The 72,089-nt window shown below is 39.2% G+C and overlaps 1 protein-coding gene across 1 annotated transcript; it reads left to right on the forward strand.

The window, feature by feature from the left end:
- The first annotated feature begins 4,208 nt into the window (after nucleotides 1-4,208).
- Nucleotides 4,209-60,053, forward strand: LOC148036287 (uncharacterized). Its single transcript, XM_087678909.1, has 2 exons — nucleotides 4,209-4,671; nucleotides 59,800-60,053. The coding sequence occupies exons 1-2, from the start codon at nucleotides 4,209-4,211 to the stop codon at nucleotides 60,051-60,053; spliced, it is 717 nt and encodes a 238-aa protein (XP_087535035.1).
- Nucleotides 60,054-72,089: the final 12,036 nt, after the last annotated feature.

Genomic DNA, 72,089 nt, shown 5'->3' on the forward strand with positions numbered 1-72,089 from the left:
AATTGAGTAGTCAAAATCATCCATACCTAAACCAAATCTCAAATTTCTTGGCTCTTCTTTGAAAATGGGCAACAAGTTATCTATATGTTGCCATGCGGGTGTGTCTGCAGGGATCCTCCATTTTCCATCACTTGAACAATGACTAGCATGCTATGACATGAGCTTTCCAATAGACTTACACTTGAACATAAGTTTTATACGTGGAACAATCGGAAAATGTTGCAAAACCTTACGAGGCACATCCATTGACTTCATCTCCACTTCGTATCTTGATTCGCCACAAACAGGACACTCTCGTGCAAACTCATGAATCCCACCAAATAAGACACAATCATTGACACATGCATGGATCTTGACATAATCGAGGCCTCACCTCCTCATGACTCACCTCTTCTCTCATTTCAAACACACAAGAAGGGAAAAAGGAAAGCCAAGGAGAGGAAGAAAGAGATAACAAGAAAGAGGAGAACAAGAAGAAGCAGCAAGCAAGCAAACAAGCATCAAGGGAGGGTAACTTACCAAGGAGAGGAAGAAGGAGAAGGAGAAGCACCATCACCCGCCACACCAAACACCCAAGGTGAGTCTCTCTCTCTCTCTCTCTCTCTCTCTCTCTCTCTCTCTCTCTCTCTCTATCTCTCTCTCTCTCTCTCTCTCTCTCTCTCTCTCTCTCTCTTTGTTTCTCTCTTCTTCTCTCTGCTTTGTCTGTGTATTTAGGATTTGTGATTCCATTGTATATTGCATTATGTAAATCGTCAATGGCAATCGTCGGCCTAAAATCGGCCGACCGAGCGTGTCTGCTAGCGCGTCTACATCTCAGTGTAGACGCAAACATAGACGTGAAAAAATGTTTACTCTCAGAGCGTTTGAGGGTGTGTCTTAGAGTGCGTGTGCTGGCGCGTGTGCTCTGCAGTGTACACATGCTTATACATGTGCTCCACAGAAGGTTGACCTGTAGTCTACACGCGATTATACACATGCATTGACCTAGGATGCGTATCTGGCAGCGCATCTGTGCTGCATGTTAGATGCGCAGATAGACGCGCTGGACAGAAATTGACTTGAGATGCGCGTTTGGCAGCGCGTCTGTGTTGCATGTGAGATGCGCAGATAGACACGGGGATACACGCGCCAGGTCTCCCAGTTCTAATATTAAATAATATATTTTTGCAATGATGAATGTGACCAATCCCATGTTTGTGTTTATCAGTTTTCTTGTTTAAGAGAAGCATAGCACTTAAGTGTTATACTCAATGTCTAAAGAAAGCTCTTTGAAAATGTAGGTAATATATGATTTTTTGTATGCAAATAAATTTGTCTTTTTTCTGTGTTTTTTTTGCAGATGTCGTATCCTGGTTCATCTAGTAATGACCCAGATGTGGATCGCATGAATGATACATTGGCCTCCTTTGAGACAGGGGGGTCAATGCATTTTTTGGAGGTTTTCCTAGTAGGGAAGACTTCATAGGAGAGATGACCAGACACCTTGGACGCTCTCCCATAGCGGACGAGGTATTCAGTGTCATGTCTGGGACGCCTCTGGTGTCTTTGCCTGGCACTACTTCCCAGACTCCACATGCAGGTACTCCATATGCAGGTACTCCACATGCTCCATGTGCATCGGTTGAAGCACAAGCATCTGCAGAAGCACATGTATCTGCAGAATCTCGTGCGTCCAGCGAGGCAGAGGGCAGTCGATAGAGAGGGAGGAGGGAGAGTCGAGGGGGAGGATGAGGGTTGTGTGGGGGTTGCCTAGGAGGTGGCGAGCGATCACCCTCACTAGTAGATCATGTAGAGGAGGTTGTACATCATTACTATAGAGTTACAGATGTTGGTGGCATCTTTCATGATGATGAGGGAAGGGATGTAATGGCGTACATGAGGAGCGTCGTGCATGCGACGTATAAAGATTGTTTCATTGCCTTCAAAAATCAGAAAAGCAGCTTGTGGTAGGAGGTGTTGAGGGCAGTCCATAGGAGGTACCCAAATCCTAAGGGTCAGCGATTCTCGGATGATTGGGGACGTACAAAAGTGAGGAATATGCTTCACAATAAAAGATCCCACCTCATGGCACGAGCCAGGGACTCACTGTGGAGGCTGGAGGAGGGGCGTGGAGCCTACAGCCAACCACCTATGTGCCACTCCGTAGAGTGGAAGAAAGCCAAGAAGAAAGCAGCTGAGAAAGTGAAGAGTCGCCGGCACGCAGAGGTGCGACAGATCCAAATGGAAACCATGGGATCGTTGCATTACGGATCAGGCGGCAGAGAGTCGTGGGAGGCAGAGTTTTGTAGACTAATATTTCTAGTTTTTTTTTATTTATATTTCTTTCAATTCTTTATATATTTTAGTCTAATATATTGTGGCGTCTAATTGTTTGTATGTCTCTAAATGTTTTGTAGACTACCATCGTTGGTAGGACACTTACCCCTAGAGAGGTAGGTTACCATCGAGGCCATAACCGCGCAGTGACATGGCTTCACTTTTATGAGGAGGGTCTCATCACTGAGGACCAATACAACCGGGCCATGAGGATTCACAGTCAGAGGAGGTATGTTTTTCTTACTTTCCTATTAAAAGTATAACTAATTATAACTTTTTCTCCACCTTGTCTATGTAAGCAACCCTGATCTTTTGTGTGTGTAAGCGAACCCGGATGTGGAGCATAGCGAGGAGGGGGATAGCGAAGCTAGTAGCCATGGTGGTACTAGCGAGGATGTTTTCTCTTCAGATTCGTAGAGGAGCACCATACCTTCTCATGAGGCCTTCTTTTCTTGTATATGTATGATATCTCTTTGAGCCTACACTGCTTACGGGCACACTTTAGGTCGCAAGCACTTAAACTTCTCTTGTAAATACTTTGATATATAATGAATACATGGACTTTTATTTTCAATTCTCGTGCCTGTAAGATACATTGTCTTTTTCCCAAATACACAATCTGATGTATGGGAGGGGGGGAAAAAAAACCAGACAGCATGTGGTTGCTTTTCCAGTTCTGTTTTGCGCGTCTATCAACGCGTCTAAATTGTAGATAATTCGCGTTTATTCGCGCGTCTATAATGTAGAGTACACGCGCTTATACACGCGCTTCATAATTCAAATTAAAAAAAGAAATTAAATATCTTTTTTTAAAAAATAACATTTTTTGTTTTCCGTTCGCGTCTATCAGTGCTTGTAAAAGTGCGCCTACCAGTGTGTCTATATGCGCGTGTATATGTGCATCTATTTGTGCGTGTAAATTCCTTGATACATGCGATTATAGACGTGAAATGATAGACGCGCAAATAGACGGGCAGATAGACGTGCCCGTAAGTTTTTCTCTGTATTCAAAAATCGCGTCTAAATGTGCATCTATGAGGCCTTTTTGTTGTAGTGGTAGCACCCTAACAATTACTTTCCATGTTTGGCTGAGTAATGGATGCAGTCTTCACTAATCATTAGCAATGAAGACTTGCATATGTTTGTGGCCTTCTAAACAAGAGTGCAAGATAGTTGTGTCAAATATTTAGCTAGAATATTTGAATACTTACTCTAAGCCTTGACTAGGATAGAGGCAAACATATGACTTGACTAACTATGATATTAACGACTCTTTCCTATCGCCCTAAGAAGTTCTGCCCTGCCTGGTTTTTCACCCGTTTAGATTGTATTTCCTCTAGTATAGAAGACCATCGTTTAGTAACATTATCGGATGGGATGGAGCCAATATGGAAGATGGTGCCAACGACTCTTCTCTATTCAACTCAAAGATTGTCTGGTGTTCTCAAATTTCCACCTGACTACGCTATATTTATTCGATGAAAGAAGCTCATCTTTTACTAAGATTGGCGATGGGATCGGGCCAATATGGAAGGTGCCAATATGGAAGGTGCATGGCAGGAGCGTGGCATGCTAATTATCCAGAGGGAACGTCGCCCTCGAGGGTACTATGAGACGCGGCGGCAGCGCCGAGTAGAGACGAGGATATCACGCGCGGTCATGTCGAGGCCAGGGCAGGCGCCGCTCGGCTATAAGTATGGTCGAGGCCTCAGGCATTTTGCCAGCATACCGGCTAGTGCGAGGCTTCCCGTACAATAGCTCCTGTTAGCTTGTGTGTAGTTGGTGGTGATAATCAATATGGCGGCTCGTGTGTTTTTGTTGGGAGCACTGTTGGTGCTGTTGGTGATAGTGAGTGAAGTGTCGGCGACGTCCCGCCGTCGAGAGGAGGAGCGATGTCGGGAGGAAGAGGAGAGGGAGAGGGAGAGGAGGAGAGGGGAAGGGTCGAGGGAGGAGTGGCACCCGAGGCTGCGGGCGTGCGACAATTTCTTCAGGCAGCAACGACAATTTCTTCAGGGAGAGGGAGGAGGAGGGAGGAGGAAAGAGAGTCGTCGCCGTATTACAATTCCTATTTGTCATGGAGGTCGGTTGAGGGGAGAGGGGTGACGCAACAGCAGCCGTCCCGGGCGTGCTGCGAGGCCGTGGAGCGCATCCCCTCGCAGGACCGCTGCTACGCCCTCCAGCAGGCTTACGGAGGCGGCGAGCGCCGCCGTCGTTATGAAGAAGAGGACGTCCGGGCGCAGCGACGAGAAGAGGAGTCGCAGCAGCAGCAAAGAACCATGACCGCCCAGATGTCCTCTCGCCTCCTCCAGCAGTGCAACCTTCGCCCTCGCGAATGCCGTGCAAGATCGTCCCGAGGTATGTTGTCTAAATGATGCATTGCCATCACTTTATTTTATGTATCAGTCTATTATAATCTATATCTATTTTAATTAGATGCATTGACCGTCATTTTTATATATGAACCTAGTAGATTCCGTCATTTTAATATATATGAAACCAAACAATCTATACCTATTTCGTTTGTGCCACAAGTTCTCTCTCATCAGTTTATAATTGTCTATTGTCTCTCTTATAATTGTCTGCGTTATTTGCGATGATCCAATGGCATATGAACATAATCGATATGATCTAATTGATATGCATTATTTGCGATGATCGAATGGCACATGAACATAATGGATATGATCTAATATATCAATTATTCTCTCTTGTAATTGTCTTTGTTATTTATTTGCCATGATTGAATGGCATATGAATGCAATGGATAAATTATATTCTCTTAAGATGATCTAATACATCAATTATGGATATGATTTAATATATAAATTATATTCTCTTAATTTGTGATGCATTATTTGCGATGATTAAATGGCACATGAACATAATGGATATGATCTAATATATCAATTATTCCCTCTTGTAATTGTCTTTGTTATTTATTTGCCATGATTGAATGGCATATGAATGCAATGGATAAACTATATTCTCGTAAGATGATCTAATACATCAATTATGGATATGATTTAATATATAAATTATATTCTCTTAATTTGTGATGATTGAATGTAATAGATATGACTAATAATATATCAATTATTTTTTCTTAACTATAAAGTCAATCTAAAATACCACTAAAGTCAATTTAAAATATTGCTTGTCAAAAACATGGTTAGATTCAAATCTACAGCTTATGTACTATTAGTTTTTTGAGAATATTTTGTCCTTGTTTGGTATCTCGATCTACATTTGACAATAGTTTGTGCATCCTTATTGTATTTGTCTTCTTTGAGTACCTAAATTGGAAGTTTTGAAGTACTAGTTGTAGAGATACTGTGTGATCGAATGCAGATCTGGTTGTATAGATATTGTGTGATCGAATGTAGATTTGGACCTAATATATACTGCTACAAAACATGTTCGCTAGCTTGAATCGAACTTTATGATTGTTCAAGACAATATAGCAATCAACCAACTTGAATTGAATTGTATAATCAAATGCAAGTATAACCTAATATATATTGAATGAAAGTCTAATCGAATATATATATATTGCTACTAAATATAATATTATTGTTATATTGTATATCTCTGCAATTGTTGCAGTCCTACAACATCATGTCGTGCAATATCATGGTCAAAATGCAAATTAGATTTCATATCATTGAAGTCCAATGTGAACCTAACCTTCGTATATTGCGATTTTATCTTCGAGTTATATCATGGGCAAGATGTTGGATTATTGATTCTTAATGCATTGCTTGTATTTGTTCGCAGAACTGTTGATGGACGATTCTTATTGGTGGTAGAGTGAAGTGGTCCACCTTTGCGCATGTTACTAGGATTGTTGCCGCTACTCAATGCTTTCCCATTGATCGGTGGGTGTGCCATCGTAGATGAATAAACACCCCATGTAGGGTGCACTTTGTCCCATTAAAAAAATGTATGGATGAGGAGGGGTTTGTGTATATAGGTTTTACCAAATAGGCGTAAATATACAAGAAAAAATTTTGCTAAAAGGTTTCTGTTATTTTTATCAGCTGCTTCTTTTATCTACAATTTCTACTCTATAGACTTTATAATATAAAGTTGTATCAATCGTGTTTGTGTTTAGTAATATTGTCAAAAATTTGTATGAGCGACCAACCATTGAATGTGTGCAAGACAGTTGCATATGCGACTAACTCACATATGACTTCTCATCGAATTTTTATGAGATGACTAAATTTGCATGCATGAAGATGACCACATGATTGGCTCTCCTATCTGTAGTTCAATGCATGAAAGTAATCAAGACAAGTTCTAATTGCAATGACCAACGTTTTGTTATATCCAAGTCTCATTACATTAAGCTAGCTCAAGTTGCATGACCCTATGTGCTTTTTAAGGGCGTCTTGAAGGGTTGATACTATAGGTCTAAACCATTTGTGCAAATCTTTTAAGGTGCTATGGCATTCTAAAATCATTTGTGCTTGTCGTTTTTGGATTGACAACGGTTGTATCATTGTGTTTGCTGTATTATCCAAAGCCCATATGCATTGCGTGTGATTATGAACCAACTCTAACACAAGTTTTCATAATCATGTCGAGTTATTCATAATCATGTCGAGTTAGAAATTTTCATAACTCCGTGGTTGAGGATGCTAACTCAACAAATTCATAACCCCATGATTGAGACTACTGTATACCATCATGACAAATGATACTACCCATCACAAACTTGTAAAAATGCTTGAATAAACTAAGCTTGCAAAATGGACCCTATTGCATGCCACCTAGTAATTAATTGACTGATTTGGGGGTGATCATTTGATTTGTGTATTGGTTTTTTAAATTGTTAGGATCTATGGAGAGAGCTATCAAACCCTCCACTCCGCTAGAACCCTCTTTATTCCCGAGTCCTTAAGTGTGTGTTTTATGTTCTAATCAACAGTGGAGGGGTTTGATCACTTCATTTACTGTAGCCGAGGGAAATAGTTGAAATATTCAAGAGGATGATTCTCAAGGGCCATGTGAATCATCCAAAGCATAGAAGAAAATAGTCAAATCTCTCCGTTAGTTAGAAGAAAAAAGGCAATTTTTGACCTTTTTTGCGGTAGTTTTGAAAAATTGTCGTAGCATCATGAGCCTCTCCATTATGGGGAAGGCAAAGAAGAGTGCCATTATAGGTAGTGATGTGGTGGTTTTGAAAAATTTTTGAAGCATAATGAGCTTCTCCATTATGTGGAAGGAAAAAAGAGTGCCATTCTAGGTAGTGATACGAAGGGGGTTTGCGGCTACTTCTATGTGAATCCTTAGAGAATCACTCACGCTTGAGTTTCATCCCACCCCTAGAGAACCACTCACGCTTAGAGTTTCATCCCATTTTTAAGAAGCATGTCCATTGGCCAAGGCCAATGAATTGAGTAGTGGCACATGTATAGGACAACTCAATGCTCGAAGCTCTCATTGGATACTTCGTGAACCCCTAGAGAATCACTCATGCTTGAGTTTGGGAAATACTTGATCATCCCATTTTTAAGAAGCATTTCCATTCACCAAGGCCAATGAATTGAACCCAAGGAGTAGTGGCACATGTATAGGTAACTTAGTGCTTGAAGATCTCACTTCTCAAGGATGTGCTAAATGCCAAGGCCAATAGTGGCACACGAATGTCATATATAGGGTTGCTTCTTCAAGCTCTCACTTCTTGAGAATGTGCTAAACTTACAATTCATGAGGATGTGCTAAACCTACAATACCACTTCTAACTCAGTGCTTGAGGCTCTCCCTTCTCATGGATGTGCTTATTAAGCTATTGGATGGACTTTATCTCAAGCGTGTGCTTAAGGCTAGATGTACATGGAGTTTGGTTCAATTTTGGTGATTTGATAACATCTCATTGTAATGTGTGCCAAAGATGATTGCTAAGTCTTTCTCTTGAACTGTCAAAGTTGTTGGAGTGGAACCATTCCACTCCATTGGTACTCACAACAAGATCCTATTTAGGGTTGGGTCACACCAGCATGAGTGGATGGGAAGGTAGACTTATAGTTCGATCACACACCACAGAGGTTTAGGGAAAGGAGAATCAAAATAAATATTTAATGTCGTGTGTGAGCATGCCAAAGCTTTGTCAAAATATTTAATGTCTTATGTGTGTAACCTTGCTAAAAAAATCTTAGAACCCCCTTTTGAAGAGGTTCTTGTAAGGCTTTTTGAGGATTTATGATGCCCCTACTCAACCCACCCCTTACAGTGCAACCATGTACTTACACGGGGTGAGGGGAGTGAGCTTTCTCCCACTAGTGCCAAGCAAGCACGACCCGGCCCATATTGTAGGGGGAGTGGGGGATCTCAAAAATTTGGATGTCCACTAGCGCCCCCCCCCAAACAAGGTAGTGCTAGCAATGCAAACTTGCTATTGTGAGTTGAATAAAAAACAAACGCCCCTGGGGAGTCCACCTAATGGAACATGTAAGATACTACATGCTTTCAAAAGAAAGGGAATGTAATTTTGTGAAACATGTACTTTCACTATCTAATGTCGCTCCTAACTCATGCCCCTTGTCATTGGTTCAAGCTATATAATTTGCAAGGTTCGAAGAGCATGCGTGTTTTTTTTTCTTCAAAAATCTCCCCCCCCCCCCCCCCCCAAAAAAAAAGAGGTATGCCTTTCTTCCTCACTACTAGTTGTCATTTTTTGTGTTATGAAACCCCATTGGGCTCTGCCATGCATACTCAAATGGTGTTTGTGATTGGGGTCTTTGTAAAATAGCCTTCTCTTCATGCCAAAGATGGACATCATGTCGATTGCTCTTGTTTTACTATGTAGTTTCTTTGACATGAGGTTGTCTATTGTACTTGCCCTTCATTTCTAGCTTGCATACAAAAATAGGGTCTATGGAATAGACAATAGCCTCCCCCTTCATGGTGGTAGACCTAAACACATATGGAGTACTCAATTATATGACTGCATGTGAGCTTAACCTACCATGATGACAAGATTAACCTCCCTCCATGCTAGGACCAAATGGGGGCTTCATTATCAAAATTGACATGCACTTGAAATTTTTTTAATTCTTTGAATTGTGATGTTGATTGATTGTGTTTGGACTAATCAAATTTTGAAGAAATTTACCCCCCCTCCCTCTCCCCCTCCCGAATGGTGTGTTACTATACTTGGTAAATGTTTAGAATGGAGGGCTACCAACATTTGAAGGCCTCAATTTTTGAATGCATGGTTCACTATGTTTCACTATGTTTGAATGCATGGTTCACTATGTTTTTAGATTGGTCAAAATTTGGATTTGAACATTAGCATGCCTCGTTTCCTTTTCCTTGCTCATTAAAATCTGTGTGCAAGGTGCATATTGGTTTGCATGTAACTAGCTTGTTGCTTGCACGTATGTGACATCAAGGAATTTCCCTTGATACCTACAATACCTTGAATTCTCCTGCTATTCTTGGAGTGATCAAACCATGTAGTAGAATATTCTTTTGATAGCAAAATCATGCTAATATGGGTGTAATCTATAGCATCAAAGCAGTTGGGAAGACCCTAATGGGATAGGAATCAATCCTTCACCTTCTCTAACTTTGATTGGGTGGAGACCATTGGATGAAGTGAGTTCCATGATTTCATGATTGCATTCACTACCTCATGGAGGAACTTAGTCTAATTGAGGATTTGCAATATCAATAATGCTTGCAAAAGCCAACAATCGATGCCAATGACACTACCACTGATCAATCTAACTCCTGCCCCCAAAACATGATGGGTTATAATGGGGTGATAATTTTATCCTAACTAGTAAAATGAACATACTATTATTGAGATCAAATTATACATGTTTAGAAAAGACAAACATGAAACATTGTAGAAGCACATTGGTAGGTCGATTGGGTGGTTACCCTCATCGCCTCCTCCCAAAACACCACCCCAAGATAAAAGCAAAGAATCTATCTTAACAAAATTATTTGAATCAACACAAAGTAAAACAAGGTCTGTTAGATTATTAGAAAGTAAAACAAGGTCCCTAGGTCCCTTGGATTATTAGCTTTCCATTGAAAGCTTAATCTAGCCTTCTAATAGTTCACATTTAATTCAAATTTATAGATTTCTTCATTTTTAGGAGCTGCAAACCCACTGTGGGGATGTGAGCACCGCTATGGAGACTACATGTTTGGGTATATCTAATTACCTTTTTTTATTCTAAATATGTATTGAGCATCAAGAGGCTTATATTTGAGTATGCTCTTCCTTGATAAACACTATAAAGCTTAAGAAATTACTTTGGAGTGGTGAGTATTGATATGGAGACTGCAAGATCGTGGGTGTAAGAAATTGTCTTTTTTATTCCAGATTTGTATTCCAATGTGGAAAAACAAGCATGTATTTCATCATACTCTTCTTTGATAGAACACTACAAGGCTTCAAGTCCTGTTGTAGGGCTACTGCTACAAAATTGTGAGTATCACTATGAAAACTATGGGGTTGTGGCCACAAACTGTCTACAAAATTGTGAGTATCACTGTGAAAACTATGGGGTTGTGGCCACAAACTATCACTTTTAATTCTAGAAATGTATCCCAATACAAGAATGCATATATTTCAGTATATTTTTCCCAAATAAATCACCACAAAGCTTCATAATCTTGCTTCAAGAGCTACACATTTTTAGACTATGCAAGTATTAAACAAGGCTATGCAAGAAAGACTTTCCATTCCCAAACAAATGTGTAATTTTATTACGTCGTCGTGAATTCTTCATTGACTTGAGTAGCATATTTAGCCTTTATCAATAGTACCTAGCCTTTGCAATACACAAATCCCTTAAACACTGAAATTGTAGTTTCCCTTTTCTCACACCATCATCAACATAAACCAAAGTAGCCTTCCTTTTGTCCCTCTCGCCAACAATAATATGTTGAATAAAAGACCTCACTCACCATACTTCCTATAGTAGGAGGAGAAAGGAAAAGAGAATTTGAAACCAAACCTTGTTGTCCTAGTTAGAGAATAGAGGAATTATAGTAACAAATTGTATTCCATGACTCCACTCTTCAGCACGTTGCCAAAAAGCTTTGAATTCATGAAAGCCTCAATCACGTATTGTAGGTCTTGTTAAAATGTGTGTGTAGTTCTAGAGGCACATGTAACTGAATCCCATAAGTAGTGTGAGGCATGTATCAAAGCTAAAAAGCTATTAAAGAATGGACTTTCCACAACTATCAATCAAGCATGTCTCTTTCCCCTATAATTTACTCTTCCACTCTTGCTCAATCATGTTTTCTAACATAGTATCAGAGCCTCTTTCCTTGACGTTGTGAGATAGATAGGCATTCATTGTCACTCACAATGGTGTGAAGAAGCTCAAGTCAAAGAGATGTTGCTCAAGAGGTTGAAGCCTTGAGATTGAAGGCTTGCAAGGGTGCAAAACTTAATATGTTTTTGTGAAGAGGATGTTGTTCAAATAAGATATCAAGGTATATATTATCTAAGGTTTTTGTGAAGAGGATGTTGTTCAAATAAGATATCAAGATATATATTATCTATCTATCAATTATTCTATTTTGATTCCATTAAGGGGTGGCCATTGCCCAAAGCATAGGTTAAGTCAGCAATAGAGAAGAGAGAGTTATTTGAGCCATCTTTGAAGAGCTTGAACCTCATCATTTGCTGCTTAAAAGGCCATCTTGAAGGATAGGATTTGAACATAAGCTAGGGGGACTACTCTCTTTGTTGTGGTCAAGGAGAAAGAAGAATAAAGAGAGATTGGAAGAGCATAAAGCCACATAAAATTTGTCGTCTCGTAACTCTCATTATGTCCAAATCAAAGACAGCAAACACACCTTGAAGACATGACCACATTTTCCGATTTGAAATGGCCACAGCAATATGTGGAGAATAATTCATCATTGTCCTCTCTATTAAGGTTGTTAAACCTTAATACTTCAATCACTTTTGCACTTAATCCTCCTTCAAACTAGTTTTTCTAAGCCCTTGCTCACATTTGTTCTCATCAAAGTGGTTTGAAACTAAGCGCTATTCACACTGATAATCCATAAAGTGGTTCTATTTAGACCTCATTCAGATTGAATACTTCAAAATTTTGGATTCACACTACTTGCTGCCATGAATTAGTCTATGCAATAATTCTATGACAAATAGGTACTATGAGAAAAATCTTGTGGTGAAATAAAAGAACCTTCCACCACCCCCATCCATAAAAACTCTTGTAGATGCTTATAGCCTCTACTTTGATGGTGCATACAAGAGAACTAAGGATAAGGCAACCCGCAGGCATCGTTTTTTTCTCTCCTTTAGGAGAGAAAATCTATTGTGAAGGAATCATCTTGGAAGGAGTCCACTCTAACAATGAGGCAGAATATCAAGCTTTAATTCATGGCCTTTTGGTGATTTGATAACATCTCATTGTAATGTGTGCCAAAGATGATTGTGTTAAATCTCTCTTGAACTATCAAAGTTCTCATGGTGAAGTCAAATCTAGGGGAAGTGGGTGGAGTGGAATAGCACACTAGATGTAGATGGAGTTTGATAAAAAGTGCATTCTAATGTGTGCCAAAGACATTTGGATCTCCACTAGCCGCCCCTGCCCCTCCCCCCCCCCCCCCCCAATCCAAATATGTATTTAGCATGAAAAGGCTTATACTTCAATATGCTCTTCTTTGATAAACACTATAAAGCTTAAGAACTTACTTCAGAGTGGTGAGTATTGCTATGGAGACGGCAAGAAGCATGCGTGTAACAAATTGTCTTTTTTATTCCAGATTTGTATTCCAATGTGGAAAAGCATGTATTTCATCATACTCTTCTTTGATAGAATGCTACAAGGCTTCAAGACCTGTTAGGGCTACTGCTACAAAATTGTGAGTATCACTGTGAAAACTATGGGGTTGGAGCAACAAACTCTCACTTTTAATTCTAGAACTGTATCCCAATACAAGAATGTATATATTTCAATATATTTTTCCCTAATACAGCACCAAAAGCTTCATAATCTTGCTTCAAGAGCTACACATTTTTAGACTATGCAAGTATTCAACAAGGCTATGCAAGAAAAGACTTTCCATTCCCAAATAAATGTGTAATTTTATTACATCGCCATGAATTATTCATTGACTTGAGTATCATATTTAGCCTTTATTAATAGTACCTAGCCTTTGTAATACAAAAATCCCTCAAACACTGAAATTGTAGTTTCCCTTTTCTCACTAATGAGAGACCTCTAACATGTGGCACACACCATCATCAACATAGACAGAAGTAGCCTTCCTGTTGTCCCTCTCGCCAACAATAACATGTCGAATAACAGACCACACTCACCATACTTCCTATAGTAGGAGAAAGGAAAAGAGAAGTTGAAACCAAACCTTGTTGTCGTAGTTAGAGAATAGAGCAATTATAGTAGCAAATTGTATTCGACGACTCCATTCTTCAACAAATTTCCAACAAGATTCAAATTCATGAAATCTTCAATCACTTATTGTAGGTCTTGTTAAAATGTGTGTGTAGTGCTAGAGGCACATGTAACTGAATCCCATAAGCAAAGTGTGAGGCATGTATCAAAGCTAAAAAGTTATTAAAGAATGTACTTTTCACAACTATCAATCAAGCATGTCTCTTTCATACTATCACCTACTTGTTCTTCTTCTTTCCCCTATAATTTACTCTTCCACTCTTGCTCAATCATATTTTCTAACATGGAATCAGAGCCTCTTTCCTTGACATTGTGAGATAGAGAGGCATTCATTGTCACACACAATGGTGTGAAGAAGCTCAAGTGAAAGAGATGCTACTCAAGAGGTTGAAGCCTTGAGATTGAAGGATTGCAAGCTTGTGAAACTCAATATGTTTTTGTGAAGAGGATGTTGTTCAAATAAGATATTAAGGTATATCTTATCTATCTATCAATTCTTCTATTTTGATTCAATTAAGGGGTGGCCATTGCCCAAAGTATAGGTTAAGTCAACAATAGAGAAGAGAGAGTTATTTGAGCCTTCTTTGAAGAGCTTGAACCTCATCACTTGCTGCTTAAAAGGCCATCTTGAAGGATAGGATTTCAACATAAGTTGGGGGGCTACGCTCTTTGTTGTAGTCAAAGAAACAAAAGAAAAGAAGAATAAAGAGAGATTGGAAGAACATAAAGCCACATAGAATTCATTGTCTAGTAACTCTCGTTATGTCCAAATCAAAGACAACAAACACACCTTGAAGACATGACCACATTCACCGATTTGAAATGGCCACAACAATATGTGGAGAATAAGTCATCATTGTCCTCTCTATCAAGGTTGTTAAACCTTAATACTTCAATCACTTTCACACTTAATCCTCCTGCAAACTAGTTTTTCTAAGCCCTTGCTCACATTTGTTCTCATCAAAGTGGTTTGAAACTAAGCGCTATTCACACTAAGAATCCATAAAGTGGTTCTATTTAGACTTGATTTAGATTGAATACTTCAAATTTTTGCATTCACACTACTTGGTGTCATGAATTAGTAAGGAATTAGTCTATGCAAGCATTCCAAAAGGCAATTCATAATGTAAGAAATCAAACATTGATATTGTATGCGAAATCTCTTCTTTTCCCAAGAATTGCCATTAAAAAAATGCAACTCATCATTAAAATCTTATAAAATTCCTTCTAACTCTCACATAAATATCTTGTGGTAGATTGGAGTTAAGGCATTGCCATATGAGTGACCTATAAGACTTCTCCATCCACAAAATGTTTGAAATCAAAGTTGTGGAAAAGTTCAATGGCAAGGGTTTTCACCCTTGGAAAATGGAAACCATGTATCACCTAATGTGAAAATACCTTTGGAAAAACTTCTCCATCCACAAAATATTTGAAATCAAAGTTGTGGAAAAGTTCAATGGCAAGGGTTTTCACCCTTGGAAAATGGAAACCATGTATCACCTAATGCGAAAAGACATTTGGAAAATATTCGAGAAACCTGAGGAGCTTGACGATCCGAATTAAAAAAGAAAAAGAAAGTAAAAGCACTCAAGATAATAGCATGGGACTTGTCGCGCGATGTTCTTCATCACATATCAGTTATCACTAAAGCAAAAGAAGCCTAGAAAGAATTGAATAAAACCTTTGTGTCACAAGCAAAGAACTCAAAAATAAATCTTCTAATAGAATTTTTAAGGCTAGATTTGAACATATATGACTCCCTAACTTCAATGATTAACAAATTCAAAAGCTTGAAAGTGCAAATATCTTCCATTGCTAAAGATATTAAAGAAAATGAAGCCATTTCGGTGCTACTCAATAGTGTGGATAAACCTAACAAAGGATTTGAGCAGGTGGTGGTAACCTTGAGGAATGTGCTAAATAGAAAACTCAACTCAATGGAAGCTTATTTTTATGAGCAAGAGAGGAAAATCAAAGAGACGACCTAAGAGACTACACCAAACTTCATAATCTCTACACTTTACAAGTTCCTCTTCAAGAATTATTTGTAGAATCTGTGGGAAAAATGGACATAAGGAGCAAGAATATTGGAAAAAAGGAAAGTCAAAGTGTAAGAACTGCAAAAAAAGTAAATTCTATCAAGGAAAAAATTTTGAAGAATTTCCTAAAACTCTCTTCTAAATAGTAAATTGTCTACACTTTATTTGACACTACATGAGCTAGAGGCCTTGCAAGCATTAGGGGGGAGGGGGGAATGTACATCCTTAGGTGTAGTTATCTAGAAGATAAGCTAGCACCAAGGGAGGGGGTGTTAAAATGTGTTGGTGCTGTGCTATATACACATGTAACTAAATCTCATAAGCAAAGTGTGAGGTGTGTATCCAAGCTAGAAATCTATAAAAAAATGTACTTGGTACAACTCTGAATTAAGTCTCTTTCATGTTATCATGATTGCCTACTTATTACTCTTCGTTCCCCCATAATTTACTCTTCCACTCTTGCTCACCATATTTTCCAACAAGTCTTTCTCTCCTCACATTGTTTTTTTCTCCCCTTTTAATATCTCTCCCATTTTTCCTTTTTACTAAGGTTTTTGTCCGTAGCAAACATGCTCCTAAACGCTTAAAAATTCCACTTGGGGTTGTGTCACTTAATGAGAGAAGTACTTAATGATCATGCTAAAATGCTAAATGGTATTCATATCTCTGACTTAACATTCAAATTCTAATTATCATTAGCAAGCAATGATTGAGAAATGTAGCATTAGTGTTTACAAGCACTCATCTTATAGTTTATGCCTCACTTGAGATGTGAAATGTCGGGGTCTTTTGATGGACTTAATAATGTCCACCAAGTGTTTTTAGCCCTAAGATGGAGCTTCCAAATCTAGAATAAAATCAAGAGAAGAGTAATTAGTCATTGCAGGCAGGGTTTCACTTAGTGTGAGCAACAGAGAAGGAATTTTTGCAAACCCTTTTAGATAAGGATAGGTCACAAATACCCTGTGATAGCGGATAAGATTGCACCTTTTATAGCCTCTGAGCAATAGAGAAGGAACATGCTATTTCAGATTGTGCCAGATCAGCAATTCTCACAATGACAGGCTCCTGCATGGCCAATGTCAAGGTTTTAAGTGATAGGATGTTGTGTCTTGAGGTGAGGAAGAAATCTCCAAAATAAACCATGAGAGCCGAAATGCCCTTCTTTGGCCACACCAACTCCTCCAAGGTCAGCAAGTCCAGAACTAATCATGGAGGTTGACAGGATAAGATGATAAATGAAACTTTCTTATGCATTCAATTGAGATAGGATTAGCAAAAGCTTAATAGATCAAATCTGGCTCTAATACCATGTTGGAATATCAGAGTTGTAGCATGGAAGAGTGTGCACAAGAGGGAGAAGAGAGCACACAAAGTACAAGAAAAAGATCTTGCTTAGTCAGTTGCTCATGAAAGTACAACTGGTACGCTCTCTCATCTGCTAAGAATTACCTTTGGCCATGTTTATATAGCCTTTGAGTGAGCTAGGGTTAGGGTTTCTCTTGTCCTCTAGTTTATTCACACCACACTTCCCTCATGCACCCTTACATAGGGTTCTCATGCTATATTTCTAACAGTAAAGGAGTAACAAACCTATACTTCAAATCTAACTTCCTTGTGAATTTCCAAACTAGCTTATTCTTGAAATTGAGACCCTAGTTTGTCACTATTTTCAATGGTATCCCAAACCTATAGTATATATACTCCATAAAAAATTAGGTTACATCCTCTTTCTTACATTTTCGAGTGGCTTTTGCTTCAAGCCATTTGGTCATGTAATCAACTGCAATAAGGATATAAAACTTTCCTATCTTAGTATCAAGAAAAGGTCTAATGAAATCAAAAACCCATTCTAAAAATGGCCTATAGGTAACAATAGCTTAAGCAAGTTTTGGAATCAATACCCTCTTAGTGAATGATTGATAGGCATGGAAACTTTTACACCACTGAGTAACCTCATTACTCAAACTAGGCCAAGCAAGTCTTGCTAACAAGATTTTTCTTTTGGTAAGCTTAAATCCAAAGTGACCTCCACATCCTTCTTTATGACAAGAAGATGAACAAGTAGGAATTTCAAAATTATCCAATACTCTTCTGAGTACATTATCAATCCCTGCCATATACAACTGGTCATCTATGAGTATGCATGACTTGGACTTCTTAACAATTGCATACCTTTTACACTTATTAGCCGACCATTTCAGCTCGCTAGTTCTTAGGAATCCTTCAATCAAATCAAGGCTTTCCTTGCCTTCATATATAGGATTGTCTATTCTCATGGTAGCAACATAATTTGAAGCAACATTTTCAACCAACTCATGAGTTTTAATGTTAGTTTCCCTCCCAATATGCCAAATTTCAAATTTGTGCAGCTACTTAACCAACCCCTTTATCTTCAACAATCAATTCCTTAAGACTTATTTGTTAGCTTTCCAAACATTTTGAACTTGCATGACAACTAATATAGCATCCCCCTCTGCCATTAGCTTTCTATATCCCAATTGAGTACATTGTTTTGAACTAGCATGTAAGCTTGTATATTCATCCTCATTATTGCTTTGTATATCCTTTCTTTCTTGACTTCTTGACCTTCACCACTCAAAATGGCAAATCCCAAATTTCCATTTTTCAACATTCTTCTATAGTTGCCATACAAAAAACAAAGTGGCATCTTTATCCTTGATTTTCTCATGAATTCAAGGATCTTTATTTCATAACAACTGCACTTTTAACAATATCTTTATAAATCCATATGCTAGCTAAATTAGCTCTTATAGTATCCTCTTTCGGATAAGTAAATTCAAAATATTCTCAAACCCAGAGGAATTTTGAGAAAATGGAAAAACTTGTGGTAGTAATTGGAAACTAGTAAATACTATGAATGGCTTTTGAATTAGATCTGATTTTCATATTTTAACTACATAAACCAGTCCCCATAGTTAGAGCTCTTCTTTCATCCAAGTGTTTTTGGTTGCTTCAATAGGTCTATGTAGTAAAACACAAGTTGCATATAAGACATTCCCTTCCCTTTTTGCATCAAAATATCGCAGATAGAATATGAAAAGATCTTGACAAATACCTTAGTTTCTGAATAAAGTTCATTAACTCTTTTATAGTCTATAGAGAATCCATAAGAAGAAAAGCCTCAACTTAACCAGGTGCAGGTGAAATGCCATCAACAGATACTTTGTTATCCAAGAGTATCACTTTACCCCTTGCTAACTTGTAGTGATTAGGATCTAGCTATCCCCCATCTTTATTTGGTTTGCAAAAAACCTCATCTAGCTTCTCAGCATGAAAATCTCTAGAGTTGTATATGTAAAAGTCATCCATAAACACTCACAAGGATTTTCCAAATGAATGGAGAAGATACTCAAATAACCCATCTTTGAAAGCTAGCATATGAATTCATCAAACTAAAAGGCACTACCCTATAATAGAAACATCCCCAAGGAGTAATGAATCCTATATTTTTCTAATCCTCCTCTTTGAAAGTATGCATAATACCCATCACATACACTGTAAAGCTCATGACTTGCTATTTGATCCAAAATCTCATCTTGAAATGGAAGAGGATAGTAATTCCTTTTGGTCACAACATTAAGAGGCTTAAAATCTATTCATACTCTCCATTTTTCATTGTTCTTTTGGTTTGATTACAATAGGATATATCCATTCTATATCATGAGTGGGGTAAATAAACTCTACATCCAATAGTTTTTGAACTTTAGCTCCACACAATGGTATTGGTAACCCTCAGCTGATAATATTCAATAGTAAATAGCTTTGGATATATTTGAAAGATTGCTAAATATTTAGCCCTTTAACAATCACCCAAGTTATTTCCCAGTGTGTTCATCACACCATAGGAAACCCAACATTCATTTCATGCTTTTGGTTATGCATTTTCTATTCTAGGTTGTGCATTTTTTGCTGTAGGTTATGCATTTCCTATATAGGATTTATTGTTTTGTGCTCTTCTTTTGGACCCTGAATTAACAACCCAAAAATGTCAATGTCCCTGGAAAGTAAACTAGCTTCCCGTCCTCTATCTCCTTCTCATCAATGATAGAACTTCCTAAATTACTTCTCATCTTTTTTAGCATCACATTAATATCCACTTTGAATAATAGACCCTATTTTTAGATTTAAAAATCACCCTCTTGTGGGTAGGCTTGTCCAAATAAACTTCCAATTAGCCTCTATACCAACCCTGTTCGGATCTCATACCAATTAGCCATGGTCACCCCAAAATGAGAGAACATGTCCCTCGCTTTGTAGGCATAACATGAAAGTCCAAGCATGCCCTCTGGCCTCTAATATTAATCTCCAAATTTCAATAACTCCCAAACACTTTAACTTTGATTTGTTAGCCATTTTAACTTTCATGTCATTTTAAGATGCATTTGCAGTATTGTCTCTTCTATGATTACATAAACTTGTGCACTGCCATCTACATAAACTTGATCAACTTTCCTTCCATATATCCATGCATCTGTAACATTTATAATGCCCTTCACACTTGATAGGCATACAACCCCCACATGCTGAGTACCTATTATATGCCTTTCTCTCATGCTTTTTTTTTCTCCCCTCCTAACATCTCTCACATTTTTTATTTTTTATTTCCCAGCATAGAGGTGCTATTTAATTACATAAACAATCTAAATATCATATTGGAAATGCTAGTTAGTGTACTAAATATGTTACATATCATTAGAGATATGTTATAGCTAACATGCTAGATATGTTTGTTAGCCTACAACAAATGCTAGTTAACAAAGTGGATAGCTAGCTAGTATACTCGATATGTTGGCGAGCAAATTAGATATGCTACTGAGCACTTTGGATAGGCTAGTTGACATCAATGATTGAATATTTACATAATTACTTAAAATTTTCTATAATTAGGCTGCTTGATTACTATGTTAACATATTTACATTGAGCTTTGATCAATTTTGAGCAAGTAAAAGCTAACTTGGAAATCAGCCAAAAACCTTGAGAAGCTTTTTTATTTTCTAGATGGGCTTGTTGGCACTTTAACATAGCTGGGAGAGCCCCAAAAAATCTTGAGGAGCTTCAAAATCTATAGAAACAAAGCTCCATGAGGGACCCACAAGGCTTCATTCTACTCTTTCTCTCCGAGTAATCTACGTGTGTGTACAAAATCATGTCTCTATAGGAAGCTTTAGCATGCATGATATCCGAGCCTTGTGCATTTCAACAGAACTTGGCTTCTCTTAAGAACAAACTTGACAATTCTCTTGCAATCACCAACAATGTTAGCAAACCAAGATGTATCCTCTTTTTCATACTAGTATTTCAATATTAAATTAAGTGAGTGTGTGTTGCAACCATTACATGTAATCTTTGGATATTGCTCTTATACAAGCCTAACTACATTTTTACAATTCTTTGCATTATTCATAATAACTTGCACCACATGATGATACGCTATCTCTTCAATATTCTTGCATAAAATGTCCATGATGTACTCGCCTAACTTTTTTTTTTTCGTGTGCTATCTATGGCATTTAAGAATATGTCACCCCTTGGTGAATGGGTATCATTGAACATTGGACCAACCATATGATAGAATGGTGTACCCAATAAGTCCCAAGTTGCATTAAATGACCCTTTCAGCCTACTCCTTCCCCTCTAAGTGGCATTTATCAAGACCATCATGCCATATTGAGTCATAAGATGGTGGGGAAAATCCAACCCCAAACTCCCCAATTCCTCCATGCATGTTTCTAGTGATCGTTGTCCACAATTGTATGGCTAGAAAAGAAAATAGCCCTAGCCAAGGCCATTTGCACTTCATTTAATTGTGTCATGCAAAAACTCTCATGGCGAGAGGCTTGAGGGACACTTGCTTTGTTCTTGGACTGATAACTTCTCCCACCAAGTCATCATGATTGAAGCTCTCCACTGTTAGAAGCATGGGGTGTTCCAGATTGAGAGATGTTTAATTAATTGACAAAGTCAGTGTTGAATGGCCTTAGCCTACTTGTTTGGTAGCTAGTGTTGAGAGAGAGAGAGTACGAGAGAGATACACAAGACATGCTCCCAAAGAATGATTCATATCGATGTAGAGTTAGTATATATAGGTGAGACCCAAGTCAAGTGAGAGATGATATATATAGTTGTAACATCCCCACTCAAACAAAGGTCTTTGGGTGGCTGCGAGTGAAAAAACCCTTGGGGAGAACAAGGGAAAAACCCGAGCCCCTACACATACCTATGATACAAAAATGATTTACTATAATGTTGAGAGAGAGAAAGTACGAGAGAGATACACAAGAACATCATATACCAGTTATTAAGCACAATTATCCCTACAATATTTAATTTATAATACACCATAATTATTATGCTATGAAGCATAAAGTAGCTCTTTAACATTCTCAGAATGCCTATATAGCTTATCTAGACTATAACGAGCATATGCACCATACCAAGAGCATATTTAGTGTTCTAATTAGCATACTAATACATCTAATTAGCAGGCCAACAAGAATTTCTAGTTGTTGCTAGCTAGCATATCCAAGTTTCTAGCTAACATTTCTAGTTTGATAACTAGGTACCTAGTATTCTAGCATTTCCAATAGGCTAACTAATATACCTAGTATATGCAAGTTGGCATATCTTGTATCCCAATTGGCACTTCTAGCATGCCAATTAGCATATCCAATTGCTATCAAGTTATATTGTCAATTGCATCATTATGCCTTTAAGGAGTACAATCAGATCCAAAGTATGCACTGGCACTCTAGTTTTAGGTGATCATTTTTGTACACATAGTGTACTACCACAAAGTGGGGTAGGTAGTTAAAACAATCCACTTCTTTATATTCAATGATAAAAGGCATGACACATTGTTTGTCCAACATTTCTTCATGTTGCATTGTTATTGGTTACAAAAAGAGGGTGTTGCTCCAACATAACATTGGGTCTATTCAAATGGTGTGGCCTCAGAATTCAAGGCATCCATGCCTTTCTATTATGTGTGACATGCAAGGTTGATAGGAATGTAAATTAGCCGGTTCTTATTTGGAATAGCGAATGACAAGGGAGAGCATGATGATGCTGATGTAGTTGTAAAGAGGACATTGGCATTTGAGAAATTGAAACACTTCAAGGTTTGTAGAAGCTGTGGTTACTTACCACCAAACTAACTTGTCAAGGGGAACAATTGCAGCATATCCTTCAAAGGAAAGGGAATGTACTAGTTTGTTCAAGGAAGTTCTATGAATAGGGAGGTTGAATGGAATTGTGATCCTATCCAAAAATCTTATTTCTTGCATGCATTTTGAGCTTGCATTATTCCCATTGGAGCCCATGTGCTACCTTGGGATTATCATCACTTGGTGTCATTGTTGCTTAATGATGTTGAGGATGAAGCTAAGTTTGTAGAAGATAATGTCCTTGTAGTTGAATTAAGTGGCTATGACAAGGTTGTGTATAAAGGGTATCATGATGCACTAAGTAGTGCTCTATGCGTAAGTGATACCTTTGCAATAAATATAGATTCTAAACCAATGTGGAGGATGAATATTTTTACTTAGTCAAATGCATTGCAACATAAAAAGGAAGGTTGGAAAAAGGGGTACATCAATGAATGGGGCAATGTGATTGACCAAGGTTCTTATATTCTGGAACAATTGTATATAAGTAGGAAGATGCATGTAGCTTTAAACAAGATAACAAGTGGCCCCCTATCCATGTACCCTCACATCCTCTATGTTGTATTGAAATACCTATGGTGCTCGTCCCAAAAAAAGTTGAATGTACACAATTACCCCAAAGAGTCATGAGGAAATCTACAAGAACATGCCCTATGGCATTTGAAATGTCACCATGTGGGATGGTGTCTCTGCCTTGAACTTTGAATCAATCACATGGGATTGAAGACATTCCAAATTGAGGTCTCTTGCTTTGATTTCATAATTGAAACTTAGTTCTATTTCAATTCACTTTGAAAGATATAAATTAAGACTTCTTGCAATCTCTACTTTTTCCCTCCAAGTTTCTATATGACCTTCACGCTTGGTAATTTATTCCATGTCTCTTGTCAACCTCATTTTACAGGTCTATTTCATTCCATCTTAAAGTTTGAATGTATTTGGTGGAAACACGTTGTTCTTTTTCTTCCCATTCAACCAACTAAAAATGGGATGCTTCCTTTTTCTTAATCTACCTCCTTTTTTTTTAGATCAATTCAAAAAGCCTCTAGTAGGTCAACTTAGGATATCAAGATAGAAGCAAACATGGTTTATCAAGGTACAGGAACACCAACTAAGGTGAGATGTTATATATGTACTCTACCACATATTTATCATATTGTACAAAATGCATTTTAAAATACTTAAATTCCAACTATGATTTAGACATTGGCTTGGATCATACATTGCCCCAATTAAAGGTCGTATCTATACTCTAAAAGCTACACCAAATTACCATGTATTTGTATGAAATGAATTTAAGAATACCTTAATTACCAACTATGATTCAAATTTCCTTGGGGTTGGATCATACATTGCCCTAAGTTTTTATTCTAAATATTAAGGAATCTGTAAGTAAATGTAGTCATCCATACAAGACTAAGCACTTTGATCAACAACCCAAGTAAACTACTTAATTCAACTTTTTCTAAATAAAAATTATCTAAACTGTTCACGTTCCATAATAAAAAAATCACCATCATTAACATGTCAACTATTCAACTTTTTAAGATTTAAAGACTCACATATCCAAACCAATAAGACTACAGTGATTTCCTCAAATCCAAAAAGCAAAACATGTTATCTTTTGACCCAAAAAAGATCAAGCATGAAATATTTTTCCATGTGTTTTTCATAGGAGTATGAATGCAACAACTTTGTACCATATCGTATTGTTTGGAATTCCAATCATATGAATATGAATGCAACTTGTTGTGTTGTACAATAAATTATCATACGTGTTTGCCGTAACAACTATGATTTCAATCAAATACTAATTGAAGAATCATAGAGAGTTCTGAGACTGCAATAATGCTAAACAATAACATCCCCATTAGAAGAGGACTTCTTTCATCACAAAGGATTTAGCCTTCCAAAAGATCTTCCACCAAAAAAGTGTGGACGCATGAAGTTTTACATATTTTCTTTACTAATGAGCAATAAAGAGCTTTATAAACTTCTTTGTTGTTACAAATACTGTACTATCATCAACAAAATGTGTAATTTATGTTATCAACAAAAAAGTGTATTCTCAAATGAGCAACCACGGTTTTTGTTTCAAAATGCTTTCAGCTAGATCTGTATTCTCTAATCAACTCACCACATTGCTTATTTATCCCTAAACCTACTAAATATTTTCCATGTGCTCCTTGTATATATTGTTCATATGTTGATATACCTACAGCATAAGGAAACTATGCTAATTGACTTTGCGAAGCATGTTTGTGCTCCATACGTTGTCGTGCCACTATGTGGACATTGTGTGAAAAACTCTAGAGTACATTGTCATCTAACTTTCTTATTGATCTAGAGAGTCAATGCCATATTATTCATTAGTTCCGGTGTCCATATTAGTCATTAGTGCCAGAGAAGAAGCTACTGTTTTGATGCACATTTTTGGTCTACAAGGGATCTCTAGGAGATCTAATGCTTGGAGATTGTTTCTGAGTAGTACCAGAAAAGGAATTTGTTTATCTTCTCAGGTTCTATCAATACATTGTGCTTTAATTCATTGTGCTTTTTCTTTATCTTGTGTACTTCTTGTCTATTCTTTTTCTTCTTTTATGTCTCTCTCCTATTCTCTACTTCCTTCTATCTCTAATCCCCACTGGATATGACCTTTTGACTAAAACCCCTCTGATTTTGGTAAACTCAACGTGGAAGGTCGTCAAAAGGAAAAATAGGATGGGAGAACCTTCAAGCACAATTTCTAGTAATGTTTTGCAATAGTTAGTGCAGAAATTGAACATGTTTTTGTACGTACACCAACAAGAGGTGATGCAAGCTAATGCTCAAATAGAAACTATTGTGATGAATGCTTTACAAGTAGTTGAGTGTGAGATGAAGTTGTTCAATGGCAGGAATGTATTTGCATATGTGCATGCCCATGCTCAAAAGATGTAACTCTTTGGGGTGGCTCAACTTGCATGGAGACATTATTTTGCTTGGATCACTATATATGAATTGAAAGCTTGAGTTACTAAATTATACATGCAGGATGTTGTGACTAGGTAACTTTCAAGAAGACACTCAGGGAAGAATTTTACACGAAAGACACTAGTTTGATAAGCCGCAAGACTTTTTCAGGAGTGGGTTCTACAACCCAATAAGGGTCCTGTGGCTATACAGAGTTATTAAGAGAATTTGAAAGTCGTTTTTTTGAACAATGAGATTTTGCAGAACAACAAGCTCTTGCAAGTCAGAAGATTGAATTGTTTCTACAAGTAGTAGATCCTGAGCTTCAAGAGAAACTTGATGATTTGCTTGAGGATTAGACTATAGAGACATGGCTTAAAATAGAGTTGAGGCATGTTAAGGAAGATGTGATTGCACTAGTGAAAAAGCATAGAAGAAGATAAAGATTACATGTATCTAGCTTGCCCACTGTTATAGGCCAAATAGTTGATATATCTAGTAAGCCACCTACTTCTGTGGTTAACCATATGGTTGCACCTGTTGTTCCTATTTATTAGAGAAGATGTATTAGATGAATTGGTCAAAGGCATGTGGGATCTTTAGTTGAAGGTCACAAAATTGGATGAGAAAGGACAAGAGGAAAGGGGATGGGCAGTAGCCCCTAAACTAGAGAAAAGATATATGTGGTGTGATATCATGAAAGGAAGGATTCTGCTGCTTATCAAGAGGCCTTGGCATGATAGTCCATCTTTTGGAAAGATGGAAAGATCCATGCAAAAGAAATGGGATGGCCTCTTGCTTTGAATTTTGGAAAGGGATGTATGCAAAAGTTATTGGAAGACTTGGCTATCTGAAATGCTTATGCAACTGTACATGCTTCTACTTTTGGTCTATAGTTGGATAGAATACCTGGCCAAGTGATCTCCAAAGGCTACAATATGGACACATGCCTCACATCAGCTAATCAGAGAAAGTTATTGATAGTGAAATGTCTCATGTAGGGCAAGGCATTCATGACATAACTAGTTGGGAATCATTGATAGATGCATATTCAGTGTATGCATATTTAGCAAAGGTGCAAAACATGACTGTACTTGTGGAAGAGAAATGAAGATAATGCACGAACATCTAAAAGAGTGACAAGAAGAAGTGTGGATCAACCTAAGGCTACAAATTAGCCATCTACTGAGCATGTTATGGAAGAGGCTAGTTAGGAGCAAAAACATGATAGCAAAATAAGAGGGTAAAAAGAAGGGCAAGCACCACGATATAAGTTGTACTCTGATATTGAGACATCCACTAATCTTAAGAAGGTTCTTGAAGGACAGAGTTAAAACAATCAAGTGGAATTCACCTTGGGAGAGGTGCTTGGCATTGCCAAGCGGGAATTTCATGATGAAATCATTGACATAATTAAGAGGAAGCATCAGTTTCTTGGTGATACCACTAGTGCATTGCTGCAATTGGAAGAGGAAACTGGTTTGTTGGCTATTCCGGTTGAATATGAGCATGCTGTAAGTATTGGTTTATCTGTACAAGATGCTACTAATCAGTGAACAACATGTGGAAAAGAGAAGAAAGTGCATAAAAATGAATTGTCTTTGTAGCAATATGCATGATGGAGTAAGGTAGATGCAACAAAATGGGGAAGAGACTCCAAGATTTATTTCTCAAACTTATCACATAAGAAATCATGAGGCCAGGGCTACGACTGAAACGATAGTGAAAATAGGGGAGTCTAAAACTCCTTAAGTTGTTTTGCTTGACCACGGGTTTGAGATTAATGTCATTGATCGTGGATCATATGAGAATGGTGCATGGCCCGTGGAAACTGATCATGGTTGGCGTATGAGGGTTGCAGATAATTCTTCCGGGGAGCTATATGCTGCATGTCCTAATGTAAAAGTGACAATTGGTGATGTACAAGAAGAGTAACACTTCTTTTTTCAAGATAATTCTTCATATGCAGTGATTTTGGGATAGCCCTATATTATAGGAGTGCATATGGAAACAAAGGTTCTTGATGATGGTTCTACTTATGCACAAGTTTAAAGAAATGATGGGAGGAAAGCAATCCAATTTCTTATTGTTTGTGTTAATCATCTTAGGAATTGAGAGTGTTGTCAGTATGTTTTTTGGACATATATGATGTTATAGCATTGTTTGCTCAGCAGTAAGGATTAGAATGGGCTGGAGCAGTTGTGGAGACAAAGTATAAGATGGTTGACAAAAAGGTGAAACTAGTTGCTTTGCTACTTCCACAAAAAAATATGGGTCTATATGAAAAAGTGTCAAGGCAGCCAAGCTTACGGGATCCTAAAGATATAGATTATCGATTTACATCTAAAACATTATAAGAATTGAAAGTTGGTGCAGAAGGGTTTCTTTTGCCTACTGAAAGAATCTGTCTTATGCAAATGTTGGCTAGGCATGGAAAAGCATTTGCATTTCAGCCAACTGAAATAGGTTGTGTGGATCTGAATGTTGTCTCTCCTATGGAAGTATTTATTGTGCCACATGTACCATGGAACTTGAGTCCTATTCCAGTGCCCTAAATCTTACTTGTCAAATCTAATGGATTTGCTAAATGAAAAGTTTTTCATGAAGATCTTGGATCCCTCTTCAACCCTATACTCAAATCGTTGGTTTACTGTACCCAAAGAGAATGGGGCTTTGAGATTTATTCAAGACATGCAGCAGGTCAATAAAGTGACCATAAGAAATGTGGGTGTAGGTCCTATGGTTGATGAAATTGTGGAGGCTTTTGTAGGCAAAGCGATCTATTCTTTGGGTGATCTTTACTCAGGGTATGATTAGTTTTATCTTGCAAAATTGAGAGCAAGGATATCACAACCATGAAGATTCCCTTAGGGTTAGTACGGATGTATACTCTCTTACAAGGTGCAACAAACCCAATGGCACACATGACAAATGCTATGAATAGGGTACTCAGGGATTTTATACCACAATTGACAATGCCCTTCTTGGATGATGTTCCAATCAAAGGGTGTCCAGTGGATGAAAAGAATGAAGAGATCGATGCTCATGGGTGTAGACAGTTTGTTGTAGACCATATTGTGGATTGTGAAAGGATTTTGATGGATCTAGAAGAGGTGAATTTAACTATTTTTGGACAAAATTTTGGCAGACATGTTATCTCGGGCACGCTATGAGAATGAAGATGGGATGATGGATGAGGAGAAAGAAGATGACTTTTTTTGCAGTTGAAATTGATGTTGTAAGAGTGAATTTAGCAATGCAAGGAGTTGCTATAGCACTAACAGAAGCTTGGATAACAAAGAGAAGACACTTTAGATGTTATGTATCTTGTGTAGAAGTGTTTCTAGAAGAGAAATTCCATAAAAGCCATCCTTTTTTCTCTTTTCCTCCCTCATAAGCATGTAAGTATGCATTGAAGACTTGTTTTACTCCTTCCCTTTCTTCTTCTCCAAGTTAAGCATCATTCATCAATTAAGCATATTTTAGCAATGGTTAACATCCTTTTCCATGTTATCATTCACCACACTTATAGCCACTAAGCTTACATCCATTGGATCATGCATTGAAAAATATAACTTTTAAGTATTATTCATTTTGTCTTTGTTTTTTTAATTACAAAGGTTTATTTTATGCCTTTTTTATGAATGTTATTTACTTTTGTAATTTTTAAAACTTCCACTAACTTTAAAAATCATGCCATCATCCATGAAGACGGAGAGGAGAAGGAAGGAACTCGTGAAGGACAAGAAAAAGTAGGGAAGTAGAAAGGGATTCTTCTTTGAGCTTTGAGGAAAGTGCATTATCTCTTCTCTTTGTTTTTCTCTTTTCTTTACTTCTCTCTTTTTTTTCTTGATGAAGAGATGTATAGAGACAAGAAGGGAGAGAGATCAAAGCAGGGGAGATTGAGAGAGAGGTCGTTACCATCTCCATTCGTTGACAAGAAAAAGTAGGAAAGTACAAATGGATTCTTCTTCGAGCTTTGAGGAAAGTGAATTATCTCTTCTCTCTTTGTTTTTCTCTTTTCTTTAATTCTCTCTTTTTTTGTTGATGAAGAGATGTATAGAGAGAAGAAAGGAGAGAGACCAAAGCAAGGGAGATTGAGAGAGAGGTTGCTGCCATCGCCATCCACCATGAAAAGAGAGGGGACAACTACAAAGGAGAAGGAGGGAACTCGTGAAGGAGACGAAGAAGAAGGAGAGAAATGCAAAAGGATTCTTGTTCAAGCTTTGAGGTAAGTGCATTATCTCTTCTCTCTTTTCTTTGCTTCTCTCTCTCTTATTATTTATGAAGAGATTTGAAGAGATTCACAAAGAGAGAGAGAGAGAGACAAATAAAAACAATAAGAGAAAAAAGAGGGAGAGATAGAGAGAGAGAACATACATACATACATACATACATACATACATACATATATATATATATATATATATATATATATATATATATATATATATATATATATATATATATATATATATATATGAGGGTGGAAGGGGGAGGGAGGGAAGGAGAGAAATAAAGAAAAGAGGAGAAAATAGAGAGAGAGAGAGAGGCTATGGCAAGTGAAGATGGCTTGAGACCTCGATATGGGTCTACAAGAAGAAATCATATTGAGGTGGACCTAGGAGACTGCCTCTAGATCTGAAGAAGCCACAAAGCAGACTGAATCATAGTTGAAGCAATTGAGAGCCAAAAGAGTCTAAGAGATGAATAATAAAGTGAAGCTAACAAAAAAAGAACTAAGGAGCCAAGAAAAGAAGAAACATGTAAAAAAAGATGAAGAATTCTAGAAAGATGAAGATGATGAAGAAGAAAAGCAAGAGGATAAGCTCAACCCAGATCTTGGAACACCTCCTCCCCAAGAAGGAGTTGATTGCTACTACATCGACTACTACCCTAAAGACTGCTACCAAGAAGGCCACCCTGAAGACCAATACCTCTATAAAAAGTATCCTGAATATTTTTCCATCAACTATCACACCTAGAAGGAGAATACCTCTAAACCAACCACCCCTATCTCAAAGAATGCCAACCTGATGGAGTCCAAGAAGAGGAAGAAATGATGGAGTATTATGTGAAGGGAGAAGGATGGAGAATGGATGTGTTTTCAAAGGTAGAAAGTATTATGATGGAGGTAGGATACAACAAAGAAGACAAATATATGTGGATATGTTAGAAGGATGAACCCTTGTACCACAAGTTGCAGCTCAAGAAATGGAGTTTGAGAAGGGGGAGGATGAGCTTGACTCTTTTGATCTTGAAACACCTCCATCCATTGAGATTGAGGGTGAGGTCAGGTCGAGGCCCTCTTGTGAGGCACTGATGCCTTTGATGAAGGATGAGGCCAAGAAAGAAGAGATAGAAGATGACTTAGATGTAGGTAAAAACAAGAAGGAAGAAGTAGAGCTTAGAGACGCTACCACTCCCTATATGAGTGTTTTTGGATCCAAGGCCATGGTATAACTCTTACAAATGCCTAAATGCTCCCCCGAAAATACCCTAATAAGCTTGGAATAGCTGGAGTGAGCAGAAGATCAATGGGACTTATTCATACCTTAGGGTCTTGACTACAATGAAAGCTTGAAGTAAAGCTCTTCTTCTTGGGCCTAAGCAAGTAATGAAAAAGCTCCTTGCATAATACCTTTTTAAATTGATTATTTCTATTTTGGAATCAAAGGATTCCTTATTTTTAGAAAATCTGATGCACAATTTTTAGACATTAGGTGTACATGAAATTGGTAAATGAATTATACAAGAATATTTAGTGCATAGAGCTAGAAGGTAGCCCTACCACCTAATTCTTTTCCCCTTTGTAACCGTCACTATTTGTGTCAAAAATTTACTCTACAACTGTCGCTATTAGCATCGCAAAACTAGTTAGCGATGCTAATAGTGATGCATTTACTAATAAATTTATCGTGTCAAAAATAGCAATGCGAATAGTGATGATGAGCAAATTTTTCCATGAATAATTTGTCCCTTTAAACATCACTATTGGGTCTATTTGTTGTAGTGCATGTTGATGAACACCATAGTACTTAACCTTGATGATTTGCCTTGATAACAAACCTTCAATGATCCCCAAAATTTGATGCTATGTCCTTCAACGTCCTTCAAAACAATGCCATCCTTTATTGATATCTCCTCCAACAACAAAAGCTAGCGCCTCTCAGTTATATTGGTCCTTCTTAAATGTCTTGGAGTAACTCTCCTCACTTTTTTTTCCTTCCACAAAATGTTCAATTAGCCCCTCAAGATCGACAACCATCCTCCTCTAAATATCTATCCTCAAACACAATTGCTTTCCAAATTTCTTTTAGATTTCAAACGTTTTTTAAAGCTTAAAAACCTGAACAAGTTTCTCATATTAGTCTTTAGCTTTTTCCATGTATTGCATTTTACAATTCTTAAGGTTTGAGTATACACCCATCTCAGTCATCTTTAACATATCCAAGAATGTCTTTATCTTGAAAACAATAAGGATTTTCAACATTCAACATAGACCAAGCAATACCACCACACTATAGAATCAATGTCAAGACTGCTAAAATTCTTCAATAAAGCTGAAAAAATCATTTACCTCCAAATAGTTGGAAAAATGAATTCGTTGTGTCTGACTTACAAGCTAAATGGTGCTTGCTTCACTTCACTGAGATAACATTTTGAACTTCTTGTCTAAGGTAGATCCAATTTTCATAAGAATTATTGACATATTCATCCCACCCCCTAGTCTCCAAACATTTATGTGTAGCAATCCACCTGGATCAAAGACATAAATAATCTGACCCTCATCATGATAGCCAACAAAGAAGTTTTCTCAAGTACCTTGATAAAAAACAAAGGTAATTCTGCTCTTATCAATTTGATCTATAAAGAAAACTTTTGGAACTCTTGGATCAAACACATAGATAACATCCTCTTCATCCCATGCAAGATTCTCTTGTAGGCCTGAAGATAAAATAGGAACTCCATATAACTCACATGCATAAAATATCTGTAGTCTGGTATCTCGAGCAATATTCTTTATCCAAAACAAATCCATAATAATAACCTCATCATCTCATAAAATCAAATCCTTGCCTCCAAATATCATATTCACTTCCTTAAAACTTGCAAGCTTTACCAACAACCATACATCCAAATAAGAAATCCAAGAAATTTTGAATAATCTTTTGCATCCTTAAAGCCTAAATATAAACCAATCAACACAATCTCTTACTTTGACTTGGACTCCTCAATGCAATAGGGATGTTTCCTCCTCATATTCCATATAACTTCCTTTACAAGAGGTAATTCCAAAGGCTTGATCAAGTATTCTTCCTTGATACCCTGTAGACCACACATTGCTACATACATCCAGCAATTTCTTTGCCAAAGGCTAGTATTAGCCTCCTCTGTCCACAAACCTTGGTATTCTTTAATAGATACATCTTGCATTGCTTTATCCAATAATAATATTGTACCATCATCTTCATACTCATAAGCATACTTTAGTAGATGACAATCGAAGCTCCACTAGAAATATCCATAGCAAGTTCCTTCCTAGAACTATCATTAGCTCAAAACATACCCTGCAAATACAAGTAATAAAATATATCTACATCTAAAGTAGAGGAAAAGATAACAAGTGGAAATTCTACTCCATGCATATCACTTTTCATCAACTCTTGACATACAACAAACTCATCATCATCATCACTTCCCAAACTATCCAAGAATATCTTCTCAATACTAGAAGCATCAACCAACTCCAAGGAGTACTCTTCAAGACTCCCCTCATCCTCTAGCATACAAGACAAATACCCTTGTCTACTTCCTTCAACAACCAACTCTACACCCAACTCATCCCCTACAATACCAGAAACACCACCACAATCATCATGAAACATCTCAACACGATGACTCTCAACATCACTCAACACTTCACCAAATCCCAAAGAAAAACCATGATCCTCCTTGCAAAAAAAAGAGTCCAAACCAATATCAGTAGACAAAACACCTCTTATATCACCACAAGATGTAGGAGACTCTTGGAAGCCCTCCTCTCCTTCTCTATCACTATCATAAATTGTCACTCTAGCAAAAAAGTGAGCTTTCTCCAAAGTTAAAGAATAATCCACTGATGTGGATCTTTCCCTCTTATCTACACATACAAATGCCTTCTCTTCAACATACTCATCACTACTTTGTGGATATACTCCAAATGCCAAATCCTATACCTTTTGCCAAAGCGGATCCAATACATCCATATAGTCATCATAATAGCATTCCATGTCTCTAATGTCATTAAGTTGAAGCTGGTAAAATCCTTAAAACTTTATATATGATTGGTCACTCATGCTAGAACTTGTAGGATGAATAAAGAAGAAGCTTTGTATAGACCAAACTCGGGTAAGTTACTCATGAATATATGTGTGCATCACTTGGGTTCAAAATAAGGTATTTTTAAAATACAATTTTTATACATTTTTTACATACATAAGGGTGTAATATAAAGGGGTTATTTATAGATTGAATAGAAAAGGGTTATGTTTTATTTAGGAAAAGTTCACGGATAAGGATATTTATAAATAGGCCTTGAACGCACGTGATGTAGAGGATATACATATAGGAACTTCCCCGAGAAACCAAGAGAGACTTTCCCACAATTGCTGAGAATATCATCTAGAACACAACTGATGACTTCCAAGGCATAATCCTTGAATAATTTAAATGAAAAATTCACCTTATCTTCATCACCCACAATATCAAACATACACATACTCTGCTCAACATAATCCACCCAAGCATAAACACCTTTGTCCAATCTCTTGTGAAATGTCGCCATGTCTATAACCAATGACTACAAATAAATAGCACCAAACCACTTTCGGTGCTCCTCAGGGGTGTGGGGGCATAAAAAATATTGTATCATGAGCAATAAGTGAGAATAAGTCTCTCACACAACCCAACATATGCAAGAAAAAGGAGTGTCAGTATAAGTTATAGCTTAGTGGAATGCCTTTAAAACTCTGAAAATTCAATTGCTTCTATCCAAACAACTATTTCTAGAATGCATGAAACTCAATGTTTTGATGTGCATCCCCCTAACTCCTCCACCCATTCAATCAAATAAAATATCACCTCGCAATTAGAGACCTAGTATAATACATGTATCCCATTAAAAAGTGCTAGATGAAAAAAAAGAGATCCTTTTGCTCACATCCTGAAAGTTTTGAATACAACGTGTGCAAGGCAATAAAATCACACATAAAAAAGGTTCCAAGAATATAAGACTTGATAACAAGCACCTCATGTAGCCCCTTGTGAAGTAACTCGTAGCATTCCCTTAGGTGTCTAAAGAGGCCTTAAGAAATTGAGCTATGAAACAAGGTCTTTGCAAATGTTTCCACCCTTGTTGGACTCTTCTAATAATTCATCTTTGAAAATTAGAAAATATTGAGCTTAAGCCATTGAGCTACCAAAAAAGGTCTTCACAAATGTTGCCACCCTTGTTGGACTCTTCTAATCCAACACTTCCACGTTGACAACCACCATAGTACTTAACCTTGATGATTTGCATTTATAATGAACCTTCAATACTTCCCCAAAAGCCAACTCCTCTTAGTTATACCGGTTGTTCTTGAACGCCCTTTGATAGCCCTCCTCGTGATTTTTCCTTCGACTAAATATTCAATTAGCCCCTTAGAAATTGACAACCTTTTAGCTTTCAAACATTTTTTAAAGCTTAAAAACCTCAATGAGTTTCTCTTATTAGTTTTTATCTTTTTCCATGTATTGCTCTCTACAGTTCTTAAGGTTTGAGTATACATCCATCTTGGTCACCTTCAACATATCCAAGTATGTCTTTATCTTGAAAAAAATAAGGATTTCCAACATTCAATATAGACCAAGTAATACCACCAAATTATAGAATCACTATCAAGAGTGCTAAATTTCTTCAATCAAGCTGAAAAAATCCTTCACCTCCAAATAGTTGAAAAAAATGAGTTCCTTGTGTATCTGACTTACAAGCTATATGGTGCTTGCTTCACCTCATTGAGATAAATAACATTTCAAACTTGTTTGAGGTAGATCTAGTTTTCACAAAAATGCATGCTAATATTCTTAAGACCTCTAAAACATAAACCATAACTGTAATTATAAAGAAGTGTATCAAAATATTAAATCTCAATCAATGCAAGGTAAAAAGAAATTAAAATTGACTTGTCATATTTTCTATAGCAAACTAGTAATTGTACTAAATAAAATTTTCTATAATTAACAATGTTAACTAGCACACTTGATGGATGCTCGATGGAGATATCAATGTTCAATGTTTTCTACTTCGGTTGCCTCTACACATAAGAAGTTGCCTCCACTTGTATATGCCTTACTAGATAATTTATATCTAGGTTTAAAAGACCTCACACTTGTCTCTTTATTAATCTTTTTCTATCTCCCTTGATTTCTTCTCTATTTAATCTTTTTTTGCCCTAATCTCCTTATCTCTCTCTCTTTCTCTTCTAAAGAAAAAAAAAAGTCAAGAAAGTGATCAAACTATAAGCTTTCATCTCTTTCTCTCTTTTTCTAAAGCAACCAAACCATAATATTATATGTCTTTCTTTTTGTATCTCTTGCTTACGTACAAATTTCATGATAAAGGAACTAAAATTGACAATAACAAAGTACATTGGTATTTTCTTTACTTCTCTTGAGTTCACACACACATTTAAACTCTCTCACTCAAATGTATCACAACAAAGAATAAAATCTGGGTTTTTCGTGTATATATATGCAAAAACAAGAAACTTCATCTTGAAGCCATGGCTTTTCTCAATGATTGTGTGGATAAGAGAAAGTGCTTAGAAATGAAGCAAATAAAGAAACCAAAAAATTGAGAATTATGGAGAGGATGAGCTCTTACCATTGTGTTTTTGGTCAACTTCACTCTAGCTCGCTCTTGGTACATGTACCCTTGTAAATTATAGATATAAAAGAAAAGTTTTGCTTGAAGGGTAAATTTAAAGTGCATTGGTAACTATGTCAGAATGCATGCTACAATATGCGCTAATACTTATGCTAGCATATGTGATGATATCCTCAATTGAATATGTGTCACAATATTCAACCATGTATTATTGATGCATATATTGAGACAATTATTATGGTAATTTTAACATAGGAAATACTAACAGTATCGAGCGTAGTCCTTTTTTTTTTTGCAATTTCGTTAGAAACTCTTGTCAGTATAATTGCGATTTGATGTAGTCCAATAGTTTGCTAGAGTCTACCAATCCTCTTCTCAATGTTTGGAGAGTTGCGATGTGCTTGCAGTGCATTAATTGTAGAGATAAAAGATGTTGTCAAACCCACTCCTTGATTTGTTGGATTCTTGTTATTCTTAAGATTGGATGTCATTAACTAGAGCCTTTTGAGGAGATTGTCATTGTGGTTATTTTACCCAAGCTAGATGGATTGCCAATCTCTCTCTACTCTCTCTACTCTCTCCACTCTCTCTCTCTCACTCTTTCGACTTTTTTCTCTCTCCCCTCTCTACTCTCTACTCTAGCTTTCTACTCTCTCTTTCTCCAAATCACTTTACAATTGATTTACTATTTCTAAAATTATAACTAATTAATTTTATAGTTTTTATTTCATAATTAATCACTATTTTTCACCAAATTATAAATCAACTTTTTCAAATAACGAAGTATCAATTTTCAAGCATGCTTGTACCTAGCATATGTCGAATGAAGAGTGACCATGTTGCCTGATTGCGACACAATCACCCTTATTCCAATGATATTACCAAATTATATGCCCTACACATGCACCCATCCACCCACCCACACATCCATTGACCCCATAAGAACACACAAAAAATGGAAACTTTTTACTTTCTACAATATACAATACACTTAAGTGAGTTAATCTATCTTAAATGACACAAAAAAGAGGAAAACTAAAACAAAAACTGCAATTGGGTTTATGGACTTACCTTTAAGCTTGATCGTATCATCAAAAATAAAGAAAGGAAACCCATAGTTGTAAGTATTTTCTACTAGCGTTGGAATATGTTTTGTCATTTTGGTTAGGCAATATTTTAAATGGGATCAGTATAAGCACTTGTATTTACATGTGGAAATATTGGTGATTATAACGTGCACACCTTTTTCAAAGCTCATATTGGTGCTTCTAGCCACGTCCCTTTTTTTTTTGGAAATGCTTGAGAAACTAGTCTCAAAATTCTCCTCATCTCTTATAATGTTCATTGTCACTAAAAACATTGAATGATATACAAAACTTGGTCTCATAAGTGATACTTGTAGAGTAACACTCTTGTTTGTTGCTTAAATGATGTTGCAATTTTGAATTTGAAATTCATAACAAAATCTACATCAAACATCATGCAAACAACTCCTACACATTTTTCCCAAATTTCAAATGTTGCAACGTGCTTTACAACCTTGTGGTGGACTCATGATCCATATAGCAAGTGACACCAAGGATGAAGTGGGGACGATTAGCTCATAAGAACCACCATTGTATAGTCACTCATCAAGAGAAGTTACTTCCAACATGGAATAGAAGTGTAAGCCTGTTGTTGCGAAAATGGGGATGATAGTACTATTGATAATATATTTTGGTATAGGAAAGGTACATATATGATATGGGTGTCTAGACAACTAGATTATTATTGCTAAGGGTTCGCATATTAAAGAATTTTGTTTAACTGTTTCTAGACAATGGGAACACTTCTTTAAATAGCTTTGTCCAAGTTTGCATATGAAAGATATCGGGTGTTTATGTGAGAGCATTGCAAGACTGGGATGTTTGGTTGAGTAATGGATGCAGTCTTCACTAATCATTAGCAATGAAGACTTGCATATGTTTGTGGCCTTCTAAACAACAGGACAAGATAGTTGTGTCAAATATTTAGCTAAAATATTTGAATACATATTCTAAGAATTGACTAGGATAGAGGCAAACATATGACTTGACTAACTACGATATTAATAACTCTTTCCTATCGCCCTAAGAAAATCTGCCCTGCCTGGTTTTTCGCCCGTTTAGATTGTATTTACTCGAGTATAGAAGACCATCTTTTAGTAACATTGTCGGATGGGATTTTGCCAATATGGAAGGTGGTGTCAATGACTCTTCTCTATTCACCTCAGAGATTGTCTGGTGTTCTCAAATTTCCACTTGACTACGCTATATTTATTCGATGAAAGAAGCTCATCTTTTAGTAAGATTGGCTGATGGGATCGGGCCAATAAAGGTGCCAATATTGAAGGTGCATGGCAGGAGAGTGGCATGCTTATCGAGAGGGAACGTCGCCCTCGAGGATACTAGGAGACGCGGCGGCAGTGTGGAGTAGAAACGAGAATATCACGCGCGGTCACATCGAGGCCAGGGCAGGGGCCGCTCGCCTTTAAGTATGGTCGAGGCCTCAGGCATTTTGCCAGCATACCGGCTGGTGTGAGGCTTCCCGTACGATAGCTCCTGTTAGCTTGTATGTAGTTGGTGGTGATAATCAATATAGCAGCTCGTGTGTTTTTGTTGGGAGCACTGTTGGTGCTGTTTGTGATAGTGACTGAAGTGTCGGCGACGTCCCGCTATCGAGAGGAGGAGCAACGTCAGGAGGAAGAGGGGAGGGAGAGGGAGAGGAGAAGAGGGGAGGGAGAGGGAGAGGAGAAGAGGGGAAGGGTCGAGGGAGGAGTGGCACGCGAGGCTGCAGGCGTGCGACAATTTCTTCAGGCAGCAATGACGAGAGGTGGAGGAGGAAAGAGAGTCGTCGCCGTATTACAATTCGTAGGTCAGTTGAGGGGAAAGGGGTGATGCAGCAGCAGCCGTCCCGCGCGTGGTGCGTCGTTATGAAGAGGAGGACGTCTGGGTGTAACGACGAGAACAGGAGTCGGAGCAGCATCAGAGAACTGCCCAAATGTCCTTGCACCTCCTTTAGCAGTGCAACCTTCGCCCTCGCGAATGCCGTGCGAGGTCGTCCCGATGTATGTCATCTAAATGATGCATTGCCTGCCATTTCATTTTATTTTATATATCAGCCTACTATAATCTATATCTATTTTAGATGCATTCACCGTCATTTTATATATAAACCTAGTAGATTTTGTCATTTTAATATATATGAAACCTAACATAATCTATACCTATTTTGTCTGTGCCATATGTTCTATCTCATCGGTTGATAATTGTCTATTGTCTCTCTTATAATTGTCTGCATTATTTGCGATGATCGAACGGTACATGAACATAATGGATATGTTTTAATTGATATGCGTCACAGACCCAACATTTAAACCTAGCTTATTTAATTAAGCCTTTTAAGGAACAGGGTTCAGCATAACTTATGAAAATGATACAAAAACAGCTCAGACTGGTTCCTTGGGAGTAAACTTTACATTAGCATTTTAACAGAGGTATAAGTCTTGTCCAAAAAGGAGGATTCTTGCAATCCGTGAGGATGCATCTTATTTCCTCCAAGTTTTCACCCTTACACTAGTAACAGGGCCTCGAGAATCCATCTGAGTTACGTAGATCATTTGAGTAGGACTCGGAGACAAGGAATTTATAGCCAAAGCTCCCTTGGTATCCAAGAATCTTTCTACATTCAAACTAACCCACGGAGAGACCTCTTGTGGCAGGTTCCGTCCGTATTCCCATCACCGATTATTTAGAACCCCCTTGGATAGGGTTGGCGGCCAATTGGGGGTGGTTTGGTGCGCCCTCCATGAATTTAACCTTTTTCATTACTCCAATTTCTTTTGTGAGTTTGGGATCATACAATCATTTTACAGACGGTGTTTCTAAATTTACAAGCACAAGCAATAATGAAGGTAAGTGCTCGGGACATCTACTAAGGTGGAGTTCCTATTTTTCAACACTAAGCATTCACCCTTCTTGGGTCTTTCTTGCCTTGGTGCCAATTACCATGTCCTTCCAAGGGATAGAGAATTCTCTCATTCTAATGTGATAGGAGCAAGCAATTACACTATTGGATTTATATCTATTAGTTTTCCGATGGTAGTGTCCTAATTTGCTAGCCTTTAGTCCAGGGTTTGTCTTAGGATCATAGGCCTTAAATAATTCAATCTAGGGTTTTACTTGGTTATTTGGTAATCATTTTTTATCCTTAGAACCTTATCGAGGTTTCTATGTTTACCTTGAGGTTTCACTCCCTTAAGAATTCATGATAAAAACTTTTGTTCATTCCTTCCGCAAGTCAAGCGTAAACTAAGCCCTTTTGCAATCCTTAAAGGCTTGCAAGCATTGAAACTCACGTGGCAAATGGTCGTTCTTTCGTGTGGATACAACATTTGAGTTTCTTGTATTGGCTTCGAGTTGTATTATAATTTAGAATGATATCTCCAAGGGAGTTTTGAACTTATCGCGGCTAGTTGTTAGAATGGAGACCAATGAGCGTGTTTACTTGACTCTAAGTCAACATATGATCTTAACAATAGTTTGACTTATTTACAATTCATCCTTCCTAAATGAGTCTAATTAAACCCTAGCCTTACTTATCATATAGGATTTCATTTGCCGAATTTCCTCTTGCAATTAAGTATAGCGATTCACATGTGCATCTTGAATCTATCTTTTAAGATGAATCTCTATTATGTAGTGCAACCGGAACTATCCATGATGCCACGCAAATCTAGATGCAAGTCTTTTCTAAATAATCTAGCAATATCTGAAGCTTTATAGTTTGTCTTGACTAGAATTAAGTGTGCAACCTTGGTGAGCATGTCTACTATAACCATAATTGAATTGTATCCTCCTCGAACTGAGGATAACCCAACAACAAAGTCCATGGTGATAAATTTCCACTTCATTTGGGGAATGCCAAGAGATTGCAATTTCCCATGCATCTTGACATGTTCTACCTTAATGTATTGGCAAGACAAGCATTCCGTGACATATTATAAGTGTGTATTTTATGTTCTAATTGATAGTGAAGGGGTTTGATTGCTTCATTTACTCTAGTCGAGGTAAATAATCAAAATATTCAAAGGATGATTCTCAAGGGGACGTGTGAATCATCTAAAACATAGAAAACAAGAGTTGATCTCTTTGTTAGTTAAAAGAAAAAATTCAATATTAGAAGACCCAAAAAACTCAGGTAAGTTACTCATGAATATATATGTGCATCATGTGGGTTCAAAATAAGGTATTTAGAAAAGGGTTATGTTTTATTTAGAAAAAACTCATAGATAATGATATTTATAAATAGGCCTTGAACGCACGTGATGTAGAGGATATATATATAGTAACTTCTTCAAGCCTAAAAAATATTTCTATAGTTTTGGCCATTTTTGCCAATGGATGTAATTGGTGGTTCTTGATACGCCTTTCAAAGGAATAAATTTTTTTTTGAAGCATAATGAGCCTCTCCATTATAGGAAAGGCAAAGAAGAGTGCCATTATAGATAGCAATACGAAGGGGGTTTGCAGCTACTTCTATGTGAATTCCTAGAGAATCACTCACACTTGAGTTTCATCCCACCCCTAGAGAACCACTCACGATTAAGAGTTTCATCCCATTGTTAAGAAGCATGTCCATTGGCCAATGCCAATGAATTGACCCAACGAGTAGTGGCACATGTATACGGAAACTCAATGCTTGAAGCTCTCATTGGCTACTTCTTGAACCCCTAGAGAGTCACTCATGCTTGAGTTTGGAAATTACTTAATATTCCCATTGTTAAGAAGATGTCCGTTCACCAAGGCTAATGAATTGAGCCCAAGGAGTAGTGGAACATGTATAGGGCAACTTAGTGCTTGAAGATCTCACTTCTCAAGGATGCACTAAATGCCAAGGCTAATAGTGGCACACGAATATTATATATAGGGCTACTTCTTCAAGGTCTCACTTCTTGAGGATGTGCTAAACTTACCATTCATGAGGATGTGCTAAACCTACAAGGCCACTTCTATATGAACCCCTAGAGAGCCACTCACACTCAGATTTCAGGAAGTACTACTTGATTATCCCATTGTTAAGAAGCATATCCCCTTTGTTAAGGCAAATGAATTGACCCAAGGAGTAGTCGCACACGAATGTCATATATAGGGCAAATCGAACTCTTACTTCTCAAGGATGTGCTAAAGCTACTAGATAGACTATCTTAGGTAAAAAAATCTCAGTCCTTGAAGCTCTCACTTCTAACTCGGTGCTTGAAGGCCTCCCTTTTCTAACGGATGTGTTGAAGCTATTGGATGGACTTTATCTTAAGCGTGTGCTTAAGGCTAGATGTAGATATGATTGTTAGTCAACAACTCTCTAGAGTTGTCAAAGTTGTTACAGTGAAGTCACATTTAGGGAAAGTGGATGGAGTAGAACAATTCCACTCTATTGGCACTTACAACAAGATCTTATTTAGAGTTGGCTCACACCAGCATGAGTGGGTGGGAAGGTAGACTTATAGTTCGCGATCACACACCAGCAAAGGTTTAGGGAAAGGTGAATCAAAATAAATATTTAATGTCTTGTGTATGAGCATGTCAAAGCTTTGTCAAAATATTTAATATCTTTTATGTAAGCCATGTTAGAGCCTTGTGTGCTTGATTGGATTAGCCTTCTTTGTTAGAGGATCACTACAATAGAAACGAGGCATAGACGCGCATGTTAGACGCGCAAAGTCGGACGCGTCTATCACAGCGTCTATAGGCGCGTCTAAATGTGCGTGTAAATAGATGCGATTTTTGCGTCTATATATCCGCGCAAATAGACATGCTTATACACGCAAAAATAGATGCACACGTCAAAATTCAAATCATACTTAAATCATTTCTTTTCAAACTACGACTTTCCTTTCCTACGTTTTTTGCAGTTCTGAAGCTTGAGTTTAGCCGATATGCAGTCTCTTCATGCCTCACCTAGTCTTTTCATGCCTCACCTCCTCATGACTCACCTCTTCTTTCATTTCAAACACACAAAAAGGGAAAAAAGAAAGCCAAGGAGAGGAAGAAAGAGAGAACAAGAGAGAGGAGAACAAGAAGAAGTACCAAGCAAGGAAGCAAGCATCAAGGGAGGGTAACTTACCAAGAAGAGAAAGAAGGAGAATGAAGAAGCGCTACCACCCGCCATACCAAACACCCATGGTGAGTCTCTCTCTCTCTCTCTCTCTCTCTCTCTCTTTCTTTCTATCTTCCTCTCTCTGCTCTGTCTGTGTATTTAGGATTTGTGATTTAATTATGTATTGCATTTTGTAAATCAATAATGGCGGTCGTTTGTTAAAATCATTCGACCAAGCGCGTCTGATAGCGCATCTACATCCCAGTGTAGATGCAGATATAGACGCGTAAAACGTTTCTCTGAGGATGCATCTTTGAGCGTGTGTGCGGGCGTGTGTGCTCTGCAGTGTACACGCGAGGATACACGCGCTGACAGACGCCCACAGAGATGCAGGTAGAGACGCATACAAAGACGGAGGTATAGACGCTGTATGTAATATGTTTTATCTACACAGGGTAATATGATTTTTAATCCTGGATCCTCCAGCACCCCATTCAACAAGGAGCAATTCATGGGGGAGATGACCAATTATCTTGGTCGCCCTCCCACTGTAGATGAGGTTTTCAGTGTGATGTCTGGGACACCTATCACATCTTTGCCTACACGGGGATCAGCTGAGGTACATGGATCTACCGAAGCATGTACATCTGCAGAGGCACGTGTATCGAGTGAGGTAGAGGGTAGTGCACGTCAAGGGAGGAGGGAGAGTGGTGCGGGAGGACGAGGAGGTCGAGGGCTTTGTGGGGGTTGCCTAGGTGGTGGCTCTCGATCACCCTCACCGAAAAATGAGAGAGGTGAGCCTCTACAAATATACCACTCTATCACTGATGTTGGTGGTATCTTGCATGACTTCGAGGGGAGGGAAGTGATAGCCTACTTGAGGAGTGTCGTGCATGCCACATACAAAGATTGCATGATTCCCTTCAAGCACCAAAAAAATGGTTTGTGGCAAGAGGTGCTGCGGGCAGTACATAAAAGGTACCCTAATCCTGAGAATTCACGATTCTCAGATGATTGGGGACGGTCAAAGGTGAGAGACGCGCTTCATAACAAGAGGTCTCACCTTATGACGCGCGCCAAGGAGTCATTGCGGAGACAAGAGTAGGGGCGCCTTGGATATGGCCAACCACCCAATTGCCACCGCAAGGAGTGGAAAGAGGCCAAGAAGAGAGCAATGGAGAAAATGACAAGTCGCCAGCATGCAGAGGCGCGACGTATCCAGATGGCAACCATGGGATCGTCGCATTATGGATCAGGTGGCAGGGAGTCATGGGAGGCTGAGTTTGTAAGTATTATTTGATTTTTTTTAAAAATTAAATTTTGTAATTTGTTTCACTTCATTATGTAGTGTGTTTTAATACGTTGTATGTTCAAATTGTTTTGTAGTTCCATATCATTGGTAGGATGCCTACTCCTAGAGAGGTAGGCTACCATCGAGGTCATAACCGAGCGTCCACTTGGCAGCATTTCTACGAGGAGGGACTTCTCACGGAGGAGCAATATAATCGCAACATGAGGATTCCACCACCAGAAGAGGTATGTTTTATTTTTTACATGAAAAGTATAGATCAATATGATTTATTGTTTGTAATGGTATTTATATACTTTAATCCTTTGTGTAGGTGAACTCTGATGCAGTTGAGGATAGTGAAGGGGGGACTAGCAGTAGCAGTGGCGGCAACGGCAGCGGCACAGGCAGCGGTGGTGGTAGCGATGATGATGCCTCTTCTGAGGAGATATAGAGGAGCTCCATGCATGCATGCCTCCCTTTGGCTTGTAATTTTCATTTTTGATTTATATTACTTTCAGCTAGTGCTTGTGATCATAGCGTCACAAGCACTAGAACTCATAATGTAAAAACGTTTCATCTATATATATAAAATTTTGTGTGCTACATACATTGTTTTGTTTTCAATATCCAATCTTCGAAATAATCTTTCTCTGTTTTCCCTAAGTATGCAATTTGATGTTGATGGGGGGAAAAAAAACCAGAGAGCATGTGGCTTGCCAGGCCATATGCTCTCTGGTTCTTTTTTCATACCTCCGTTTTGCGCGTCTATCAGCGCGTCTAAATTGCAGGATAAATGTATGTCTATTCTCGTAAAAAACTTTCAGAGTAAGCATGGTTTTAGATGCGTAGATACACGCGTGTATAGACTCACAATATGAATATATCCACTTTTTTATAAATATTATTATATATTTACGTAGCGTGTTTATATGCGTGTCTATAGGCGCATCTAAGTGTGCGTTTACTTCTGACTATAAGCGCGCTTTTAGACGCGATTAGACGAGAAAAAAGATACGTTAATAAACGCGTCCGATTTTTTTTTTCACAATTCAAATATTGCGTCTACAAGCGCGTCTATGGAGCCTTTTTGTTGTAGTGGATATAGAAGATCTTGTTCATTAGTGAGTGGGAATCCTTAACCTTGCTAAAACAATCTTATAACCCCCTTTTGAAGACGTGCTTGTAGGAGTTTTTGAGGATTTGTGATGCCCTTACTCAACGCACCCCTTGTAGTGCAACCATATGTACTTACAATGTGAGAGGGGTGAGCTTTCTCCCACTAGTTCCTGTTGGGGGTAAAGGCGCCTCCACCTAGCCGCCCGTGTATTACTACACTAATAGTACCCGCCACTGCATAGTGCAAGTGGTGGGAACCCGTCATAGTCACTTATTTTTTATTATTTTAGTGAGTTTGAATAAAGGAAGGCTCGGCCACACATTGTGGTTGTTGGAGTTCTCACTTTGAGTTTTTCTCTCTCTCTCTCTCTTGCTCTTACTCTCCATTCGCCATAGCTCTCACCACCAAGCTTCTTCCTCTTGGGTTCTACTTCCCTTTCAACTGGTATCAGAGCAAAGGAATTGGAGCTTGCCTAGCATTCTCTTCAGCCCGGATTTGAAGAGCTTCAACTCCAGCTTCAATTGTAGCCATGGCACCTTCATTTGTAGGTATGTTTTGATCTCCTGCCTCCTCCCTGATCTTCCAGCCTTCATTCGGAACCTTGCACGGCTGCATTGAAACCCCCTAATCATTGCCAAGTTCTCAATAGCACTACTGAAGACTCCCCAACCTCTAGGAGCAGCCAACAAAAAATGCAACGCATTTTTAGGGGACTGGGCTGATCCACTCCTGGCATATCGAGCTCATTTCCCGACTTCCCGGCATTGTTTGCAACCTTTCTAATCATCTTCAGACTCCTTGGCATTGGTTCTTGGCTCCCTGTGATCAATACAAGTGCTTCCACCTCCATCCATTGTTGTATACATAGTCCCAGGACTGTCAAAAACGGGGCAATACGTACTTGAAATTTGATGTTTGATGCTTCCGTGCATTGCTTCTTTGATGCCTATTGATGCCTGGATGTTATGGGATGCTATGTCTATGCTTTGAAACTGATTCGGAGCAGATTTGAGCACTAATTGAGCTTCATTTGATAGTGAATATACTGCTATAATACAGTGGGTTGAAGATCATTTACTTGGTGTATACATTGGTTCTTGGATACGGGTGCTTACAAGAGATTTGAATGATCGTATCGATGTATTTGGAGATTGTCAAATGCTTCTTTTTGGTTCCAAAATGCTTTTGAGCTTGGATTAGGCTCTATCTTCATCGTCATTCACTAGCATTTGGATTGAGTTGGCATGCTTTGGACCGGTTTATGCCTATTGTCACTGCTTGACATTTAGGCCTCTTGCATTTATGCTTTGGTCAGATATGGCTATCACTTGGTTTGCCCATACATGACAACCACTTGGAGCTTTGTCTTTGGATGTATTTGAGCATTTTGGACCTACTGGACATTACATTTGGTTGGCATTTACATGTTATTTGAATTCTTTCAGGCTTATGCTTTACGAGTCTGAGATAGCTCAGGATTTATGCTCCAGATGTACTCTACTGGGATTTGGAATGTCTAATGCTATGTATTCAATGTATTTGAGCATTGCTTACTCTATTTGCATTTGACTTTACTTCCAGTGGGAGCCTTTTGGTATATTCGAATATACACAGTGTTTTACTTACACTTGAGCTTGTGGGACAAATATATGCATTTGCTCTCTTGAGAGCTTTATGTTGGCAGTTAGTTTGTAGTGGGCTGATTTGATACGCCTATTGGGACAGACACCTATCTCTGTCACAGGTTTGTCCGTTTTGTATGCATCTTGGATGGTTATGCATTGAGCTTCTTTCTCTATCAATTATGCTTGTCCTTGGTCTCTTCTCTTACCTCGAGACCCATTACATGCATAACTTCTAGACCTATGAGATGTATCTTGCCTGACAGGTTATTGGGTTGACAATTCTTGGTACCTTCTTGCCCTTTGACACTCATTGTTAAATATATCTTGCTACTTGGCAATTGCAGTGACATATGTATCAATGATTGCTTCACTTTCAGACAGTTTTACATATTTATGTAATTTATTCCAACAAGCTGAAATGTATAGATTTCAAGCACTTGTATGAGGGTAATGCTTACTATTTGATGTTATCTTGGTCATATTTGATGGACCAATGGTTCTCTTGGTAATATCAACTCTTTTAGCCAGTTTTAGCAATGATTTTATTGCATTTTTTGCTAATTACAACAACATGCAATTTTGCATGTTTGCTTTGATTTGGGACAGTATGGCTAGTCATCTGAAAGACAGAACTCTCTTTAACATTGCTAAGTTGTATGGTACAAACTATGGGTATTGGAAGACTGAGATATGGCAGGGTTTGGTGCAGAAGTTGCAGATTAAACCATTGTGTTTCAAGGGTGCTAAACCCGAGGATATGGATGATGATGTTTGGATGGAAGTTGATGAGCTATGCAAGTCTACCATTATCTTGTCACTCTCAAAAGAGGTCCATCATAATGTTGTTGAAGATGAGAATCAGAGTGCATGGGACTTATGGGAGAAGATTCAGGAGCTTTATGCGCAGCCACCACTACAAGATATAGGCCTTATACTGACGTTAAAAGCGACGAAAATATAAATAACAAAATTTTTCCACGTCATCGCAGAAAGCATCATTATTGGCGATGCCATAGAACAATCAATATCAACGTCATTATTAGTCGCATAACGACGCTGATAACGACGCTCTGCGACGCTAATAACGATGCCAATAACGACACATACATGTAAATTTACGATGCTAATAACAACGGTAACAGGGGAAAAAAATTTGTGGCAGGGCAGCTTATAGCACGGTATGCTTTATTTGGGCCATACAAAATATTTTCTACACTGTGTACAATGCTCGTGTAGACAAAAACAAAGTGTACTTAAATCATAATACTGATACATGAAATAAATACATGATCGCATAATGAAAGCGACTGGTACAATCATGACAAGATATCACTACTACATAGAAAATGTCTACACAAATCAAGCGAGAAAAAAAGAAGGGTGTGTGAGCTCCAGGGATCCAAGGGCGAGCTATATATCCTCACCATTCGAAAGCTTGTTCCGCTTCAAAGGAGAATTGAACAAACTCTGCAAAAAAAGAAATAACTATACATCAATCCACTATACAATAATTAATTCGAATGAAACATGGTAACTACGGACAAGAAAAATGAGTGACTTACAAGGCCCCCGCATCTATACAATCGGTCGATCAATGCAGTGAGACCGTATCTCTCTACATATCGCGTCTCAAGGCCGATTAGATCGCGATTTGTAATGGACTGCTGCAAAGAAAATAAAATACTAATTGTTAGAAATATGATTATCAGTAAAAAGGATATTGCAAAAAAAAAGCAAGTAAAACAAAGAAAAACTTACAAAGCCTCGCACTGCTAACTCCAACGTCTTGGAGAATCTGTAGCCTCCTCTCTCAATCAGTGCCAGTCGTCCATGTCTAGCAAGTCGGGCTTTGCAGGCCCACTCTTGAGTGCCTTGCGTTCATCCGATCGTCTCTGTGACATATATGCATGCATGCAATCCATCATCCAGCCCGTAGAAAATCTATTTGTTGTGGCTGGAACCGGAAACTCCTCGTGCAAAGATGCTACTATGTAGTCCTTGCTCCCCTCCCGTATGTTTTTCCAATGATCTAAGGCGTGCCGAAAAACTTGTTGGCACAACTCTCTCATGCAAGCCATCACCCTCCTCCCCTCATCATTCATGATGATAGCTCCTGACCTATCATTGACAAGATAGGCATATCCCTCTAGGGTATGCCTAAGATGGGTCCTCTCCCACCTGCGTCCACGCTCCTCGGGATATCCAGGAGACCCCAGTACATCCAGTGTACCGATCGGGGTAGTATCTATCGGTGTAGCACCCATAGGGGTGCCACCTGCGACGGCTGAGCAAAAGCTAGAGTAACTGGAGTAGACGTCCCCATAGGTGTGACAAATCCTGGAGATGACGCAACTCCAGCAGAACAACAAGACAGAGACACTGCGTTCGTGCCTCCACCACAATAACCACTTGAGCCACGCTCCCTGGAACCACCATAAGAGTGAGGAGTCGCACCTGTATCCCGTGCCGGTCGCGGGCTCACTGCCTCCATATCTCTATAGTATCCCCCTGACCCTGAAGCACTCCCTCTCTTTGGCCCAAGTTTGGAGCATTGACCGCGTCTGCTCGAAGTTGAAGCATCTGATTGTGCCGAAGTAGATGTAATAGAGAGGCCTGACGATGTCCGAGATAGCTCCTGGTCCACCATGTCTCTGAATCTCGCCATCTGATCTAGAGACATGCGTATGAAGATATCCTGCAATTCCTCATCGCTCATCCCTAGACTCATCCTGAAAATGTCATCTGTACAGATAAAAAATGATGTTAGCATAATCAATTTAAATCATTCAAAGCACGGTAATATAAATCCTTAAAAAATGGTTTCACTTAAAATGCATATCTTATGTACCCTTATAAGCAATTAGTCAATGAATTGAGTAAGTGGATGCTCCAAGTATAAAGTATCCTATGGTCCCATGTCAATCTCTTGACACAAGTCCGCATATACTGGAAGGTCGATAGACATGTCACCACAAAATAATGAGTCCACTCGTTCTTAAAGAATTCTTAGACTCATGTATTTCCATCATTGTTAGCCAATGTTGGCTCCTCTACATGCTCCAAGATTTTGGTGGCCCCCACTCCTTGCAATATCGACCCCTCTATTTTCATATTGTCCTCATCTATGCTCGGAACATCGCTTTGATCATATACTCTTGCACTTTGGAGAGTTGAAGGTATAACATACCACCATTGAGGTTGTCGGGGGTTTGGATAGAAGATTACATGTTCACAAACACGTACAAGAGATATTAAACGATTGTGACATGTACCATGTCGTAATACAATTAACAAACAAATGAGTTCACACACCTGTTCACAATGGGCCAGCAACACAAAGGTGTCGTGCAAATCCGTTCATTTTTTTTGGAATCTATTTCGAGAAATCCAGATGGACCTCGTCAAACTATTACTCCAGCTCCTTCAAGTACCACTTTGAACCATTGTACATCGAATAGTATCATGGAGAAGCTATGGTAATCCACTGTAACAATACTTTGCAAGTTCCCAAAATACTCCATGTCATCTATATCCATGTTTGGATCCGTTGCTCATCGGGTGGCTCTCCTGCTCGAACCTTGCCATGATACCACAGTCCATTGTGGAACACATTTTGTTAATACACTCCACGCGAAAATGTCATCCGTGTGACCACGCTAAACTATATATTTTGTACTGTACATTGAAACACTAATATTAGTTGTCGCATATAAAATATAGATACGACAAATCCTAAACATGTCATCATCTTTGGACTACATCCCCTCGAGAATTCCCACTACTCAATCGAGACCTCCGCTCCTTCGCGAGACACTGCGATCAAAGCTCCATGCAACCATCGTGTTGACATGAACCGCGGCATCTCCTTCATGCCCTCGGGATATCGAATTGGTCGATGCCATGTACTACGTCGAAATTTTGATCACGCTTCCTCTCGATCTTGCCTAGCAATCTGGTACCTGGCGAGCCACGTCTCCATAGAGGCATGGTGCAACATACAAAAGTGATTCACATTCTCCTCCATTGCAATATCCATTCTTTTTTCTACCCCATTTCCAACCACCACATCTCCAGTCAGTCTATCATCGTCCTTTAGTGACCATAGCATTTTGTTGTCTTTCGATCTACCATTGATAGCCATTGTCAAATATACACTAGCGCCTCAAACACCAACCAACCTTCAGCGCTATCTTCTGGCGGAGCTCATTGTCACACAAACCTTTCAGGGTTTTCATGAAGCGCTCCAAGAAGAACATCCATCGCGTATGGACAGGTCTAGCAATCTCCACTTTATCTACAAGATGCACAAGAAGGTGGATTTGTATCATGAGTATGCTAGTAGGCAGGTATTTCTTAACGAGACAGACCATCTTCACTGCTCCTCCCTACCTTGCGGATTCAATAGAGGATGTCTTAATCTCCTTCTATGAGATCCATTGTACTAAAGTCGACAACTTGTAAATGGCTCCGCATTATGAACAATGGCTACACTCCAAATAGCAAAATGTGCACACCAATTACAATCCATTCGTAGTACAAACCTGACATATCTTATGCGAGTCATGGGATTTTAGCCCTAATAATTGGTCGTCTTTAGAAAATGCAGACGTGAGAGAACGCATCATACCCGTTGGAGTGCGGATAGACTTGAATTCTTGCTTCACAATGCACTCTTCTTTAGTGGACAAAACCCAATGAGCGCGAGGTAGGTGCACGCGACCATCAGCACTTGACTGTGGCCAAAGCGCCTCCATCTTGTCTACCTCCTTCAAATCCTTTTGTGCTCCTATAATGTCTCTCTTTCTTGTGATGTGGTCCCATAGAAAGCTGCCCACATTCTTGAAGATATACATGGGATCCAACAAGTAGTTGATCTGTAAGTGGGTCCAATATGGCAACTCATAGAAAACTAAGAACTGTCGCATTCCGTTTGGATGTGACTCTGCGTGGACCATTTTCAGCTCATACCAGCTTGCAGCATTCATACGTGTTGGAGGTCATCCAAGAAAACCTTCCCTGAGTTCATGACCCTCTGGCAAGAATGCGGCGTGTCCTTGATATACCATCTTCTTCATGGTTCATGACCTTCAGGAGTCTAACTATGGCCCACACAATGGATATGCATGATAACTTAAGGTAACCAGACTTATTCCAACACCTTTATCCAATGAATACAAACTTGAACGAGATAAAATATAGATATTACCAATGAGAATAGAAGCCTATTTACTTGAGCACTCTCCGAATCCTAGAAAGTCATGCATCATCCACATGAGAATGGCTCAAATATTGGCAGACTGTCGACCATCGCGCTTGCTCATATATTGTACGGTGACTCCCTCCTCCCACAAAATCTTAAGCTCATTGACTAATGGACGAAGATACACATCTATATTTTTTACTTTGTAGTGGTCGGGGACGAGTAAGCTAAGAATGAGATGTCCTTTCTTCGTAGAAAGGCATGGAGGAATATTGTAGTTGACAAGGACTATAGGCCACACACTGTAAGAAGTTGAGTGCAGACCAAATGGATTTATGCCATCCATTGCAAGACCGAGCCGAAGATTCCTTGGCTCTTGGAAAAAGCCTGGGAAGGTAGAGTCAATGTGGCTCCATGTCCGTGAATCCGCTGATATTCATTGAACTCCGTTTGTGGACCTATTTTGCGCATGCCACGTTGTCAAGCTCGCCATGCCAGACGTACGAAACATGTGGTTTATGCGGGGGATAAGTGAAAAGTATCTAAGAAATTTTTTAGGGATGGTGTGCCTTTGCAAGTCCTGTCGATACCTGTGAGCATCACACTTTGGACATGTCTCCATAGTCTCGTATTCTCCTCAAAATAGTATGTAATTGTTGATACATGCATGGATGTTGTTGTAGTCCATGCCAAGCTTTCGTAAAACATGTCATGCATCATCATGAGACTCGGGTATGGTATTTGCAGGTGGTAATATATGATATTTCAATAACATGAAATAAATCATAAAAAATCTTGAAAAAGTACAAATGTTTTTAATGATAGTGCCAAATAGAAATCAATGAAGCATATGTACAAGGTACCTAAACAACTCGGTGATGCTCGCATCGCTACACCCATATTTTGCTTGCACACTTAGGAGTGCAAGCAGTGTCTTCAGGCGAGATACTCAACACCCATCATATAATGGTATGGATGCTTCCTCTCTAAGCAGATCAAAAGTCTCGACATCCATGGGAATCAATGCATCGATCATTGTCTCCATCTCAGGCTCCAAGATTGTAGGTAGGTCTGGAAGGCTGCCTGTCTCCTCTGGTATTGATGGCATAGATTGGGTAGTACCTTCCAAGTGGTGGATTGGCTCAGCACTCCATCCATCGCACGCCCACAAACTCTTCTAATTGACCACAAAGGGTGCACTCCTCCCTTGGACGAGACGTCACCTCCCTGGATAGAAAATTTTCCAGCCACACCCAATCTTTTTGTATATGGTATTCAATTAGCTTGCAAGTACAATACATGATTGATGTTAACTTTTCTTACCGTTTGTTGAGAATCCAAGATCGCCTGATCAATGATCACGGATTGAAACTCGTCGAAGCGTCATACGTGTTCTATAGACAATTGACGTTTTCGTCTAATTGCCAGCTTGCATTGAGAGCAAGGACATGGGACATGCTGATTAAGATACGCCTTGCGATCTTGAACAACAAGACCTTCATCGTTTTCCATTTTGTCTACATTACGACAAACAATTTGTTTTTATTATCATTCTTTTTCTCTTTCCTAAATTGTTTGACAAGGGATTTCTTATCTTGTAACTCAACAAAAATTAATGTATGTAAAGTCTCCATCTACCCACCCATATATTAACATATATATGTCGGAGTGTTTTCCCTCTCGTAGTGTTGTACTCGACCTCGCCACCACGCTCTCTTTGTTTTTTATCCATTCATTATCTCCTCTCCTTCTATCTCTCTCTCTTTTTCTCTTTCTTTATTATGCTGTATGTTTATTCCCTCTCTCTCATTCCTTCTCCTTTTTTCTCTTCCTCCCCCTCTCTCGTTTTCTTTAACGATCACGGCTACAACTACAATGAAGGCCACGACCACGACTACGACTACGACCACCACCACCACCATGACTACGACCATGACCATGACCATGACCATGACCATGACCATGACCATGACCATGACCACGACCATGACCATGACCATGACTACGACTATGACGACACGATCACGACTATGGCTACGACCATGATTATGACTACGACCATGATCAGGACTAGGACCAAGACCATGACCATGACCATGACCATGACCACGACGACGACCACAACCACAACCAAGACCACGACCATGACCACGATTATGACGACTATGACCACAACTATGACTATGACCACGACCACGACCATGACGCGACTACCACTACCACTACCACTACCACGACTATGACAACCACATCTACCACTACCATGACTATGACCACTATAATAAACAAGAAAAGAAGAATTAAAAAAACAACAACAACAATAACTACTACTACTACTACTACAATAAATAATAAAAGAAAAAAAACTACTACTACTACGACAATAACAAAAAACAAGAAAACTAAATAACAATAAACAAGAAAAGAAAAGAAAAAACCACTACTACTACAAACAACAACAATTAATTTCCTTTTCTCTCTTCCTCTCCCTCTCTCATTTCCTCTCCCTCCCTCACCCTCACCCTCTCTTTCCCTATCAGGTTTAACGTTTTTTTCTTTCTTTTTCTCTCTCCTCTCTTTCTCATTTTTTCTCTCTCCTCTTTCTCTCTCATTTCCTTTTCCCTCTTTCTCTCCTTCTCTCATTTCCTCTTCCTCCCTCACTCTCTCCCTCTCTTTCTCTATTTTCCTATTATGTTTAGTGTTTTTTCTCTCTCCTCTCCCTCTCTCATTTCCTTTTCTCTCTTCCTCTCCCTCTCTCACTTACTCTCCCTGTCTCACCCTCACCCTCTCTTTCTCTCTTTCCCTATTAGGTTTAATGTTTTTTCTCTCTTTTTCTCTCTCCTCTCCCTCTCTTTTTTTTTTCTCTCTTCCCCCTCTCTCATTTCCTTTTCTCTCTTTCTCTCCCCCTCTCTCATTTCCTTTTCTCTCTTTCTCTCCCTCTCTCGTTTCCTCTCCCTCCCTCACACTCACTCTCTCTTTCCCTATTAGGTTTAATGTTTTTTCTCTCTTTTTCTCTCTCCTCTCCCTGTCTCATTTTTTCTCTCTCCTCACCCTCTCTCATTTCCTTTTCTCTCTTTCTCTCCCTCTCTTTTCCTCTCCCTCCCCATGGGTTGGGATTATGAATGTTTTGCACCATCATTGAGCACTAGCACGACATGAGGTCCATTGCAGCTATATGTAGTAAATCTTAGATACGCGCGCACATGAGAGAGCACCTGTCATTGAGCATGCACATTTCTTACATGCACGATATTTGGGATGCTCATCACAAAGTTAGGAACCTCTGGTTGAGTGTGTAAGGAGGTTGGGTTAGTTTAGAGGGTCGTGAAGGACGCCGCCAATTGTGAGATGGATTCTTCTTATCTGGTCAGCATCTTGAAGGCCATCATTTTCTAGAGTGATTGTGAGATTTTGGATGGGTGGAGCGGAGTATATCATATCTTTTTGAAGAGCGTTGAGAGGTGAGGATAAGAATTTTAAATTAACAAGGAATTTTTTTTGCATTTTGCATGACGCACGATCACATATAGATAGGCTAGGCACAATTCTTCTAGTGCATCCATATTTTTTGTGTGAGCATTGTTTGAAAAGTAGCATGTTATGGATTCGATCAATTGCATGTTTTCTCAAATCATGTATGGTTGGGCACATAGTTCATTTCAAAAAACCATATTCCTGCTAAGGCACACTGCATAAAAAATAGGTTCATATCCAAAGAATATTCATTTTGAAGACTCAAGGATCAAAGGAAAAGATTGTATATTTTATATCATCAACGAGTATTTTTGAAGAAAAAGAGGACATGTGTGCTGAAAGTGTGTGCAATTACAAGAACAATAGGCCAAGGAAGGGAATAAATCATCCAAGTTAAAAGATGGAGAAAAATGATGTGATTTACGAAAAGCAATATTTTTTCCCATTTTTGATAGATTTTTGGGATTCTGCCCTTGCTAGCTTGTCAACCAGATGTGTTCCAATCGTTTTGAGTACCCGAACAACTATATTCAGAGTTCAAATGAGAAAGTTATGATCCAAACAAGTTGCAAACCGGCATGGAGCAGAAAAAACGAAAATAGTGAAAAGCAGTAGAAAAGCAAAAGCCAAAAGCTAAAAGCAAAAAGCCTAATGTTTGTGAGTGTGGAAAGAAAACTATATAAGGAGAGAAGATTGAAGAGTTAAGGGGCCTTCTTCCTTGATTACAATTGTATTTTATGTGAGAGAGGAGAGTGGAGGATTGCATGCTAGAGTGAGCTCTTGTCATGCCAATTTGGAAGTTGGAGCTTTTGGGTTTCAAAGCGCAAAGCATCGGCTCAAGGTTGTTAAGGTACGAGAATATATTTCACTTGGTTTATTTTAGAATTGTTGGTATTTTTGTTGTGTTGTGGTTGTGTGATACTCTACCCGCATACGGGTTTTAAAAAATTTTTGAGTTATAAGAGACTTTGTTTTGTTTTTGTGTGGCTTGTGGTATATGATCGAATAATTGAATTTTTCAAGTTGTATTGTGCATTCCACAAAGTCAATTATCCCAACCGGCACTCCTTAACGTCTCGTTATCAGGTTGTGAGTGAGGCTTGCTCTCGATCATCGCTCGCGTAACAACGGCGGCTCCTCTTCACCCTCCATACACCTCCTCCTCTTCTTAGCGAATGGTAGCGGCGATGGCGGTGGCAATGAGAAGCCTTCTTTCTCCCTCTTTCTCTCTTTCTCTCCCTCTCAGCAAGATGCTCACTCTCCCTCACGCTCTCCCTTTCGCTCTCTCTTTCGTGAATGCGTGAAAAATGACGCGCTCGGATTTGGCCTACGTTTTTTTCATTTGGGTACCGTCGCTATATTAGCATCGCAACTGCGACGCTAATAGCGATGCAAATAGTGATGCTGCTATTTCTCGTCGCTAATGGCTATCGCTATACCCTCATATCCTTGTAGTGAGCAGAGTCTTGCATCACAAATGTATTGGCTGAAGCAGTTAATTGAACTTCGCATGGAGGGGACATCCCTATCATCTCATTTCTGTCAGTTTCATGCTATCATGAAGAATTTGTTATCACAGGGTATTGAGTTCAAAGACAAGTTGCACCCATTGTTTTGCTTGGCATCTTACCTGAATCATGGGATGTATTTCGTACTACCATATGAATGATCAAGATTGATAGGCTGAAAATCAAAGATATTGAGAGTGCTTTATTGACAGAGGAAATCAACAAGAGAAGTAATGATGCTTCCCGTTGTCAAAGGGTTTTCGAAAGCAAAGTTGCAACCACAAAGGTCCTTGAGAAATTCCAAGATAGAAGATCAATCAAGCAAATAAGCAAGATGAGAAAATGATGTCAAGTCTCTGTTTTTATTTCTATCAATACTGAAGATGAATAGAAAGCCAAATCAGCTTACAGTGGCGGCCTCCACAACGTTCATATTTACATTCCAACAACTCTTCAGAAGACTGATGAGACAAACAGCTTTCTAGTTTAGCATCTCCCTCTTTTACATCAGAGAAGCTGAACTCTATTATCACAGCATGTTCTTTTGATTTAAACAGGTAATTATTGTCTATGTTCACATCCACAGCCTTTGAGAATCCTGAATCCAATTTAAGACAACAATTTTGTATGTCTTAGCCTCCTTCAGATTAGCTACAGCAACAATAAAGGACAAGTACGGAGGATCCTCAGAGGTGTATACAAGAGGTTTAGGGAACAGTTTTGGTGCAGATCAAAATAATGTCTAGTACTGTAAAATTCATACAAAATCCAATAACATTGGACCAAAATCAAGGATCTCTTTACTGAATAACAAACTTCTCAATTTGGCAACATAACAGATACATTCAAATCATTCCTGCGTCATCTTTCTTTCTTGAGTAATATCTGATTCATCACTGCCTCACTTTGCTGTCCTTTCATACCTTTGAAAAGTTCTGAACCCTATAGAAAATCTTCCTTGTGATGGAGGGAACTTCACTGCTATATGAAATACACTCTTACAAGCAAGATTTGAAGGTTTACGTAGGTCATAATGTCTGAGTATCAAGCAGAACTCTCCTTGCTCTTAACATGGTTCAAGTAAGAATTTCAAGTGGAAGAGTTGAGCATGACTTCCACTGTAAACTGCTGGCACAGAGCCCCTGTTCAGTCACAGACTCGAGGTCCAGAATGCTGCCTCTCTTTCCCTTTCATGTATAGATGCAAGGTGTCAAAAATGCTTCATTCTATTGCTTCTCCTCTCTGTTGTAGACATTCACCTCAGAAATGGAGGACTTTCTGGTCAATAAAGATCCAATTTTGATAAAATTTCTCAACAGCAGCATCACTTCGTGGAGTCCGAAGCCCATCTAATGCCTCCTTTGCCTCTAATATTGAACAGCTTCTCGGTAAGGATCTTCCGATTGAATGCATAGTGTACGTCTATCCTCCAGAGTGCTGTCGTGAGCAGCAACAAAGCCACAGTGAAGAAGACGAGGCCTCTTTTGCTCAAGGGGTAGGAGCCTTCGTCATCACAGTCGGTCTTTTACAATCATAGAAGCATGGTAGAGAAGAAGAACTCTACAGAAGATAAGAGTGCGTGAATTGCGATGAATAAGAGAAAATTAGTCTTGTCATCTTCACTTCCGTTCCGTTTCCTCTCAGTCGTAGAGATCCCTCCGATTGATCGTCTTCCTTATGATCAACTTTTTCTTCTGCTTCCCTTCGACTCGACACCCTCTGTAGGTTTTTTGGAGCTTAGACCTCCTTCTTCAGCTTTCGTCCTGGTTTTCAGTTTCCAGAAGGTGTCAGAACGGCATGGCTTTGTCCATGAGGTGAAGGCGTTGCGAAGGATAATGTCAGGAAGGTTTCGAGAGGCCGACACATCGATAAGCTCCGAGAGGCATTCCAAAAAGTGACTTGCAAAAAAAGCGATGGCATACCAAGGACCCGAAGTTGACGTAGCGCTCTCTAATTTTCTCTTTCCAGTTGCCGAGATTCCCTCCTTTTCCTTCTGTAGCTCCCCTATTCCGTCCACACTTTTCTCTTTTTCCCACAGTTTTGTCTCTATTCCCTTCTCTGCTTGAAATTCGTAGCTTTCTCCCTTCCTTCTTCTCAATTAAACCTCTTCTCCCCAAAAAGCCCATTTGAAAATAGTCATCCCATCATTGGCTCTAGAAAAGCGGCCCTTAGAAAGGCATACAAGCCCTCATCTTCATATCATAGCTTACAATGGCTCTTTCATATCATATGCTTTCAAACTGCCTCCAAACTTTGGAATTCTTTTCCTTGATCATCACAATACAAGCAAACAAAACCCCTTGTCACCTTCAAGCCAAGATAATGCAGCATTCCATGAGATTACGCTACAAAGTCCATGCTTGTTAAACACTTTCTGTGCTTCCGCAAATAAACCACACATGGCATACATACCAACCAATGCACTGCCAACAACAGTATCATTTTCTAGCCTCTCTTTACTATATTACCACGCAGAATAAAGATGCAAACATAACGACTAAGTATGTACAAAGTATTAAATCCCACACACACAACTTTTGGGTGGATTTCACACCTCGGATGCGTAGCAACACGACATCCACCCCCTCTAATCATGCGCATCCTCCGGATGGGCCAACTACCCATGATCATTATCATTAAGATCCACAAACAGATCAATCTCTTCATTGTGCATTTTCGGTATATCAACAAGATTATCTGTCATATCATTTGTTTCTTCTATTGAAGTTTCTTCTCGTTGCTCTTCTCTTGTAAATTCTTCCAATGCATAATCCTCATCATCTCTTTTCTTGAAAATTTTGATTCTTTTTCCTACAATAGGCACTCTAAGCATTGTCCCATCCAATTCTGTCAGCTCATATGTTGCATTGTTAAAGACATGTCTGACTATGTATGGTCCAAACCATCTTTTCACCATCTTCCAAAGTGCAGTATGCTGATTTTCAAGGCTGCTATCAAAGACTAATACCCAGTCTCCCTCTTTTATTGCTCTAGGCCGCAAGCGATGCCTGCTGTCAAATCTGTCCTTATTTCTTAGTCTAGCAACCTTCAACCTATCAATAGCTAGCTGAATATCCTCTGGTCTTCTCTCCAACTGTCGAATCCGAAGAGCTAAGAGCTCCTCTCTCGTCAAATCCTCCTGCCAAGGTAAAGCTGACCAAGTCAAAGCACAAGTCTCAGTTGGCATAACCGGTTTCTGACCATACATCAACTCTGCAGGCATATATCCTGTGGTAAAATTGTGAGTCGTACGATCAGCCCACAAAGCAAATGGTAGAAGTTTCGGCCATTCTCCAATCCATCCTCTGCATGCTTTGGCTAATGCTTTCACTATCGGCGGATGCCCTCTTTCACTCTTCCCATTTTCCTCTGGATTGTATGCTGTGGTTAGAGCCAACTTGATTCCTAGTTGAGAGAAAAACTCCCTAGCTTCATCTGCATCCAATTCACCGCGATCTGCAGTGATCTTACCCACACAGCCATACCTGCACAAAATTTCTTCCAATAAGAACTTACACACTGCACTAGTGGTCTTCGTTCTCAAAGATTTGCCCTCAACATGATTGGTAAGATCCTCTCTAGCCAAAACAATATACCTCATTTGCCATAGACCCATAGGCATAGTAACCAAGTCAACTACCCACTTATAATGAATGTATAGCGGATAGGTCGGATGAAGCTCATCTCGATGACGCACTACCGAATACATCTGGCAATCTCTGCAAGTCTCTACAAAGTGAGAAACATCTCTATACATGCCTTTTCCCCAATATTTCTCCTTGATTTTCTCATAAGTAGCCCACACTCCTCTATGACCAGCCCAAGGACTCTCATGAAACTCTCTCATCACCTGTAACTGTGTCTCTCTATCGCAGACAACACGCAAGGGTAATCCACCTCTTTTCTTCGGATGCTTCCAAAGAAATCCGTCCTTGAGAAAATAACCATAGGCTTTTCTTTTGATCTTCTTGAACTCTTCATCTGTCCATTCATCTCTTTTGCTTAGTGTACTAAGGTACTTGCCAATCTGCAACCAATCTCTAACATAGAGTTCTTCTATGAAAGCCACAATATCATAGACATGGCAAACATGATCAACCATAGCGGCTGAAATTTCTCCATCATCCTCTTCTGCAAGTAGAGTCTCCTCATCATCATATCTAGCTCTAGACAGCATATCTGCCCCACTGGATTATTCTTTCCTGCTATGTGTTTAAATTCTAAATTTAATGACTTGATGTATGCAATCCATCTCAGCATATCTATATCGGGAGTAGAGCAACTCGTAATCATACCTATCAATGGAAAGCAATCTGTCTCTACCACAACTGAAGCTCCAATAAAGTACTTCTTGTTACATTTGAGAGCCATAACAATCCCCAGTAACTCTCTCTTGATTTGCGGATATCTCGTCTGTCTCTCGTTTAGGACTTTCGCCCCAAACCGAATAGCATACCTGTTTCCATCTGCATTATCTTGACCCACAGTCCAACCTATGCCAATTGGACTAGTGTCAACTGTCAAAATACAATAGGCCTTCCACAATTATAATCCGCTTTCCTGAGAGTAGGAGCAATCTGCAATAACTTCTTCAATTTCCGCATGGCTCTAGTGTGGCTCTCATCCTAATAGAATTTCTGTCCCTTTTGAAGCAGCTAATATAAACAATCTGCTATGTGTGCAAAATGGGGTATCCAAATCATGTAAAACACACAAGCCCCAATGAATCTCCGTACCTCTGAAGTGGTAGAACAATACTCCATAATCTTGCCTATAGCATCCATCTTCTCAGGTGAGGGTTTCCTGCCATAATATCCACACATATGTCCAACAATGACAACCTCATTTACTCCAAAAACAGATTTTTGCCCTCATAGTGTCAAGTTCACTTCTTCTAACCTGGCCAAAATCTTCTCACAAGCTGAAATATGATCAGCCACAAAGTATCTGCATCCCTGCTCATTTAAACTCTCATTCTTCTCTTCTTCTGTACACCCCTTAATGGGCACATCATCCAAGAAAGGCATGGTAAGCTGAGGTATGTAATCACGAAGAACCTTATGCATGGCATTCATCATATGCGCAACAGAATTAGTGGCACCTTGAGGCAAGGTACACATCCTGACAAGCCCAATAGGAGTTCTCATAGTGGTTATATCCTTGCTTTCCAAAGCCAGTTGAAACTGATCATATCCCGAATACAAATAACCTAAAGAATAGATGGCACGTCCAGCAAATGCTTTTGCAAACTCATCCACAACTGGACCTATACCAACATTCCTGATAGTAACTCTGTTTACTGGCTGCATGTCCTGTATAAATTGGAGAGTACCATTCTTCTTTGGAACCGTACACCACCTATTTGAGTATGGTGTAGATGAAGGCTCTAGGATTCCCATCCTGATTTTCTCATTCAACAAGTCAATCAACTTTGGCAGGTGTGTCTTAGGCATTGGAATAGGTCGGAGGTTCCATGGAATATGAGGAATAGTAAAGATCACCATAGGAGCAACAATATCCGGATTCACACATCCAATCTCATGCGGGAAAAAAGCAAACCCCCTTCCATGTCGCTCAAGCATCTCCTGAAAGCATTGCTTCTCTGTGAGTAGCAAGAAATCACCATTTCCAATTTTTAATTCAGCAAGAGTCTCTGCTGAAAATTTATGGCCTATATGCTCTGGATTCCTCAAAATTGGCTGTTGGTAGCCCTCTCTATTTGCTGATCACTGCTAGGTGGAAGCGGTACAACTACCGGCTTTACCTTCTTATCCACAGTTTTGTATTTCGTATCAACCATGGCTTCATTATGATCCTCTGCATTACTCAAATCTTGTTGTAAATCAGCAACTGAATATCCTCAGCCCTCTGCTCTATGGACTGCATAGGAACAGCCTTAAACTCTGGATGCTAAAATATTTCAGCAGTAAACTCTGTTGGCTGAAAGTTTTCAACCCTCTGTGTCTCTGTAAGCTTATCATAATCAATCGGAAACTCTGTTTGCTGAATTTCTTCAGCACTCAACACTTTTTGCTGAGTCACCTCAGCCTCTGACTTTATCTGTGACACAAAATCTGCAATTTCATGAAACATGTCCAGGGATTGCACTGATACATTACTGTGACAACTCTACATATCAGTTTTTAGCATATTTTCCATCTCTGTCATCGTATCTACACAAATCATACTATCATACATCCCATCTATATGCTCATCATCCTCTAAAATACCTGGATTTTTCAAAATTTTCTCCTTCTTGCATATGTACTGTCTGGCAGCTCTAGGCAACTTAGAAGTCTTCTGATAGCTCATCGAACTGTTTGCTGAAATCCCAACAAAACTGGAGAAGAAAACATTGCTGCCAGGAGGCGAGAACTCCAATCTCCTCTGCTCTGTACCATTGTCGTCTCGCGAAACAGCGGTACCTAATGAAAACCCGAATCCCTCACAGTGGGCAAAGGTGCATCTCTAAGAGTATCCCTGTTTCTAACCTGGTTCACACACATAGTCATAAACTGAACTGCTCTCATGCCATCTTTACTGCGAATCTGTGCATAAGCAGATCCATCATCCATTACCTTTGTTTCCATGCACATCTCTGTGATGAATGGCTGTCTAAGAATTATGGGATAAGAGCATGAATCCTGCACAAAGAAATGGAAATCCTCCTCTACATCTCCAATAGAAACCCGGACACTGGGACAGGCAGCATACAAATCACCTGCAGTGTTGTTGGCAACTCTCATACGCCACCCATGCTCTACATCCATAGGCCATCTGTTACTTTCATAAATTCCTCGAACTATGAGATTAATATCTGAACCATGATCCACCAAAGCAACATAAGGCACCTGTTTCTCTCCAAATTTTACCATAGTCTCTGTAGTTGCCCTAGCCCAATGACTCCGCGAAAAGTGACTACGCGGTATCAAGACAGGCTCATCAGTTTCAGCATAATGATAGGCTGAACCCTCTTCTCTATCTGTGGAAAAACAGAAGCATTCTCAACCAAAAACTTATTCTCATCCTCATCCAACTCACCAATCAAAACTCCCTGTATATCAGTAGTAAGCAATGCATGTCTTTTCCTCTTCAAGACCTCTTGGAACTGATCTTGAAACTCTCTTTTCGAGATGCCCAAAACCTCAGAAATAGTAAAAGTCACCTCACTGCCAAGTATCTTGTCATTAAAGATTTTCTTCATGTCTGTAGATGTCTCAATATCGGACATCAATCTAAACCCTAGCTGCTTTCTCTCTCTAGGCTCTTGCCTCTTTTCTTTCTTCTGAGCATCTTCCATGTGTCGTTCTGGCCCTGGTCTCAAAGACGGTCCTGCAGTAGGTGGAGTAACAAACTCACCCCCTCTAGTCTTTTTAGCTGCACTTGGATTTTCTTCATCCCTCTTACGCTTCTCCTCAACAAGTACATCTGCTCCCTGAGACTTAGCCAAGTAGGCATAAATAGTGTACCTGTCAACAGGTGAATCCCAACCTGTCTCAGATCTGATGCTAGAGCCTGCACTAGTCAAAACAGTTTGCTGAATTTTTCCCTTGTTTGCAGTTTCCATAGCATAAGTCCATAATGTTGACTGATTCTCTGATCCTTTCTCAATCTAAACTCCATATACAGAAGCATCTCCTCTAGCTGCCACATAAGAAGTACGCGCAGCCATGTCATCCACTAACTTCTTCATTCCGCCTTTCCCAAAGTTGGTAGCAAGCGGAGCTCCTGTTTCAGTCAACCAGATCTTACCATCTTGTCCCCAAAATACCAAATTCTTCCTCCTTGTATCCTGAAAAGATTCACAATCCCTGCAATGCTGATGGTCCGTACTGTCACACCAAATACATCTTTGATCTCTCCTAGGTGCACTAGGAGCACTCCTAGGGAAGTAGGAGCCCTAGAAGAAATAGTAGGCGTAGTCGAAGCAAACTACTTTAACTGACTCTAGTGTCAAATCCGTTATGCCTTTGATTATATCATCAAGAGAGGAAGGCACCGACGAAGCGGATGGTTTTGGAGCAGAAGGAGCTGGCATCGGTCGTGGAACAGGAGGAATAGGAGGAGTAGAAACAGTAGGCAGTGGCATAGGCCAAGAAACTGGCTGAGGAAGAGAAGAAATAACAGGGATAGAAGCAGACATAGGAGCAGAAGATGGCGTCGGTGTCATAGATCCATTCTGTAGGCGGGTCTTCCATATCCTCCTCTTGGTCAAAGTCATGACTGCATCCTGGGCATCTTGCCAATCCGTTTTAAGACCCATAGGCTTCGTGCGATCCTCAAGAAGCTCTCCTAATTCTTCCTGAAGAGCAGGATCTGCAGCTTGCAAGAAAAGCTCAACTTTCTCAACATCCAATGCTCTTTGTTCAATGGCATCAAGCTGACTATACCTCTCTTCAAATTCTCGAATCAACTCTGAAGCAGCTAGACCTTTGTTTGGTATGTAGACCCACTCTTCGAATGACCGCCGTGTAGCCATCCCAAAGTCCTCAAGGAAATACTCTTCTTTTAGGGCTTCTTAAAATCTTGCCAATGTGAATTTTGAATAAAAAGATCAGTCACTTTTGCCCTCAAGGCGGGTGTGATAAGACGAAGGAAATACTTACTCATAAGTCCAGCTGGTACTCCAAAAAATCCCATCTTGATCTCATGTGTCTTCAAATATGCTGAAACATTACGGCCATCAAATAGCTTCTTCTCATTCTCAACTACTTCAATCGCCTTAGTCGCGCTAATTGCATTCTCCTGCTCTGAATATAGTTGCCTTTGCTGAGACAACTGTTGTTGATGCAATTGTTGCTGCTACTGCATATACAATTGTGTTTGTTGATTTTGAAGCCGCATATACATAGACATATTCTGCAAAATATGCTTTAGATCATCCATTGAAGTACTTGAAGCAGCAATCAATGATGGAGCTGAAGTAGAGGACACAGCAAGAATTGTAGAAGAGGCTGAAATGGATGTTAAAGTATCTCCCATCTTGAAATTTATGTGACCCTTTCATGTTGGGCTCACCAAAGATGTCGAAGCAAAGTCGCAACCACAGAAGTCCTTGAGCAATTCCAAGATAGAAGATCAATCAAGCAAATAAGCAAGATGAGAAAATGATGTCAAGTCTCTGTTTTTATTTCTACCAATAACTAAAGATGAATAGAAAGCCAAATCAGCTTACAGTGGCGGCCTCCACAACGTTCATGTTTACATTCCAACAACTCTTCAGAAGACTAATGAGACAAACAACTTTCTAGCTTAGTATCTGCCTCTTTTACATCAGAGAAGCTGAACTCTGTTATATCAGCATGTTCTTTTGATTCAGACAGGTAATTATTGTCTATGTTCACATCCACAGCCTTTGAGAATCTTGAATCCAATTTAATACAACAATTTTGTATGTCTCAACCTTCAGATTAGCTACAGCAGCAATAAAGGACAAGTACGGAGGATCCTCAGAGGTGTATACAAGAGGTTTAGGGAACAGTTTTGGTGCAGATCAAAATAATGTCTAGTACTGTAAAGGATTCATACAAAATCCAATAACATTGGACCAAAATCAAGGATCTCTTTACTGAATAACAAACTTCTCAATTTGGCAACATAACAGATACATTCAAATCATTCCTGCATCATATTTCTTTCTTGAGTAATATCTGATTCATCACTGCCTCACTTTGATGTCCTTTCATACCTTTGAAAAGTTCTGAACCCTATAGAAAATCTTCCTTGTGTGACGGAGGGAACTTCAGTGCTATATGAAATACACTCTTACAAGCAAGATTTGAAGGTTTACACAGGTTATAATGTCTAAGTATCAAGCAGAACTCTCCTTGCTCGTAACATGGTTCGAGTAAGAATTTCAAGTGGAAGAGTTGAGCATGACTTCCACTGTAAACTGCTAGCACAGAGCCCCTGTTCAGTCACAGACTCCAGGTCCAGAATGCTGCCCCTCTTTCCCTTTCACGTATAGATGCAAGGTGTCAAAAATGCTTCATTCTATTGCTTCTCCTCTCTGTTGTAGACATTCACCTCAGAAACGGAGGACTTTCTGGTCAATAAAGATCCAATTTTGATAAAATTTCTCAAGAGCAGCATCACTTTGTGGAGTCCGAAGCCCATCTAATGCCTCCTTTGCCTCTAAGATTGAACAACTTCTTGGTAAGGATCTTCCGATCGAATGCATAGTGTACGTCTGTCCTCCAAAGTGCTGCCGTGAGCAGCAACAAAGCTACAATGAAGAAGACGAGGCCTCTTTTGCTCAAGGCATAGGAGCCTTCGTCATCATAGTCGGTCTTTTACAATCATAGAAGCATGGTAGAGAAGAACAACTCTACAGAAGATAAGAGTGCGTGAATTGCGATGAATAAGAGAAAATTAGTCTTGTCATCTTCACTTCCGTTCCGTTTCCTCTCAGTCACAGAGATCCCTCCAATTGATCCTCTTCCTTATGATCAACTTTTTCTTCTACTTCCCTTCGACTCAACACCCTGTGTAGGTTTTTTGGAGCTTAGACCTCCTTCTTTAACTTTCTTCCTGGTTTTCAGTTTCCAGAAGGTGTCAGAACGGCATGGTTTCGTCCATGAGGTGAAGGCGTTGTGAAGGATGATGCGATCGATCAGTCAATCGATCTTCAGTCCTCACAGCTCAGGTCTCCTGCATCGTCAGCCTTGAAGCCCCCGAACTCACACTAGACATTACATCTCTCCACCTCTCCGTCTTCCACATAATGATCAGCAATACAGAGAGTAATGTCAGGAAGGTTTCGAGAGGCCGACACATCGATAAGCTCCGAGAGGCATTCCAAAAAGTGACTTGCAAAAAAAGCGATGGCATACCAAGGACCCGAAGTTGACGTAGCGCTCTCTAATTTTCTCTTTCCAGTTGCCGAGATTCCCTCCTTTTCCTTCTGTAGCTCCCCTGTTCCGTCCACACTTTTCTCTTTTTCCCACAGTTTTGTCTCTATTCCCTTCTCTGCTTGAAATTCGTAGCTTTCTCCCTCCCTTCTTCTCAATTAAGCCTCTTCCCCCCAAAAAGCCCATTTGAAAATAGTCATCCCATCATTGGCTCTAGAAAAGCGGCCCTTAGAAAAGCATACAAGCCCTCATCTTCATATCATAGCTTACAATGGTTCTTTCATATCATATGCTTTCAAACTGCCTCCAAACTTTGGAATTCTTTTCCTTGATCATCACAATACAAGAAAGCAAAACCCCTTGTCACCTTCAAGCCAAGATAATGCATCATTCCACAAGATTACGCTACAAAGTCGATGCTTGTCAAACACTTTCTGTGCTTCTGCAAATAAACCACACATGGCATACATACCAACCAATGCACTGCCAACAACAATATCCTTTTCTAGCCCCTCTTTATTATATTACCACGCAGAATAAAGATGCAAACATAACGACTAAGTATGTACAAAGTATCAAATCCCACACACACAACTTTTGGGTGGATTTCACACCTCGGATGCGCAGCAGCACGACACCACTTTTCACATGCATTAACCATTAGAGGTGGTAGACATGGCAGGCATGATAATGATCATAAGGGCAAGGACTCTTAGAAGTCCAGGTCAAAGTCACGTGGCCGCAGTAACTCCCATGGATGGAAGTATAATCTTAACTGTAATTATTGTGGGAAATCAAGACATATTAGGCCACAATGTCATAAGATGTGCGATGATAAGCACAAGGAAAAGGGAAAAGAGAAAGTGTAGGAAATTAAGTATTTTGAGTGTAGTATTGTATCTGCAAAGTCTAGTGTGAAGATAGAAGAGGTTAATGTCATGCAGGCCACTAACTCAGATGAGGATTACATACTTGCAGCTTCTTCATGCGATGCCTTATAGGCTTCTCAAACACATTCTATGTATGCACAGTGTTGGATTTTGGATTTGGGTGCGTCATTTCACATGACACCCTATAGAGATTAGTTTCACACCTATCGTACCATCTCTGGTTCTGTGTGTCTTGGTGATGACAGGTCTCTTGACATTATGGGCATTGGTGATGTTAAATTGCAGTTTTCTTCTGGCATCTCTTTTGTTTTGCATGATGTATGCCATGTACCTACGTTGATTTGTAGCCTGATATTAGGTAGGCAGCTTGATGATGCAGGGTATTTTGTGTCTTTTGGAGACTCGGCATGGAAGATTACTTGTGGTAGGCTTGTGCTTGCAAGAGCTGCCAAGTCTCACAGCCTCTATTCCTTACTTGTATCTGGAGCTACCTTGAATCATGTTTTGTATGTGGGTTCTATCCCCCATGTATCCCTTTGGCATGCTTGTTTGGGGCATATGTCCCTTTAAGAAATGAAAATACTCCATGCTTTGCAGTATCTTCTATCTTTTTACCCTTCGCATTTTAATTCTTGTGATCATTGTATGTATGGCAGGTAAACTAGAAATACACATAAAAAGTATGGTAAGAAACGCATGGGTGAGCCATTGGCTCTTGTGCACTCAGGTGTATGTGGGCCCATGCCCTGTTAGTAACTAGGTGGGGCCAAGTATTTTGTTACTTTCATAGATGATTACTCACGTAAGGTTTGGGCTTATCCCATAAAGAGAAAATCTGATGTCTTAGGGTAAGAAGGCTTTGCAATGTAAGTGGATGTACAAGCTGAAAAGTACCCCTGGATACCCCAAGCCGGCATACAAGGCTTGATTGGTTGATAAGAGCTTTAAGGACGAGCATGGTGTTCCTGTGGTCAAGATGACCACCCTACGCTTAGTATTGGCTTTGATTGCACAGCCTGACCTGGACTTGTACCAGATGGATTTCAAGATGGCTTTTTTATGTGGGGACTTGCATGATGAGATTTACATGGAGCAGCCTAAGGGCTTTGCAGACCCTAGTAGGGAACACCTAGTGTGCAAGCTAAAGAAGAGTCTATATGGCTTGAAGCAAGCACCCGGGGAATGGTACCATAAGTTTGATGCATTCTTGCAGTCACAGGGCTATAGCCATTGTTGGAGGGGTTTTTGTCGAAAGGTCGAATCCACCGTGGATCAAAAGTAGAAGGAAGTAGAGATAGGAGATGAAAGAGAAGATAGAGAATATAAAAGTGGTAAACACTACAAAGACAAAGCACAATGAATTGAATCAATATGTATTGAAAGAACCTGGAATCTTTGCACTACTCAAAAGCAATCTCCAGGCACTAGATCTCTTGGAGCTTCTTAGTAGAATAAAACATGCATCAAAATTGCAGCTGCTTCTCTGCTACTCGGAACCCAAATCTAATAGCTTTGTTGGCTCCGAAAGGGTGGTAAAACTATAGAATACCTGCTCACGGATCTCCTAGATCACTCCTTCTTTCAGTTCAATCTACAGTTTTCAGCCTATCTACAGTGATCGCGACGCACACAATTTCGTCAATTTGTCCCTCTTGTGAAAATCCCATAATTGGCTAAAAAATGGTATAGGCCTCAAGTTCCATGGTACATGTGGCACTGTAAATATGACCATAGGAGAGACAACATTTGGATCTACACAACTTATCTCACTTGACTGAAATGCAAATGCATTTTCATGTCTAGCTAAGATCTGCATAAGACAGTCTCTCTCAACAGGCAAAAGAAACCCTTCTACACCAACTTTCAATTCCTGTAATGTTTCAAATGTAAACTGATGACTTATATCTTTAAGATCCCGTAAGCTTGGCTGCCTTGACACTTTTTTTATACATAGTCTCACTCTCTGGTGGAAGTGGCAAAGCAATTGGTTTCACCTTTCTGTCAACTGTCTTATACTTTGTTTCCACAAGTGCTTCAACCCATTGTAATCCTTCCTGCTAAGCAAACAATGCTATAACATCATACATATCCAAATAGCAAACTGGCAACACTCTGTTTTCAGCCTCATTTTTTGCATGTATAGTTGCTAAAATTTCAATCATACCCGTTTCATAGATATGCATTTAGCCCTGCA

The sequence above is a fragment of the Lygodium microphyllum genome, chromosome 5 (genome assembly GCF_053477565.2).
Source record: "Lygodium microphyllum isolate KBCC chromosome 5, Lygodium_microphyllum_v1.1.10, whole genome shotgun sequence".
In the NCBI taxonomy this organism is placed as follows: domain Eukaryota; kingdom Viridiplantae; phylum Streptophyta; class Polypodiopsida; order Schizaeales; family Lygodiaceae; genus Lygodium; species Lygodium microphyllum.

What these genes read in the sequence shown, in the direction of transcription:
- LOC148036287 (XM_087678909.1), top strand. Translation starts at nt 4,209, where the DNA reads ATGTCGGGAGGAAGAGGAGAGGGAGAGGGAGAGGAGGAGAGGGGAAGG. An exon ending in CCGTGCAAGATCGTCCCGAG is followed by an intron (nt 4,672 to 59,799) that starts GTATGTTGTCTA and finishes GTTTCCTCTCAG; the next exon opens with TCGTAGAGATCCCTCCGATT.